General features: G+C 48.0%; 1 protein-coding gene across 1 annotated transcript; it reads left to right on the top strand.

The window, feature by feature from the left end:
* Window positions 1–19,045: 19,045 nt before the first annotated feature.
* On the top strand, window positions 19,046–68,046 carry LOC119114576 (ras-specific guanine nucleotide-releasing factor 1; the record flags this gene model as incomplete). The annotated part of the gene is made up of 9 exons (XM_037238667.1): window positions 19,046–19,092; window positions 26,684–26,921; window positions 38,897–39,019; window positions 40,537–40,643; window positions 44,051–44,198; window positions 52,348–52,541; window positions 55,414–55,643; window positions 56,374–56,403; window positions 67,970–68,046. Coding segments are annotated over exons 1-9 (1,194 nt in total), but the record flags the coding sequence as incomplete, so codon positions are not given.
* Window positions 68,047–70,000: the final 1,954 nt, after the last annotated feature.

The raw sequence follows: 70,000 nt of genomic DNA, 5'->3' as shown, positions 1-70,000 counted from the left end.
TCAGTGGCGAGTTGGACTTGGGTCGTCTTATGCCCTCGCCGCTTGCCGCAGAATGCGACGTCCGGTGGCCTGTGGTGGGAGCGGCGCTGAGGCTCAGGTGACGTCAAAGAACAAACCTGAGTGTGCCGAGCACTGTGGCACGTTAAGGTTTTTCCGCAGAATTCTGCCGATGACCCGAATTTGTTACGATAGGACGGTGGCAACGAGTGCTGCTTGGCGCAGACGCTGATCTCAGATTTACGTCATCAAAGGGTTCGAACTTAATCTTAAAAACGACAAAAACATTCACATTGGGCTTGCGTTCAAACTCCCTGTTTTTCCATTCGTAAGCAGTAAAGTTGCGTAGTATTTATGTGATACATCTAAATAGCACCTCGTTCAAGTTTTACCCACACTCGTGCCCACACCCTTCGTTTACCCAAATTTTCACAAACCCAAATGATTACCTATTCCATATAAACACCACCGGGCTTATTACACTCGTAAAGTTTGTTAGTGTTATGCACCCCTATTTAGAACTGTCTGCACACAAAAATGGTTTTTAATGAGTTTCTGGAAAAGCTCTGGAAAAGATGAGCACTAAGATATGCATCAAAATTACTTCACTTGACCAAGTTCCTCCCTTTAGCAAAATCTTTTGGCCTGCATCTAGACATACAAGCGTGGAAACTCTCAGTCCTAATTTGTTCGTTAACCGAGACAACATTACTTGGCCTAGTTAACCGACTTGTATTCGTCGGACAGATGTGTACCAAGGGGCTAAAAACACTTAATCCATTTTGCACCACATTTGACAGCAAAACCACTCGTGAAAAATACATGCAAGTGAGTCTAGGTGGAATTCAAAGAAAGTATCATAGCATTACAAACATTTATCCATTTTGTACCACGTTCAACAACAAAACCATCTCCTCGAGAAATGCATACCAGCGACACGAGGCCCAATTCGAAGTGAAATATAAAACCACGTGCCTGCAGAACCCCGTCGCGATCAACCACTGGTCGTGACAAGCCGAAAAAGGAGGGCTTTTTGCAAACATCACATGACCTGTCTTGAATGATCTAACCTGATGTCAAACATATCTCTTGCTACGTTTGGGAAAAAAACGTCGAATACCTGAGAAATGGAGTAGTGATAAATAAGCCCGGTGCATCCATTTTTGCTTTCAATGTAATGATGCATGACGATAGTGTTTCGGAAAGTTTGCCAAATGGAGATTTCATCTGGCCTAAAATGTCAACCAGCTTAGGCACACTAAAAGAATGGATATAAAATGCAAGCTGAGTAGTGTGTGCACGATTTTTGCACCCACGTATTATTGCAGGAATTCGCCCATTTTCCAAAGCAAACTTATGCAGTTTTAGAAGCCCATGTTTGCATAACACGGATTTTCTAGATTGATGGTGACCCCCAGCTGTTATATTTTGCCGGTTTCGGTACCAACGGGCTTAAAAGGACCAAATAACAAGAGAAATCACCACGCCTATGAATTTTTCCTCTTAATGCAAAGTGGGCACCTCTAACGACTATCCGTTCCAGCCAATGCTCTCCTGCTACATCATGTGGATCAAAACCCAAAGCTAGTGGCTTCAAACTTTGAGCGGAACGCAGGTCAGCAGCTTCGAACGCGAGACACATGAAGTCCAAGCCTACTCATCAGTTTGAAATTACGAAGCCGAAGCCGAGTCTAGCGCACAGCGTTATATTTTGAAGCAGACTATTTTCGTGTTTGCTAAGCTTCTAGGGAAACACAAAACATAATCAGGATTTTACGGAGTGACTGTGACGAGGTTTCAGATCGCGGATGTTCTGAATCAGGAGGGCTCTCTATCCATCAGACAGCCCTTCTCTAGTACAGGAAGCTTTGTTTTCGAATTGGGAGGCCCTTTCGCTGGATCGAGAAGACACCTGCATTTATCAGAAAACCCTCGGTCTGGATCTTTGCGTCGATATCTCTTTACATATATATTGGTACATAAAACAATTCGATAGGGGAGCAAGTGCTTCCGGGCCCCTCCTTTAAAAAAAACACAATGCCCAGGAAGCCTCCCTGTGAAAAGGCCACATTCTGTTCAGAAAGCCCTGGAATTCCTGTCCACCCGACCTAAAATCCGTGGCGCTGCTCCTGGATATGCACACCTTTTCGCTGCTGTTCTGTTTCGTGTTTAAGTTAGAATTGGCCAAATCATGGTCACTGCATTGGGTAGGCGCGATATCCGTGTGGTGGATCTGGCTCGGAAAGTGGGTGATTATCACATCCACAATGATGCGTCCATGTCCATGATAACACGATGACTCGTATCCGCTTAGTAAGTGGAACGTAGGTGCGGGCACGGTTTCGGTGAACGAAAATTGACTTAACACTTGACGAACTCGACGCACGCTGTATCTAGCTTGTCCGCGTGCAGAAAGTTACAGATGAATGGCATTCACTCACTTGCAACATACACGTCGTATCTAGCTTGTCCGCGTTCAGCAAATTGCAGATGAATTACGGTCACTACCTTGTAGCAGACACGTCGTATCTAGCTTGTCCGCGTTCAGCAAGTTACAGATCAGCGCCGAATGCATGCACTGTACATTACACATAGCGGAGGTTCTATTTTCGGCACCCTTTCGAGACGGTCTTGCCCACCTGGTTGCTAACAAGATGTCCGCCGCAGCACGCAGGCGTACAGCGGCCTTTACCGGTTTCTCGGACCTGGAGGTCAGACGACTACCGCGACGGCTCAGAGCGAGGCCGTGCCACGCCCGGGGGTTTGTTCAGGAAGCCCATGCCCGTGACTCCACCTCTGCAGTGGAGTCATGGGCCTGGGCGCGGGCACTCCACCGTAACTGCAACCAGCGCCTGCATCAACCAGCTGCGAGCACTGGTTGATGCAGCGTCAGTCCCGCGACAGAGCGATTACTTCCAGTTGCTGCCATCATCTGCGCGGAAGCGAGTCAAATAAAATTTTGCCGCAGTCAAGCCTGAACCAAGACATTCTCACCAAGATTACAAGCGTAAGCCAGTGCTTTGAACGAATGAAGATACTTTCTTCTACCTCGTCATTGGTGTGCGTGGCTACTGCCTCTACGAAATTTGTTGTGGTAGCTACAAATCTTCATCATAGTTTCCACATGTATGCTATGGAGTTGTTTTTATTCAAATGCAGTTTTCTCATTTATGTATAACAAGAAGCAATTTCAATCGGACATCGCAGTGTTGGGGATGGTATTTCCTTTGATCGGGCAATCTCATCGCGTGCAATGTGCAATGCGAGAGCATGCTTCGATTCGCAGTTCGTCTTCAATATGGTTGAGACCCTTAAAAACTGTGGCGCTTCCACGTGACTGGGTTCACTGGCGATTGCCTTTACAGCGATTCTGATCTGTCACCCCCTGTGATCACCCGTCTCTTGGTCCAGACGCTTCGGAGCTGCGCTTTGGGCTGAATGTTGAACAAATGTGTTGGTGAATCTGTCGCGTGTCCCAACCATAAAGTCTTTCGTACAGGACTCCAGTTTCGAAAAGTGGGTTTCGGCGATGATCTGGAGAAAATGGCGAAACTTTCCTAAAAATAGCTATAGCAGGTTTTCCCAGATTTGGCCCACTTTCCTCTCAAAGTTATGGGGGAGGGGCGGGACTGAACAGGCAACAAATAAATAGAAAATCACATCCTTGCTCGGCCACGTTTTCTCGTTTTGTGTCGTCAGAACATGTTGTCGGGCAGCGTAGTGATTCTGTTCGGCATTGATGGTCGAAGCCACTCATCACTCATTTCACTGATCCCGGCTACTTCTGGTTATGGACGTACGGCTGATGTAGCAGATAGAGCCATTGTGACGCGGCTTAAGATATCATCTCACATGTACGGCTTCTGAATACAAAGTGTTCGTTGATGTGCTGTTCGAAGCTGGCGCGGAGGCCCCCGACCGCAGGGCAGGCTACAAGCTGGAAAGCATCGAGGCTGCCGCGGAATCCCCGACCGCAGGGCGGACTGCGGGCTGGAAAGCAGCACTCGAGTCAAGTATGTTTAACACGGCTTGTATTGCTTTGGTGGTGGGCGTTGGCGGACCATTACCGCTATTGGGTTCGTCGGAGAATGTCAGTCGTCAGGCTGTTCACACTGTTTCATTGATAATATACTTCCAAGTGTAGGCTCTCGCATGTCAAGGCTGCTTCCGATTGTAGACGGCTAGTAGATTTGCCACAGTTCAGTGTGCCCATATGTGACCGGTTTGCTTCCACTGACCGATGATTCACTGATAAACCTAGTCTTGTTTGTTTCTTTAGCCTTGAATTAAATGTCAATGCCGAATAACGCAAATTATTGCAGGCTGTAGAAGTTGGAACATCGCTGAATAATGTCATACAACCCAACTAGACCAGAGTCGACAAGACATTAATTTCATAACCAAAATCACGCAGCAAGCAGAAAAAAATCAAGCGAAGACGACACCAAAGCTGGGGTCTTAAGCTGACGAGCTCAAATAGCTGTGCTTAACTGGACAGGACGCCGGGATTTTTAATCATCGCAGCTGCATTGTCTTTGTGCTATCTGTGAAACACCTCTTAGAAACGTCCTTTAAAATGTTTTTAATTTTGAGCTCCCATTTCAAATATCATTTTCACGCTGAATCTCCAGAGGGTGGCGAGGGCAAAATCATTGTTGGGGGGGGGGGGGGGGAGGGGAGGGACAAGTCGGACATTGAGAGGGGGGGGGGGGCAGTGGCCCACCAAAAGAGCACAAATCGACACCCGTGGTTTGCTGCTGACATTGAGCATAATAACTAAGTGGACTATTGAGCCAGCAGAAAGTCATTGCATACTGCAGGATTGTGATTGCAGGCAATTGCATGCACAATGGCGTTTTGTGACGAGGTCTTACCCTCCCCTTCTACAATACCTCCCTCCCCTACAATGTTGACATGTGGCAGTAAATGCAGTTTCCCCCCCCCCCAATATTGTTGTTGAAGTGAAGCTTAAGTATCACAATCATCACCTCCTTTGGACATCATTTGATTGAAATCGGTATTGCAGCTCTGAAGGACAGGAATCTTGGATGAATGATAGGAAGCCACAACATGGCAATAACATTTGACCAAAATAAAATGTTCAAAACACAACGAGACAGTGAGGTGGGTACACAAAGGTACAGTGAGCTGCGCTGGGAGGAGGGGAGGGGGAGGGGAATTAGGTGGGCGGGCCCTTAGCGCAGCCCACCAATTATTTACGCAAACTGATGCTTCCGACCTGGAAAGCACAGAACTTTGCAATTTCAATTAGGTTGGATGGTGTCAGAAACTCAGCTGATTTTTTATACCAGTTGACAACATTCAAACGGTGCAGGCTTATAAATTCCTTTGGTTGAATATGATCACGGGCATGGGCATAACATAACATCACAACATGTCTGCATTACCTTACATTGCTGTTTTTTTTTCTAAAAGAACGGATCTAATGTGATCATACAAAGATACTGATCAATACACTCGCCGCTTGGCAAATTTTGCAGGCGACATCATCTCTGTAGATAAGAGAGTAATGCAATGCTTGCATGTGTTGAATATTCAAATACCAACTAGACGACAACCATGCAAGTATGCGTATGTTGAAAAACAAGATTCTCAGCTCGAGCGTGGATACACTTCAGAACATTTTGACCGGCTGCTTATCATGCAACACTCCACACTAGTCACACCTGACTCACTCTGCAGCAGCTGAGTCATTACAAGGCATAATGTGAGTTGGAACAGACCAATATATATATATATATATATATATATATAAATAAATATATATATATATATGCATATATATACATATATATATATATATATATATATATATATATATATATATATATATATATATATGCTATTAATGTGAACTTACCTGACAACAATGGGACTCCACAGCTTCTTGTCCACTACTTTATCGAACTTCAAGCGCCCTAAGACTGATAACCTCGAGTATACTTGATCACCACAGCCACACCAAACAAGCCACATTGCCAACTTTCGCTATCCAACATCTCAAATCTGATCCTAATCTTAGTTTAGTATACTTGTAGTACATTTTGAAACCTCGCAGGCAAACACTTTGAGTACCCAGTTGCCCTATCATCCCAGCTTGACGCATGTTGGGCGTATGTTAGCTTGCTCGTCATTTTGCAGTTAACGAGAGACGCATTTATGGGGCATCAATCGCTGCGTCGGTGTCGTCTCACTATAGTGTAGACTAGCATAGAACGCGCTGTAATCAGCCCAGTTCAACTAAGAACCGATGCAGAAAGATGGAGCAGTTCCATTATCCTCAGCTCATAGTTTAGCTTAACTCCGGCGAATCACGTCCGTGTGCTTAGAATTGATTGGGAACTGGCATTTATGACGAAAGACAACGATTGAAGAGGAGTGAAGTGTGCGGCATAAGTCATCGTTTTATAATCAGCTGTAACGGCTTAACGAGAGCCTCTCGCCGTGGACCTCACTTTTCCATCACCAGCTACGGCTTGTCCATGACTGCAAGCCGTCAAGCCGCGACCCTTCTCAGTAATGGATCACCTCAGCCATAAACCGATCCGACTCGAACCGGGCCCGAGCGCCGCCGGTCACGCCCGGACGTGGCACGACCGGGCCCATCACCTGCAGCCGCGTCCGGGCCGTCCGCGGCCGCCACCCCGTTCGCCGCCAATGCCCTGCGCATACCACGTCGCAGTGCTATATGTGCCGGTCTATTTGAAAGGCGGCCGGCGCCGCTGGCTATATCGATTGGGTCCGGGCGGGCGGCGCGGCGCGGGCCGCGCTGCCGCCGCTACCTGGGCTGCGGCAAGGTGTATCCGGCCGGCGGCGGCGGCGGACGGTGGCCGGCCGCGCGCGCGCCCACCACAGGTGGTCGGCGACGGCGGCCGCCCGCCCGTGACCCCCGGGCCACGCGGCGCCAACGGCCAACAGGTGAGTGGGCCGTGGACGGGTGACGGGTCAGGCAGGCGAGGCGCGTTAGTCGGATTAGCGAGGTTTTGGTGAAGGCGGCGGCGGCGCAGCGAGGACTTGCGGAGGATGGGATGGATTTCGCGTGCGTATTGCTTGTCGGAGCGGACACACATGCCTACGGGATGTGCCTCTCGATGCGTTCGGTGTGCTTTGGAGGCCTCTCAGTTTTCCGTCTCTTCTGGCTTCCAGAACCGTCGTGTTGGGTGCTTCAATGACAACATTTAATAAGTTGGATTTCATAAATATACGTTTTGTAGCAAAACACACACTTCCGTGACGCGCTTACGTGTGAAGCTGTTATCGCTTTTGTAATAAACATCGTATCGTACCGTATATTTGTCATATGTAATCGCTTTCGTCCTGTACTGTGCAGATAAGTCTCGTCGGTGTAGAAGGGAGCGGTCATAGTGCACGGGGCCTCTCTTCTGAATGCGACAAAGTCAATGGGGTTTGTCGACCTCACTCGACGCTCAAATTCAGCTCTTTTAGGCCACGGCCTGATGGAATAACAAAAGGAAATGCATCGCCTTTCTCTGCGATAGCATATTGACACGCTTAAAAAAAGGTGCCAATCTCACGCTAAAGACTGGTGTTGCACCTTCATTGCCTATTATTGTGAGTTATACGCTGGAAAGTAATTTAAGGGCTGCACACGGGACGTTGTTCTCAAAACAAAGGCTGTCAGCCGCCTGCTGCTTACCGCGGCTTCCGAAAGTAAAAGCCTAATCCCGAGAGCTGTTGTCCGTTGTTCATGTCATCATGTATGGAAATTTGTTAGCGTCTGTTAACATCCCCAGATCGTTATTTGCGACTTATGTCATATAACAAGGATATGATATGTGTACTTTTCATCTGCACCATAGGAACATTCGCACCCCAAGCGACACACACGCAGTTCATGCATGGCTTTCGAAGAGAAGCTGAGGAAAAAGTTATCAGTTTCCGGCTTATTGGCTTACATGAAGCGTTTTAAATTCGCGTATGCTCCAATAAAGGTTCATACGAACACTTAACATGCTACACGGTGGCTATAACTTTGTCTACGCTAGGATCTCCCTGTGTGTGTTTAATGAGGAACAAACATTGTTCATACAAACCTTGACCTGCTGCATTAAGACGATTATCTTAGCAAGTTGTGTGCTGTGTAAAGTGGGTGTAAGATTGTCCGGACTTTTACTTTGTGTAGGCCTTCCGAACGTGCTTCGATCTTTTCCGGTCGCCCTTTACTCGCTATTCCAAAACACGGCCACGATCATAGTTCGCACCAATGACGTAGCAATTGACGCCTTGAATTTAGCGTGCTGTAATATTGCGCTTTGAATCCTAAGTATGCCACAACAATGAAATTGATGGTTATGATTTGATTGTCCATGATTAAAAGGCCGCGTAAAGGTCTTCATTTAAAAGTCAAAGACATCATTTAACATTTCAAAAAGTCAGTAGAGGAGAAAACTATTTGGTTCCATAGTGCACGCATAAAGGGTTAGATGGCACCGGATTTGACCTCTACAGGTCATCCATTAACCTTTAATGGCGAGCTCAGCAGCTTGCCGTTTCCGCCAGGGGCGCTGGGATTTAACCTCTGCCAACGTGCAAGGACACATACTCCAGTGACGTCCGTTCTTTGCTCCAAACCAGCATTGATACAAAGCGCACGATCACGCAAGGCGCAAGTACTCTACTACCAACTGACCAAGCACGGACATGGCTGAACTGACGTCTAGGTGTGTGTTAAGGCCAGACCGAAGTGGTATTTGTTCTCTGCTCATCATTGTCGACAAAACAAGATAGCCAAATGCCCTTGCATTGCAATGCAAAGACCAATGCCTTGGTTTGGTAGTGGTACCGACCATGAAATTATTTCGACGACAAAACTGGTTGTCGACGGGACTGCCCCTGACGTACTGTAAATGCCATCGGACGGCTTATACCTAGCCCATTAAAAGTTCATTCAGGCAGATTATCAAAGCTTTTGAGCCGCCCCTACTTCCGGAGCTTAGGCTGAAAGCACCTCCGTCTCTTCTTTCGACACACGTCAAACGTAATATGGGGTGCTGATTGTGAGGGTATAATCCCATCCATGGTATATATCTAATAGCACTAATCAATCGGACGCCTACCATCCAGTGACTTTCATAACACATTTGATTTTAGATCCTTCCGTTACTCGAACGCAGGTCGGTTGTTGGATCATATGTAAGCATGCCTTAGCCTGATAAACACCGCCCCGCTCAGGCGTCTGGTCTATAGAAGACGTAACGTTATCGACCTACATGAGCCATGAACACTCAAATATTATATCATATATACTCAATACTCAATAATATACTCAATATACTCAATACTCAATACTCAATACACTATATATAATACTCAATACTCAATACTCAATATACTATACATAATACTCAATACTCAATACCCAATACTCAATTATTTCCGAAGAAGCCTTTTCTGGCACACGTAGTTGCAGCGCGTTGTTTGGCCGACATGGCCTTGCAGCTCAAGTCCACGAAAATAGGCGTAATATTTCTCAAGCCGGCCACGTTTGTTGAATTTTTTTCCGCCACCATTATGATTGCTCTGCCATCACCCAGTGCTGACCAGGGCGGTATGTTTCGTTGTTCGTAGCAGCTGTTGAGGAGTTGAGATGCTACTCAGTATGTTAAAAAAGAAATGCACAAGGCTTTTTTCAAAATAAATGATCACCTTCACCTGTGCACAAGAGTGCGCACAGCATGTATCAATCATTTCTACGTACGTGATAATTGTTTCCACGGACTACGCCATAACCTTTGCCTAACGAATACGAGTTTTTTTTACCGGTGCGACCTGAGCAATTTAGAACAACTGCCGCACATCTGCGTTTCATTTGACGACAGCTTTGTTGCCTAAAAACAAGTCGGAATAGACTATTGAAAAAATAGATATGACATCCGTTGTCAAACAAAACGTTTACCAAGTCTAATGTTAAGTGCGTTAGGTTTTTGGGCTGAGATAGGGAGGCCTAGTTGCATAACCTTTTTCGTGTTTGCCTGTCTGAAATTTACGGTGGTAATTTTGATGTTTCCATGCTCTTAGCGCTGCTCGGGTTAATTCTTCCAAGGGTTTCCCCTCGTTTCCATGCGTTTCCCCTCGGGCTGGATTCAGGAGGACGGCGCTGGGTGCTGTGCTTTCGCTAGCCTGGAGCAGAGCCCGCCTGTCTGATGGTTCGAAGCTAGCGGCGCATGCGCAGCGGATTCAAGGGCACGTCACCATGTGTTCGATATCGATCCCGACCTGCGACGCCACATTTTCCTGAAAACGAGTTGATACTCCGCTTCATTGGGCTGAATGGTGCTACATATCCATCAAAAGCATTTCGCGAAGAGTTGGGGTAAAATTGCTGTCAAATTAGATATATGTATATATTTCAACATATGGCAATATATCCATATATTGCAAGAATATATATATATATATATATCCAGGAAAATGATCAATTTTTCAATATACGGCAGATCGATTGTTACAGTCAGCATACCGATCAACAGCCAAACGAGCGAAATGAATTGAGTACACAGGGGAGATCGGAATTGTAGGTTAAGGATAGGGATATCCTGCAATGTAATATAGCAGAGCCCTCAGAGATTCGGATAAATCGATCCATGGTTTTAGCCCAGAGCTGATCGAGGAGGCTGCAGATGACGCGGATTACGATTGTACCGCGTTAAGACAGTGGACATCAAAACTATGTCGGGAGCAAATTGTGGACTGGAACAGACTGAAGAGCCCGTTACTAAATGAAGAGTTTTTAAAGGAGCGGACACGTGCTAAATCTGTAAATTGGCGTTAAATTGGGTCAAAATATGATGTACCAATGTGAAACGTGGTCCACATTCCCAAGACCCAGAGGAGGGGGAGGGGCTGACTGCCAGTCAGCTTGAAAGGAGTTTAATTTGTTACCCCATGACACCGTGGTAGGTGGTTGCGAAAGGCTCAATAGACGTCGTTCCGAATAACGGCGCATCACGCACACCTTATGCGCATAAGCCTCCATCAGCATATTTCACACATGTGCTGCTGCAACAAAAATCGAATTGCCGTAAAATCCTTCTCAACTAACAGTTTTAAATAGTTGTTCTCGTCTTACGAATTGATCATTACGTGTAGTTTAGCAGCCAACACACTCACATTAATCACATTGCTGCTACTTAGGCATGTGTACACGTAAAATCATATAGTTTAGCAATACGTTGCAAAACAGCTGTCCCCTATTGTCTTGAATTCTGCGATTCGTGTGAGTGGTGTGGTATGTGCGTGGAAATCTCTGGTACACCTACCTAACCGGCGGCCAGCGGGGAAAGTCGACAACCCCCCTACTATTTTTCGAGCACGGCTAAAAAACAACTATTTTTACAGAAACGCCAAATGTTTAGCACTTGTTTATCTATTAATTCAGAATCCGTTATGTAAATTTAAGGTCTTGATCATCCATGGACAGTGACCTACGCTACGTCAAAGAGGCAAACCTTTAAGCTTCTTTGACCACACAACTTTTGTGTGGGTTATTTGCATTCAAATGCATAATCATTCTATATCACCTCATTCTAATGCGTAATGAGGTCACAATAGGGACGCAGATATTCAAGGTCATATAAAATTCAACCAAGATCAATGACATCTCTTGTTGGAAGAGGAGTGACCACGTGAACGAATGCGACGCGTGCAGTTCTCTCTATTTTGTGTTTGTGAATCAAATGGCGTATAGTTTCTTATACCAACATGCCTGTTTTTAGTTTGTTACAAGTACGGTAACAAGAGCAAAAGGAACTATGTATAGAACATACAACTGGTATGCAATCGAGAACACCTGTAAACGTACGGCATACTATTGATAAACACAGAAGATATTGTATTGGTTACTGAAATCCTGTTAGTACTTTAAAGCATTTCATTTAAATGAATTATAAATTTGACCTAAGCCTACCTCAGCTAATCTCTAGGTCAGCCTGAAATGGTATGTTTTGTCTAGGATACGTGTTTGCACATTTATACCTGAGCAACTCAACTTGGAAGTGCATTGTGAACGAAGAAAAGTATCGTGCTTGTAAGCTACTGGCAAACCAGTTTTAAACGGTGACCAGACCTGCCCTGACTCTTTTGGGGAAAGAAATGGTGGGAATAGACTTCACACAGTCTTAACGCTAAGCTTCGTGCTCTCGATATCCGTTTTGACGTGTTCGCCCGGCACTGACAGGGGATGGGGAGGCGGGTCAACTCCCCCTCTTTCCAATACTCATGATAATTAAAAACATCTTGAGGTATGGCTGCGAAATATTCATTATCTGTCAGTTGATAAACTCGACGCCTTGTGTCACAGTGCAAACAATGGACCATAGTAGATCAAACTTCGGAGTGATGTCAGAGTGGTCTTTTGTTTGCCGATTTTTTTGACAAAAGCGCATAGCCGTGGACAAATTGGCAAAGGTCAAACAAGAGGCCTTATGTTACATATGTAAACGTGAAATGTGAGCTAGTTATTCCATCATTGATAAGCCTTCTTGTTGCGCTGATTCAAAATTGCACCTGGAAAACTTGGGATGTCAAACACCAAAAATAGTTATAAAAAGCACACGCAATATTTTTCAACTCAGATTTAATTTTATGCAGACACGAAATACATTCCTAGATATGACAATGAAGAATGCCTGCGCCAAGTTTCAAGCAATTATCTTTAACAATGACTGATTTCTGGCTTGAAATGCATCCCAGCGCACGCTGCCCGTGTCCAGGTGTGCCTGAGCCCGCGGCAGCATCAGGGAGACTCAGGCCTGCCGCGGCGGCACGCTAACGGACGGCGGAAGCAGAAGAAAGTCAGCTTTACACTCGAACCGACAACCACGTGACTGGCGCTGGGGTTGAAGGGCATCAGGCTGCGTTGCCGGCAGAAATGTACCGCCGAGAAAAAAACGCGAAAATTGACCCAGTCGTGTATTTACCACCGAGGGTATCCATTTGACCTTGACCTTAGACGGTTTATAAACAAACAAACGCTCTTGCTCACGTGTCTGGTACCCATAATTGCTACTTAGGTCTTCTACTTTGCGTTTGGACGTCTCAAATATGATGAAAATAAATAGACCGAAGTAGAAATATAGACCAAGGTTTCAGCTCTCATTTTCACGGCACGTGACCTTCGTTCTAGGTCTAGTACGGCGCGCGTAGCATGGGATACCTTTCTATGTAGCATGTTTGACCAAGCAGATGCTGCAGTATATTGCTCGAGCTAATGTCTTCATCGCAGGGGTGGCAACAAGGTTTTTTTTTGGCGCCGACTGAAATTCTGCAGGTAATTTTTTTGCCAGCAACGTAACGCGATACACAGAATACCATCAAATACATAACATAAGAATGCATAACACAGAATACCATTAAGGTCCATGCCCCACTGCGCCATCAGAAATAGGCGAATCACCAGAATCTTCTGTCATTAGTGCGGTTTTCTATATCATGCGCACAACCAAAACGCTCAATTTTACGATATCATTCAACTAATGTCAGGATACCTGCTGCTGCTAGAAATTCAGGCACACCGGCCCTCGACTATGGGATAGTCCAATCACAAAAGCTGTCTTTTTCCAACCACTGGACGTGCCGAGGCCTCACGTTCAAGCTCGATCTACGGATAGGTTTGCTTTTCCCGACCGCGAAAAAAACGACAGAGGACCTTAACAGGCAGGGCAGTCAAATGCTTGGCAGAATACGAACCGGTTGCAGATAGCACTCGGGAATGACATCCAATACGCGGGCCTCCTGGAGACCATCTGGGCGATCAGTTCAGATCAGGCGATCAGTCAGATCAGATCAGTCCCTTAGAGATCATAAGGGTACCGCACCCACCATAGGCTCCTCAGTAGCCAGAGAGGCCACTTAGCGGCCAGAAGGGCTCTGCTAAAGGGATCAGCTAAAACAGACCGTGAGTGGTCAGAGAGGCCCCGAGTACACAGAAGGTCGCGAGATCAGTGCGACTCGTGAACGATCGTTGCCACTGGGGTTTAGCGACGCATGCAACTGCTGAGGCTATGTGGCGCCACCTGATTCTCACCCTGGCAGGAAAGGCGGGCACCGAGAGGAACCGAGCCCCGTACGTCTGGTTTCTCCACGCACATCTTAACCACTATACCAAAACGGTCGAAGAGAGCCTGGATGGTACCGAGGTTATTTTGTGTGCTGAATGGACTTTTAATACCGGAGGAGCCCCACGTAGTTATGAAGTCCTTAAAGCTGCCCGTGCACCCACGGTAGTCAGCTGAGGCCCTCTCAGCCATAACAAGGGCCTTGGGGCGCCCCAATTGCACCTAGCGAGCGGGCAGAGGATCGACCTTCTCATTTAGCACAGCTCTTTTTCTTCCCGCTGCACGCGGCAATACGATTCTTCCACACATCTCCGCAAAACCCCAGGTTTCACGTGTTATGGGGTCAGGGGAAAAATGGACGCCCCCGAACCTCACAGGATCTCTCGCCGTTACCTCAGTCATGGCCAGATTATTTTGATGGCTTGGTTGGTGGGACCCTGAGCAGCCAGGGAAGCCAGATAAAAGTCAGTGGCCGGATGATTGCTTGGGGGCCAAAGTGACCCTCCTTGGCTAGAAAGGCCCCTTAAGAGTAAGGCCCTGGGCAGCAAGGGGGGCACTAAGCAGGCATGCAGCCTTGGGCATTTACTGAGATCGAAATGTCCAGAGTGCCGCTGGCCAGTCAAGGGGCAGAGCAGCACGAGCAGCCAGAAGGGCTCTTGGTTGATGAAAAGAGCCTCCCAGTGGCCAAAAGAGTTCCGAGCAGCTAAGAAGGCCTCCAAGTGTCCTGAGGGTTTTGAGGATGGTTAAATCGTTCTGGGGACGGCGACGAAATAATCCACTGGGTGGCCGGCGAGCCTTCAATAGCCAAAGAAGCACCTAGTTGGTCCAAAGAGACCCTAACAATCAAAGGTAGCCATTGGTACCCGTAGGTGTTTAGGGTGAGGTGGGGGGGGGGGGGGGGGGGGGGGAGGCAGCGAAGCCCCTTAGCAATCGTAGGCAAGTGCCACCAGGACTGTTCAACGTTCAGAGGCCCCAAGAGATCCTGTGGAACCGCGTTGCCTAGAAGAGCCGGTAGCAGAAAAACAGCCTTTAAGCGACCAGCAGGGCCCCCCAGTTACAGCCCCCCAGCAGGGCGGGCGGCAACTGACGATTTCACGGACCGCGCGCGGAGGGCTGACACCGTTACATTAACGGAACCCTCCTTTAAAAATATAGGCTTAAACAGACCAAACTAAAATTGTTGCATTTATAATTGACCAAGATATGCGCCTATTTATGCCCGATGTAGCTGAGGGCCGTCCCCCCCCCCCCCCCCCATCTGTTCACGATATGCAAACCAGCCGATCAGTCTGAAAGTTGAGGATTTTGGCTGCCGTTCTTAGCTATGGTTTCTAACAGAGAAGCATGCCAGGCTAAAACAGGTTGATTTTAAGGAAAATTTTACTTTTGACCGGTCTAGTTGGGTCGATTAGCAACATAAAGCTTTCTGGCATCACAATTTCTTATTGAGAACAGTCCAATTTTGTTTCCCGATGCTTTGCCTTTTTTAGTTTCCAAAACGGCAGGGCTTCGTCCCCTGTCTGTCTACGATTTGAAAAGCGGCCAATCAGTGTGAGGGTGCATTTCGACTGTCATTCCTTGTTATTAAATTTTACACGTTCCGTGAGAAAAAATGTATTTAGGATCATGGAAAACCTCAGCTGACATATCAGAACGACACATTTCATTGCCAGCATTCTTAATTTGGCGCTAATTGAATCGGCAATCCAAAATGGTCATTAGCACCCCAAGTAATAAGCAAATTGAGGCTCACCTGTGATGCTTGTGCATGATGCACGAGTGTCAGTTCAAATTATTTTCTGGAGCCTACCCCACTCTTATGTTGATTTGGGCCTCTCATTGCTGCCATCCCCAATAGTTCTAGCTGGAAGATTACAAACAAACACAAAATCAGGAAAAGCTAACAATAACATAAAGTCTGCGCTCTCCGGGTCTTATTCACCGGCCATGACCACTTTTCAAATAACTGATTTCGTGTATAAGGGACAAGCAAATACAGAATGCAAATTGCCTGCAATCAAAACAAAGCAGACTAAATATGTTCACAAGCACACTCAAGAAGGTGGGGTTGGAGGTCCATGGCGCATTACCCCCTCCCCCGCTAATCACACGCATAAAAATCGCCACCCCTGGCATGAGGCCACCACCAGACAAACTGCATTGATTTTCACTACCAATCTAGGCTGCATTTTAGGCAGGCTGTAAGCCATCACAACCTGCCCTTAATTTGGATAGTGATTATATCAATAGTTGCATCCAGAAATTTTTATGTCAATGTTAAAGTGCAAACAAAGATGTCAACAAAACAAAGACGTGAACAACAATAATGAAAGATAACAAATTTGCACTGCTACAACTGGTATATTCTCAGGTGGAAAGAAATACTCACATGAATGAGCACTGCAGAATTACTCACTTCTGGAGCTATTCCTGTTACATTAGGGATGACATCATCAGCGAATAGACGAAACTGTCTTCAGAGAGTGTCAAATGCTCATTTTTATTAAACTTTTGTGACAGTCAAACCCCAATCCCACAAACCCCCTTCCGTCTGAAGTAAAACTCTTGGTTAAGGGGGGATGGCAATGGGACCCCGCCATCATTGCCCACATTTATTGCACCACCGCACTCCTCACTCCTCACTGCCTCCTCATTGGCTACATTATTTGACTATCACATAGATTTCCAGCAGCCAGGTTCAGCCAGGGTCAATATTAGCAAGAGGTTGAACTGGGAATGATTGTCATTTCAATGCTAACAAAACGGTAATGAAATGCTTACATTTAAGGCAGGGGCACGCTTCTCAAACACAAGTTGGGAAGGGGGGGGGGGGTGGCTGAGCAGTGCAAACTATGCAATATACTCCCAACATAAGGGTATCCCCAGATTGGCACATTCCTTCACTTTTTGGAGGGGGACTGGAACCCTAAACTGAAAAGGGCACTAGACGCAACACCGATTTGAAGATCGAAGTGTCTAGAAACCACGCTCAATCAGGAGCAAAGCAAACACGATACAAATGGGCACTTAAGACCCCTTCTCACCTCCTGTCATTCCCTTCCGCGAGGCCTTTAGCCTCCAGCACCGAACGCACCGATCTTTTCAAAGAAAGGAAGCCTGGGTGACTGAATCCATGCCGATTTCTACGTCGATCCAATCATCTCACCGACTTTCCTTGAACTGTCAATGCCTCTCGTCGCTGATGACAGGATGCTGCATCGCGGCATCGCCAAGGAAATCAACAAGGCCCAAAATCTGAACCTGGGTAGGCATTCATGAAACTGCAATGCGAATGCCGGTTGCAAAGTTGCAGTGCGTTGAACGTCACAAGTGAAATATGCCCTTGCGGCCAGATCAATCGCTATCTGTAGATATTCTCCAGCATTTTATTGTTTGCCACACTGAGAGTAGACTGGAAACAGCAAGACGGCTGACCGGCCGGGGCATAGAAACTACACTGATCTGTCACCGATCTGTCACCGAGAACGGCGATAAGTCAAAAATCATGGGATATTTTTGCCACCGGGATGGGATGAGACATAAAACATACCATGGGGCCGTAGGATAGGGAAAGGGTCTTTACGGAAGGACTTGCTGGCGTTGTGTGGCGAATGCGTTACCACGAACGCCATATGTTATGTTGTACAGCGTGCGCTGCAATATGCTATCATTGCCATCACTAAAATTGTCAGTCAAAAGTATTTCTGGCACCAAACTTCGCGTGAAATTATGCATTTTGGTACCTCATCCACCAAGACCCAATCAGCCTTATCGATCTTATCCACGAAGTCGGTACGTTTTACCACCCCTGCTTTGTCGTGTCACTGTCATGAATGCAAAGACTAGGTCAGTTGGCTTTCTGGCGTTCATCCGGCTTAGCCCGGTTTTTGTGAGCGCATTTTAGTGTTTATATTCTTGGTTGGCGCAACTGGAGAATTCAGGGCAGCGATCAAGATTCTAACATAGTTCCATTGCCTAATAAATTCGGTGATATGCAGTACTTTCGGAAAAGGGTGCTCTGTGCAAAGAAAGCTTCGACATTCTCATGTAAATGCAGCCGTCCGAATGCAACGTGCATATTTTGATGCAATACAACTGTAGAAGGAACCAGTTGGGTTGAAGACCAGACAAATGCGTCAAATGCATCGCAATATGCGTGAGGGAATGCTCTATCATAGCGCTTACCATGCTGTCCCGCATGGCTTTGCTCCCTTCCCAGGCATGGTGTTCTGAAGCTTTATAGATGTTTGGAAGTCAATTTGCGCAATCTGTTGGAACAAAATCTCCACAAACCTTTATGACAAGACGTTTCATAACCAACGGTGAACCGACGGGCTTCTCATGACAGTCATATCAGCCGTGCTTTTCATCCGTGATTATTCGGATCCGACAGCCGATCATTCAGATCCGACGGTCGATCATTCGGATCCGACAGCCGATCATTCGGATCCGACAGCTGATCATTCGGATCTGACAGACGATCATTCGGATCCGACAGCCGATCATTCGGATTCGACAGTTGACCATTTGGATCCGACAGCCGATCCACCTTCCTCAATGAACGTTGCTTCTGCAATATCGGTTGAGACCATCAGCAGGAAAGTATTGCTAACTGTTTGCTGTTAAATAATTGCTAAATGTCGACATCTCCACTGTTAACACCTATGAGAAAGGCTGAATCACCCCGGGTGAGAAGAACACACCTTCTCCACTTCCCCATTTCAAATTGAAGCAAACATAACAGACAAAGGCAGAGAAAGAAAAGTTGAGGAAAGAACAACATCGTCATTTCTACAGACTGCAGCCTTCTTCCACTCAACGCAAGTCGTCCCCCCCCCTCCCTTCCACCTTCATCTCTTTCTCTGTGTCTCTCCACCCTTCTTTCATCATGTCGCTTCCCGTCCTCTCCCCTCTGCTCCCCTGCTCCTCTCCCGCTCAGCCGCGGGCGGCCCATGTCGCCGGAGAGCGGGCTGGGCTGGGTCGGTGCCGCGACGCAGAGGTGCGTCCGGCGGCCCGCCGAGGTCGATACGGGCCGTCGTTAGCGGCGCGGCCGCGCGACACCGGCGACAGGTCCCCGCGGCACGCCGAATCGACGCCCGTCGGTGCCGCCGACACGGACTGCGCCGCTCCCAGACACCCATCGTCCGGGGCGGGTCACCGGCCCCGCCGACCCCGGCCGCCTCCCGGACGACGAGGGCATATTTTTAAAGGGTGCAGGTGATGTGATGTTGGTTTTGGAATAGTCAAGCAAATTAGGCAAATCAAGAGCTTTTGAAAGAGACTTCGAATCTCACACCAGCCTCTTTTCTGAAGGCGCTACGAGGTAGGAGGGCTCATTAAAAGCTTTCTGTCTTCCTTGTTCTTTCTTTTTGCCTCTTCTACCTCAGTGCCCTATAACGAACCATAGTATTACAATACTTTGTACAGTAAGTTGACATTTTAGTAGCCACTTTCCATTCAGCCACGCAAGCTTTAAGGCAGACGGTGATGTGTACCGACAAGACACACAGGTCACGTGTGTGGAAGGCATTCGAATGCCCAGTCCTCCTCGCCAAGGCAGGTCACGTGTGTGGAAGGCATTCGAATGCCCAGTCCTCCTCGCCAAGGCTGGTCACGTGTGTGGAAGGCATTCGAATGCCCAGTCCTCCTCGCCAAGGCAGGTCACGTGTGTGGAAGGCATTCGAATGCCCAGTCTTCCTCGCCAAGGCAGGTCACGTGTGTGGAAGGCATTCGAATGCCCAGTCTTCCTCGCCAAGGCAGGTCACGTGTGTGGAAGGCATTCGAATGCCCAGTCCTCCTCGCCAAGGCAGGTCACGTGTGTGGAAGGCATTCGAATGCCCAGTCTTCCTCGCCAAGGCGGGTCACGTGTGTGGAAGGCATTCGAATGCCCAGTTTTCCTCGCCAAGGCAGGTCACGTGTGTGGAAGGCATTCGAATGCCCAGTCCTCCTCGCCAAGGCAGGTCACGTGTGTGGAAGGCATTCGAATGCCCAGTCTTCCTCGCCAAGGCAGGTCACGTGTGTGGAAGGCATTCGAATGCCCAGTCTTCCTCGCCAAGGCTGGCGTTTCAGTGCACGCGGCCTCACTACAAGTACAGAGCACTGCAGTTCTCGTGACTCTGTGGGAGCGTGCTTTTAGCCAACGCCAGGCACGTGCCGTGGACACGAAGGTCCTGGATAGTCAGTGAAGGTGCATTTGCCCCGCAAGAGAAGGCCGTGGTGCTGAAGCGCCGTGTGATTGACTAATGACCCATAGCACGCTCCGCGGGGATACCCGCCCCAACGTCAGCAGTAAACGTAGCTAAAGGGTTCTGCAAACGATGCTTTGCCAGGATATCGATAACAGCCGCTATTTAGTGCGGCCTCTAGCTCTGACAACTTTCTGTTTCGGACGAGGCACGAAACCAATCCATTATTATTCTAACAGGTTTGGGTGTGGGTTTTGCAGACGCTGTTACCCGAACCTGGCTGCCGAAAATTTCTGGTGAAGTTTTCTTCTGAGGAGCCCTTATCTCGTCTTTGTGCACATCCTTATCATTTCACGTTTGCAGTACTTTAATATTTGGTCTCATGAGATACAGTTCGCAAAAGTGAAATGACGAGTAGGTGCATACTGGCGGAACAAGAACATTTCTATGGCAAATTTGACCGACTACTGTCAAGGACTTGACGACAAACGGTAGGCTTCACTCTTGTTAGTCCCCCTTTTCATGCAGTCCAGATTTGATGGTAAATTGTGTTCTCGTCTAACATTTTGCAACGTGAAAGATGCCTATACAAACCAGAATGGTCTGCACACAAGTTATGGACAAGATAAGAGGTGGCACTGTTGTCTTCTTATCCAAAGGAAAATCCAAACCAACGTCACCCCGGTGGAAATGAAACTTGGCGCTGTTGACGGGTCATGGCTCCAAAGCTTCGGTTGCCTGTGATCATTCGACAATAAAAACTCTTGCACGACGGCATGTTGGAGCCTAATGAAATGGCCCAGCTGTAGCCGGGTCAGCGTTTAACTAGTTCAGCTCAGCCCGGCACAGAAGTTGAAAGTGACGCTGACGTAAACAACCGCCACTGACGGGAGACATGTGTCTGGCTCCCTCATCTTACCCACTCACTCACTTAACACTCACTCGTCGTCGAACAGGACAGCTCTACTGCGCATGTCCGCTGGAGTCTCCGGCGTCGCAATAAGCCACGCCCCGTCGTGGTCCATTGTGGTGCGGTGAAATGAATACGCGACTTGCGGGGATTACACGCGGCATATCTATGCCGCGCGCTCTTGCAGCCATGAAGCTGGTGTTGGAGATAAAAACTGCCTCACCCCCATCAGCATATTTGTAGAGTTCTGGTATTTCCTGATGGATTGGTTCGGCCTTCAACAGGTCCGCTGTAATACCGTTTAAACGTTGAAAACAAAGAAGGCATTTATCATCGTGTTGACGGCGTTTCAGACCATTTGGCGTCGCGGCCGTTTCACGAGCATGTAATGGAGCATTGGCAAAACTGATAACATGCATCGCAAAATGAAAGCCTTCCAACATTTTTCCTTTGCTGGAGCCAAGGTGAATTACGCCGGAACTCAAGAAAAATACCGTTTTTGCGCATGTGATATGTGAATAATAATTGTCTCAAAGACCTGAACGAAGGAATCCCTCAAACAAAGGCAGAGAGAACATCGGGGTAAGAGTTTGAATTCTTGTGCTAAAAATGTTTATGGTAAACGGGAAAACACGCCAATGTTCACGTAAGAATGCTCATGGACCGAGCCGGCGGGGCGACCGCACCGGCTGAGCAAATGACTCCAATTAGCAGAAGCACCGCCACTTTTAATGTGCCCGATGACTCCAGACTGGAGGCGTCTGTGGGCAGACATAGGAATGCGATGATAGCGATAAATGTCACTGCCGTTAACAAATCAGGAAATCATGATCACTTTTAAACGTACGCATAGCGCATGTAGACGTGCACCATAATATCGAATGCCAGCGTCGGCAGTGATGCATCACCGGCCAAAGGTCATAAGGTCGCTACAAAGTCACTTCGGGCTCACAGCATTGCAGTCTGCTTTGTTGCCTCGTTAGCCGCTGCAACACTTAGCCCCTTCTGTTGGATTTTTACAAAATCGTCAACAAGTGAGCTGTTTAGAGGCACAAGCAGAGGTCCTGGTGGGGGCACACTGACAGTACACTCATCTGAAGTCCTGTAGGCCCAGACTCACTGATGAGGCTAACTGCAAGGGAATCCAAAGCGAAAAGCTATGTTAGTGGAAACTTCTCTGCTGATGCTTCATCATCATTAGTCATGTCCGTCAGAAGATAGCACACAAATAAATCACAATGCTTTTATCCGCTGTTGGCCTTCAAATGCCAGCTGGCCGAAAGGAGGTAAGATGATCGCATTCATTGATTAGCTGAACTGCATCGGACAATTGTCATGATGCGTCCTAGGATTGAATTGCGCTTGGAAATTGACAAATCCACCCAAATAAGGGCGGACTGAAAACTGCTTATGAATGCAAATCTAAGAGCGATTAATAGCTGTAATGCGACTTCGCTCACCACTTTAGTTTGAGTGGCATCAAAATATGATAACCCGGTCAAGATTATTATAGTAATATTTTGCTGTGCTGCCTATCATCGGCTCAGCTCTGAGGAAATGCGCAAGACTGGCAAAATAGACTGGTGTTTTATTAGGGTGGATCCCAAAGATCCCCACTCCAATCCAATCAACTCCCTTTTTGTCGTTCCCGGAAGTGCCTCTGACGCAGCTATTTCTCATGCTCTTTACTCCACAGAAGTGAAAAATGGAATGCAACGTGTGACTTCAGCACTTCACGTGCCAGATTATATGAATCCCTTCGCTCTTATCCCTGAAGTAGCCTCACCGCAAAACAAGTTAATTTTACTCCCTCCAGCCTCACATGTGCATGCACATTTTCCGTATTATCCATCAATGGTGCCGTAGGGCTGGTGAAAGTTTGTGGCTAAGCTCCTGTTTATCTCCTGTCGCAAAATTCAACCGTGGCTCGAACGTCGCAATGTATAAGTTTTTTTCTGGTTAGTATTGGTCGAAGAGGAAAGCTTTGCACCTAGATACAGGAACGTGTCCCCTCTATATGTCCAGTGGTGACCGATTTTGTACTTAATACGTTTGGCAACCACCTTCCCACGCCCGGGAACCAGCCTCTGACCCCATCACGCTGCTCACAGAAATAATGAAGAGCAAAGGGCCCCACACCGACCACTGTGGACCCCTACTCTCTACCAGCTCCCACTGAGCTCTTGTACCACTGAGCACTGCTCTTTGTTAAGTAGCTAAGCCCTTACCCAGCCAAGAATTTTTCCCCAATGTCACGCAATTTTAACTGATATAGTAGACGTTGGTGTAACACCTTATCAAGCAGGCTGACTGAAATCTAGAAAGACAACATCTACACTATTGCCTTTATCTATCAAACTAATAACATGCTTCATAAGCTCTAGAAGATTTGTAAAACAGGACCTACCGGAAAGAAAACCACGCTAACGACTATTCGTGAACTGATGCCTTTCTAAGCGTGACTGAGTGCTAGCCTCAAGGAACTTCTCTGAGATCTTCCATGCTGGTGAGGTAAGACTCACAGGTCTGTGGCTGCTGGCACTTATTTGGCTTCCTTCTTTAAAATTGGTGCTACACTGGCATTGCGCCAGTCCTCCGGTACTTCTGAGAAACTCAGTGATCTATTAGATATTCACATAACAGGACAGGCTTAAGTACTTACGCATTTATTCAACACTCTACCATATATCTGGTCAGATCCAGTCCTCCGCTTAAGACTTTCCACCTCCCCGAGAGGGGCAGATTTAGATCGCACAGATCTGAATTTTTGGTAACTGCAAATTTTTTTAACTTCGCCAGAGCTGGCACGTCGCCATTTGCCTCCCATATTTCTGGTAATCTTTTAGCTGCCCTGATTTCCTGCTTAAGCTTTTTGCGGCATCCTATACACTGTCTTGTTGATGTCTGTCTCCTGCACTTTTTGTCTATCATATGCCCTCCATCACCTCCACCAAATTCTGCACCGTGTGTATCAGCCAAGGGGCTTCCTAAACTATTTTTGTTTCACATTTTCCTGGAAGGAAGCACCTTCTCTGTCCCTTTGAACTATCATTGACCACTTCCCACATCTGATGTGCAGTGAGACCAGTTGGAATATCTCCCCGCTGGATGCTGGCGAGGAAGGCAGCAAGCTCTGCAAATGTACCCTTAGCGAAATTCAGAAAACGAATATGATTATCTCTACCTGAAATTTCCAGACACATTAAAAGCCTTACAATGGTATGGCATTTATTTCCCAGCGTCTCATATGCTGTCAAAGCATCTACCGAACCCTCCTCATTAGTCATAACGAGATCCAAAAGCTCATCTTTCCTAGTGGGTTTGCACACCATCTGGTGAAGAAAATTTTCTTCAAAACAAGCAAAAATATTGTCGTAACTATTCGACGATTGGGCAAGATCTACGCTCCAGCCTGAGTTGTTAAAATATTCCAGCACTACACATTTTCCATTCATACTTATACCAATTTCTTCACATATTCTATGCCCAGATCCTGACAAATCCAGATCCTATTTGGAGGCCTGTAGAATGTTCCAGTGCGTAAGTGGTTGCCCTTCGACACAACCAAATATACCAAGACAGATTCCACGATATCGTCATTCTTCATGCCGTCTACAATTACACATTTTATATTCTGCCTTACATATGCTAGTATCCCACCTCCCTTTTCACTTTCCTGTGAAAAGTACACATCTTAAAATCAGATGCTTCAAACTCTTGTAGACTATCCCACACAACCTGCTCACTGATCCCAAATTCATTAGTGGCCACCGGGTCTAATTTTTCTTCAGGCATATGAACATAAAGCTCCCAAAATCGTTTCTGATACTTGTTATATCGGCATAAAAGCACCTAACTTTTATTTCACTTCTTTTTGCCTCGCTGCTTAGCAATTTTGAATTTTCGTTTCTCAGGCGTTTTATGTTCACCCTCTGATCCCCAGACGCTATTTTCCCTCAAGGATGCGTTCGTTCACCCTTCTCATAGAAGTGGAGTCTGTCCCTCTGATAGGGATCTTTCCATCTGAAAAACCCGTCCCGCTCGTCTACAAACGTGAAGTCTAGCCTTTTGCAAAGTTTCCCTACTCTAGCACCGGCCACCGGTGCCCTGGAACTGCACTGAGGAGCTGCTCTGATATAGATTCAGGGTCCTATAGTCTTGAATTACCTACTCACTATTTGCCGGCCCTATATTTTTGACTCCGACCTATGCAATAACGGCATTGACCTGGTTTTCGCTGGTGACCTCCGCTACCAGTGTCACTAGGTCCCTGATCTTGGCTGCAGGATTAGTTAGACATCTTCTTCCTTCCCTTCCCGTGCAGAAATTCCTATTGAGACGTCTAGCTCGAGAATCCCCCACTTCGACAATCCCCGCTTCACCATCGCTTTTACTTGGTCAACCCTGGGAGTATCTCGCAGTGCCTCAGAACTGTTCGCAGTAGGCACAGCTGCACTTCCAACATCTACATGAGAAGGTCTTGATCCTTTATTCTGTGTTACCTGTCATACTTCAGCCTTGTAGGTGGAGTGCACCTCACCCAGTTGACTTTGCCCCGCACCCAGTTGACACCTTTGCCAACCTCTCATTCTTAATAAAATTTAAACAAGCATGCGTTTCCTTGAAAATCTGTACTTCTTTCCTAAAAGCTACATTATCTAGGGCCTGATCTATCACTAAGCTGATGCCTCCCATACTACAGACCTGACAAGGAAATAATCGAAGGTCTTACTTATCAACAAAAAATGCTCCAAAGGTTACAGCAACTGCTCTCAAAAACTAAGATGCACCTATCTATTACCTAATGTAACTTAGTTTTGACGAAATGCAAAAGTGGCACAGAAGTCACGTGGAAACTCGAAGAGTTTTATCAATTTATCCTAGAAAAAGCCAAAACAAAAAAAAACGCCTTAAAAACTATTCAAAACAGAACGAACACGGCACAAATAATCCTAAAACACACGCACGTGAACTACAATACCCTTGAATCGCACACTGCACGACAAACGCTGCTCTGACTTCACGCGCCCCCGCTCGTGTCAAGTTCCAAGGATTCACATATTCTCATCTCATTTAAAACCTGCTGGAGCAGCAGCCCACCTCGTCAAGTTTAGCCCTGTTTCATACGACGTTTCAAGAATAACGCAGTGGTGGGATCGGCCCCGCTTGCTGGCCCTACCTTGGGCTCTACGAGTCGACAGGTCGGATCAGTCACAGGCCACCAGCAGGGTGTTTTACACGGCCTACCAGCAGCCCGCGCGCAATCCTGCCTTGCGCGTGCACAGCGCCCGGTAGGCGGACAACGAGCACCGACATTGATTGCGCTCCCCTCCGATCGCAGCGCAGCGTCACGCTCTCTTCCGAGGGTGTCCCGCGCGCCGTGTGATCCGTGTCAGCGCCGCCACCGGCAGACGCCTCCGCCGCGTGAAACCGTGGCGCCGCGCCGTCGGCGGCGTGTCGTGCACGGTGTGAGTCCGCTCGCCGCTGGTCGACAGGTGGAGCGGCGGGATCGATCTGCGTCGCGCGGCGGCCACGGGGCGCTCCCGAGCGGCGCGCCGCCCGTCCGTCCAGGCTATGCTCTCGCCCAAGATGCAGCGCAGCGTGCGCATCAACGACAACCAGCTGCTGATGCTGGCCGAGAAGGCGCGCTACGACCAGCACATGTGCGGCAGCCTCTACAAGCGCACCTCCGACAACTCCAAGTGGCAGCTGCGGTGGTTCAACCTGTACCAGGTGAGAGGCCTGGCGCCGGGCCGGTCTGAAGCAGATTGGAGATGACCAGGTGGATAGACTTGGCTAGTTATAAGACTTGCGGAATCTGGGGAGTGGCTATTTTTCTGCGCCAACTTCCACCACTTTTTATCCAAATTTCATCGGCGCAGCCAATAGATTGCTTATAAACAGGCTTGCATAGATACCTACACTAACATTCTCGGAAAAAATGCTACACATTACATGTGACAAGACGTTAATTACCAATCGGTCACTTCTACGAACACTGCATATGACAACACAAACAAACAAAACTTCCGCCCAACAAAGCTGTGTCCTTCACACCCGCGGTAGTTCATAACAAGCGGCACATTCAGTAATTCAAACAGAGTATTGTACGCATTTGCATGCAGCCACTCTACAGGTGCTATGTCTATGCATGTTTGCAACTACCTTGTCCCAAAAGGCACGTACAGACATGCGATTGAAGCCATGACGAAACAATGCATTTCCGTTGCAGTTAGGAACCCTTGAAGCACGAACTGCGCGCCTTAGATAAAGGGTTTTTAGTAGCGACATAAGGATGAAATATTCAAGTTAATACCATTGGCGTATAGCTGACTCCGTTTAAGTATAATGGATGTACGAAACTCCCTACCACTCTTGCAGATCCATGCGCACCTTCGTGTTCCCACCTGTTCAAAGCATTGGATGTGACGATGTCTATTTCAATGACGTGGAAGTCTCTTGTGCGTATATTGGATGCAAGGACACGTCTGTTCAGATTCAGTTGTGACATCGAGTCTCTAGCGTTTACATCGACCGGTTTTCCACCCGTGTCCCTTAGTATTACTTTCCACGGTATTTTGGATTAACTTCCCGCGGTGTCAGTATTACACTCTTAGTCCAGGAATCCTTAATTCTGATCCCCGTCGGACACTTCAATATTCTCAAATGTGGCCATTCCCTGTCAAGGGAATCCTTCACATTTGACGATATGGAAACAAGTATCAGATATGACGAAACAATTCTACTTATAACTATTGGTATCCTTTTTAAGTGGAAAGACTGCTCTAGACAAGCACAATCTCTGTTTGATAATATGCTCCTCAATGCGCCATGGTTTGTTTGCGTCATCGAACCTTGCACAACATTGATCGAGAGCCAACTCGCGGCTGTTACGTCTTGAAATTTCACTCACGAACGTCAAATTAAGCGCCTCGACAATTATATTTTCCTTGTTTTTAATCGCCGCATGGCTTATGGAATGATAAGACTTGAATGAAGTTATTTTGGCGTCTTGAATGTCAATGTGACTGAAATACTCTCCCCAAAATACCCTCCCAATTTGCGCGGTGTGTGGCTCAGAGAACAGGACGGACATAGGTCTTAAGAACGGCACGATTGTGAACAGCACCGGAAGGTCACCTAGATGGCTATTTTAATGCAAAACCCATCTAAATGTGGAAAACTTCCTTTAAATAGAGTATGCCACATTTTTGTACTTTTCAGTCATTGTTTGATCAGACACGTCCGATTTTTTTGGTAATATCAGTTTTCTCGACATCCCTCTTTATTTACGGTACAAGCTCCTGCGAAAGAAATCTCATTGCACTCCCTGCCCACTACTATGAAAGAAGCAACTTTAAACTCCCTGGCTTTTCAGATTTGTGTTGTGTAATGCTTACAAGACACTGCTTTGTCACAATTTTGCAGTACTAATTGCTACCAAGGCTGGAAACACATAGTAAACATGGACATAACACCATCATTGGGACTACATTGCGCATGCATCGTTTTAATTGCGACAGAAGAGATGCTATATATCATTTTAGATATCAGGTGGCTTTGGCCACTGTTATTTTGTTCTTTATGCTCAGAATCCGTTGGCGCCAGATGGTAATGGTAAACAACACGCTGTGCGGTGGCGGCCTGATATGATCCTCCTCGTAATTGTCTGTGGTGCTAAACCATACGCCCAAAATCCGAATGCATTTCGCTGCTGGTACAAATCTCGCACGCAAAACCCGAGCGTTGACGTGAGCTGTCAACCCACATCAGTTTTGATTTATGCACAGTTAACCCAAGACCGGTGACTTAAGAAAATACTGTCAGTGCATCCATCAGCCCCTCCGTAGATGCCTGGTCACTCACAGCGACCGCCATATACAATATACATACGCACCTCACTTTAGTATTTTGGCCATCGCATGTTTGATGTCAATGTCGTTGATAATCGCCAATTCCCGTATTTTAGTGGCAAGAAATGCCATTGTTTAGTTAAAGAAGAATACAAAAATTTGACATTTTGCATCATTCTTTTTTGCGTAAATCACTTCGATATGTAGCCATTGCTTATAACCGCTAGTTCTGTGCCGTTTTGAAGTGACATAATCCACTTATCCGTAGGGCGTAGATACATTGCTGCGTATTTTTTGTGTTTAAAAAAATAATGAAAAATAATATTACGTTAATTTCTAAGTGCATTTGCAAGGAACATTTTTGCATAGGTACATAAATAAGCACCGTCTTACCATTTTTCCGTATGTGTCTATGTGTCACGTAGATAAGCACTCTTACCTGTGCTTAATATTGTTGAACGCAAGCTTACAACACAGTGCGCCCGAATGTCATGGAATGTGGTCTTTTGATTATATATCCCACCACATTCGGAAGAGTTCTCAAGTTATCGAGGGTGTATCGACGCTTCAAAAACTGAGTTTGGTGAGGTAACGATTTTTTGGACGAGCGTGCTTAATGCCACGGTTAACACCTTACGAAAGATTTCGCAGATAATACGAGAAAGACATATCGGCCCACTTTTTCCGCGCGATGACGCTGCGGGCACAACTGCACCGGCCGGGTCAAGGTCGACACTAGACGGATCTCAGTGGTGACGTCACGTTCAAGTCGTATCGAGACGTTGTTACAAACCGAGAGCGATTTCCATGCTGACGGTTGTGACTTAATACTGAACAACTTGGTTCAGAATCCAAAAGTTCATCACTTTCGGAATGTTTTTTAAAAGAAATAGTTTGTTCTTTAGAAATATTGGTAGAATGATTTGTATCATTTTTTGGAATGCTTTTTAGAATAATAGCAGCTGTTGCATTGTTTTCCTTCAATCTATCTGGCTAAGGTATCTCATCAACCGTTTTTGTCTGCTTAGATAGCATGCACTCTCGAAAAATTAACTGCACTGGTCGAGATCGCCATTAGCCATACATTCAAGAGTTTGGCTTTTTTATCCTTAAGGTTGTGGGGCCAGGAAATGATACTAGCCAAATATGTTCTGATGGCTTCCTCCCTTCGAACTTCTCCTGAATCGTGGTTTTGGGCAGTCTGCATTGTGTTAAAAATTATTCAGTGAATGTGCTTTTAAAATCCAATTTAATGCAGTGAGGTTCTCAGTGCAGTACCAGAGTAGCCAATTGTTGGATCTTGTTCCTGAAGTCTCAGCGCACCCTGGCGAATCAATATAAGTCAATATCTGTAAAAAAGTCAATATCTGTATAAGTCAATATCTGTAAGTCAATATCTGTAGTTACACAAAACATATAAAAATCGGAATGACAGGCATGCAAGTGGGAATTTATTCCATTACTTATCGCCCGGCTCACATATCGGTAATGACCCGCGTAATGAAAAATGAATAGATGAAGTTAGATGGGGCACACTTTGTGCTCGTTTTGTATGGGATAGAGCAGCGTCTCCCGCTTCTCCATGTTTACGGGGTTGTTGCTCGAACATGTGTGGTAGCGTGACGTTTGTTCCCGTGTCGAGTTCGGATAGCCGCTCCGGTACAGGCAGCCTCATCAAACGGCCTACGGTCTCGCCGATGCCTCGCATACAGCGAACCAGTGAGGACTCGGTTGTACTCGCATGAAACGTGCGTCAGTGGGTTACTTATGTAACAGTCTGAATCCAATTTTAAGCAGGGCAGTCCTAAGCTCATTGTTTCAGATGTGCAGACGATAGATACTGATATGTGGCCTTTGCCCAACACGGCGCAGACTGTCTGGATCCTTTCGTGGTAAATCACGGGCCAATGCTTGATTGGCGGACGGACAGACACGTATTGGTGAATTCTTAGGGCAATAGGCGGTCCAGTCCATCGGAAACTAGGTCATTCCTGAAGTATTATCGTGCACCGCACCCATCCGCACGCGACAAATGCTGATTGTTCCTCATGGAGCTTGCCAGCCTTTGCACCTGCTATCTAGGCCTTATCGCTCGGAGTAAATGGGATCCCGCTCGGATGGTGGGCTATCTGGCGGCATCTATAACAGCCCGTGGAGACACGCAGAGTGCCACTGCATAAGCTCAATACAATCAGCAGCCTCCTATCCTGCACTTTATTTATTGGGCTTACGTGTAAGGAAATTTTGCAAGCCAGCTGATCACAAAGGAACGACGCGCTTACCGAGTTGGGCTGATTGACCGTGGTCAATATGCACTGACAAGGAGATAGGCAGTACAAGTGAAGATACAATGCGCAGATCAGTGTCGGAAAGAGTGAAGCAGCAACATGAGAATTGTTGCGGCAAGCCAAAACGCAACGCAGCGTGGTGAGAATATCTTACAATATTCTCGTCAGCGATTCTGGTTTGTGTCTCTGTCAACATCCACCGTCTGCACGAGTTCTTGGTACCGCACAGTTGACGTTGTTAACGCTGACAGACCAGTGTGTGTGGACGGGCGTGACAGGCTGAACTGACAGAAACATCATTGAAAGCGGATGGCCACGCAACTATGGTGCTTCGGTTCAGCGGGAACGCGGACGTCACACGTATCGTTGCGACAAAAGCCCCCGACACGAGCGTTCTCGAAACACCAGTTTGTTCAAAGTTAGACGCCTTGTTTAAGCCAGTCCCAGGAACGTTGCGTCGAGGCGTTTGGTCGGAAATGGCTAATAACTTAGGCTGCGAAGTTATTTTTTTGGACACTTTTGCTCCAAGTCACTTCTGTTGTGCGCCAGATGTTCGCGTCCGCCTGTGTCATCGGCGTCCTTCGGGGCCCGTTTGAGCAGGTGGACGTGTGTCGGGCCGGCCGTGCCACCACCTGTGCGCCGCGCCAAATGCGTGACAGTCCCGCCCGCTCCAGCTGTCACCAGATGAAAACCCGACTTCGATCCTGACCTTGTCTCTGGCCCTGGTCCTGACTGTGGCTGTGACCGTGATCCCGTGACCGTGACCGTGACCGTGACTCCGTGACCGTGACCGTGACCCCGTGACTGTGGCCGTGACCCCGTGACCGTGACCCCGTGACCGTGGCCGTGACCCCGTGACCGTGACCGTGACCCCGTGACTGTGGCCGTGACCCCGTGACCGTGACCGTGGTTGTGACCGTGACCGTGACCGTAACCTTGGCCATGACCTTGACCTGGAAGTTGACCGCGTCCTTGACTCTGAATGCGGCCCGATCCTGTACCTCCCCCGTCTCTGCCCCTGCTCTCCGACGCCAACTCGGCTCCTCCCTGTCGGTCGCCGTCGATCCAGCCAGCGCCGATCTTCTGTAATCCGATCCGGGGGCGCCATGGACCCAGACTCGCGCGGACACCTCCCGTCGGCCTGCGGTGCTGTGCCGGTCACGTCCTCCTCCCCGGGCGAGGAGCCGCGCGGCCCGGTCCCGGTCCGCGCACCGCAGCCCGTGCAACGCGGCCGGTCGAAGGTGGCGGCAAGGCTCTGCGCGCACTGGCCGCCCAAAGGCGGCTCCAGGCAAGGTGTGAAGGGGTGCGCGAGTCACGCCCGGGCCGCCCCTGGGTCCGGCCACTGCGTCGCCGTCGCCGACGGACAGCTTCGTTCAAGCGGGCAATCATTTTACCGCCGCAAGCGTCGGTCGCCGCTCTCAATTGGTGCCTGCACGCGCCACTGTGCGCGCACACCCGTGGGAGCCTATTACCGCGCCGCGGACGCCGCCGGCCCGTTCTGGCTAGCCGGCGGCGATCGACGGCGCACCTGAGGACGGGCCGATGGCCGCCGGCGGAGAGAGGACGGCGCCGGCGGGAGAGAGGACGGCGCCGGCGGGAGAGAGCCCGGTGTGGTGACCTGGTGACCCGGGCGGTCCGGGAGGTCGCCACTGGGGAGGTGGTCGGAGGTCTGGGGAGGGCTCGGGGTGCGGTGAGTGTTTGGGGGGAATGCTGAGAGCCCCGTAAGGTTAGGGCGATGTGGTATCGATAAGGAGACTCAGAAAGTTTTAATGAATACTTTGGTCTAAACTGATGACGTAGAAATAATCCCTAGCATTATCCGACATGATTAAGTTTTTTTATCTAGACACCCGAATATTGAAATGGCCTCTGACCTGGCAGGCATACACATGCGGTAATTTATTTTTTTCGAGGGGAACAAGCGAAAACTTTGATTATAAATCGCCGGGAGCCAGTACCGTGCGGCATCAACACCGAGCTGTGCCCAGCATCAGGCTAATGAAATAATGCTACTCAAACCGGCTTTCACCAACCATACCGGATGCCATGCCGGACGCCCGCATCAAATATCACGCTCTCAAAAACTGGCGCCTGGTTCTTCTCTGAAAGCCCTCTTAGACTTGCAAACATATTCGTCATGCATTCACCACTGCACAATGCGGACCACACCTCAGTTGGCCCGCTGACGCCGGACCCCCGGCAGCACCAGATCCGCTCCGGCCGGTCTGCCCCCCCCTCGCCCCGTTAGACTGTTTGCTCTGCCGACGGCGCCGGCCGCCTCCCCCCCCCCGCCACAGCCAGTTGCAATTACCGCCGGCCGACGACTGTTTGCCGTGGCGTGGCGACGGCCGATTCATGAGAAGCCGCAACTCGATGCAGATCTGCGTCCGACTGCCCGTTGCTCGGGGCGCTGCGGGCTACCCGCCGACTGCCCGTTGCTCGAGGCGCTGCGGCTGCCCGCCGACTGCCCGTTGCTCGGGACGCTGCGGGGTGCCCGCCGGCTGCCCGTTGCTCGGAACGCTGCGGGCTACCCGCCGACTGCCCGTTGCTCGAGGCGCTGCGGGCTGCCCGCCGACTGCCCGTTGCTCGGGACGCTGCGGCTGCCCGCCGGCTGCCCGTTGCTCGGGGCGCTGTAGGCTGCCCGCCGACTGCCCGTTGCTCGGGACGCTGCGGGCTGCCCGCCGACTGCCCGTTGCTCGGGACGCTGCGGCTGCCCGCCGGCTGCCCGTTGCTCGGGGCGCTGTAGGCTGCCCGCCGACTGCCCGTTGCTCGGGACGCTGCGGCTGCCCGCCGACCGCCCGTTGCTCGGGACGCTGCGGGCTGCCCGCCGACTGCCCGTTGCTCGGAACGCTGCGGGCTGCCCGCCGACTGCCCGTTGCTCGGGGCGCTGTAGGCTGCCCGCCGACTGCCCGTTGCTCGGGACGCTGCGGGCTGCTCGCCGGCTGCCCGGTCTGGCTGTCAGAGTCACGAGCCCGCCCGATGGGTGCAGTGAGGTCGCCTCGGTGGGCTCGACCGTACCGACGCGCGGGTGGGGACGCTAGCGGCGTGGATGGCATGCTAGGAACGTCATGTTAATAATCAATGCTGTAATGCGGTTGTTCACATTCCATGGCGGCTTTAAAACGTTTTGCGTGGTAACATGAGCGAAAAAGTCGCTCCATGACGCATGCAGAAAGAATGCACCGAACTGCCGCCTGTCTCCCGGCACTCAGGCACGTCTTGTCGCGTCGATTCAATAACCGTACCAGACTGATAAAAAGAGGTGTCTCTTTAATCTATCCTAGCCCGCCCGCCGGCTGCCCACTGAGCGCTGCGAGCCAGTGTCATTATTTTCTTCACCCGAAGTCACTCATCAGTGGCAAAGACACCTTCGCATCTTCCCCTCCGGTGGCATCGCCACATACTGCGTCTCACAGCGCCACTGCTGACCGCTTGAGGTCGGTGGAGGGCCTATTCAATAGGGAACCATCGTCCCTCCGCTCGAAGCGGCCGCGGTTCTCCAATGCCGAATTAAGTGGTCTCACATCCGCGCCGATGGTGGCGTCCTTCTGGCGACCGTCCCCCGGGACCACGGCCGCCTCCTTCAGGGAGGCCAATTCGGAGTTCACAATGGCGGCAGGCCATTGATCAGAACAGCCAAGTCTTGTGCGGTGTCTTTCAGCTCCTGCAGACTAGGATCAAAGAACGCGAAATACATAGAAGCCTACGATTTAATCCTCTCAATGGTGCTCGTGCTGCAACCATGACTATTTAGCAGATATTTTATATAGCAGCAGATATCAGCAGATATTTGAATTATACTCTATCTATAAATTATTTGGCAAATGCTTATATTTTTAGCTTGTGTTTAGGCTAATATTCCCCAGTTTTGCGTTACTTCAAAGGGTGTGATGTAAGGAATCCTACTTTGCAGAATATTATCCGATACTTTTCCTTGCCAATGGGTTCCGCATTACTCCAGCTGCAGTTCACGCTAGTGCATGCTTGAGCGAAGTACAGGTACGAGGATTGTGGCGTTATTTGAATGCGATGTACTGTCTCATATCCTTCGCCATTTTGGTGATTATGCATTTCTGATTAATGTCGGCCAAGCCATCAATGCGGAGATTGATTATTGATTATCAGTAGTGGCCGTTCATCATCTCATTGAGCTACGCCGGGCATGGCTTCATACCGGACAATATACATATGTACAGCAAAACGGTCCCCCGACACGCAGTCTCGTCACATCGCGTCACGTTTGTTTCCATTGTGTGAGCTAACTCCGACGAGCTCCTCCATAATGGTTTTGTGCTTAAGTCATTTCGTTCTGATTCGCATTCGCCCATCACACTGACCTTTGCCACCGCAGAATACCACTAACGCCTGGGCAGAAGAGCCTTTTAATGGAGCGGTATCTAATGGCGGCGATGGTAGACATTACCCACGCCTTCATGAGCATAATGCACACTGTATGTTTCCACACGCTGCCTGTCTCCGCGAAAGGTATCAACACACACACACACACACACACACACACACACACACACACACACACACACACACACACACACACACACACACACACCACACACACACACACACACACACACACACACACACACACACACACACACACACACACACACACACACACACACACACACACACACACACACACACACACACACACACACACACACACACACACACACACACACACACACACACACACACACACACACACACACACACACACACACACACACACACACACACACACACACACACACACACGCACACACACACACACACACCACATATATAATCTTACTGAATATATATATATATATATATATATATATATATATATATATATATATATATATATATATATATGTATATATATATATATATATATATATATATATATGTATATATATACATGAATTTGTAAGGATGGGGTATATCTTAATATATTTCGATATCTATACATGCACAAAGTACAGGCTGTGCCAGCGTAATATTTTGGACTGAACTTTTGCCCAATCCTTCGCTAGCTTTGAAAGTCGCACCACCATCGTCGGTAGCTATTAATACCGCCACTCGCCGATTCCACACTAGTACGCTGAGCAAAAGCCGCCGCTTTTATCTCTACAATTTGCGGGGGTCATTCCAAGGCGTTTCCCAGGTGTACCGTTGACTGTTATGTCAGGCCAAATGAGGTCAAGTCATGCTTTGCACTCTGGAATTTTGAACTCCTCGCGGGTAGCTAGGCCAAAACAACTCTATTTAGATACAAACCAACTTAAGTTATTTAAAAACAGCTTTACGGAGTGCACACGCAGTCGAAAATGTACATGTGAAGATGACAAGCTACACTGACGTTGAACTATGCAAGCCTGCGCTGAGCAGTGAAGTAAGATCGTCTGCGCGTGTCCATCTCGGTTTGGTCCGTTCTAGAGCCTTCTGCGCCGTTAACCAAGCGCGGGTTCGTGGAAGACATTACAATAGCTTCGCGTTGTTAAAGGTCAGCGTACTCCGGTATGCGCTCGTCAAACACATCGAGTTCGCGGTATAGCAGCGAGTGCAAACGTCGACATGTCTCTTGGATGTCGATTAGGTATCATTTTTACGGGTGCACCCTTTTACACCTGTGTGCGCTGTTCTTATTACATTCATTATTGTTGCGTGCACACCTTGGCGTGCCTTAGCAAGGCTGATTGGTGGCGCGATGGGGTAGCTTTATGGTTTAGTGACGGCGTGAGCATTTACTGAATCGACGATGGACATTAAATTACGCTCGTACGCATACAGTCGTTAAGTTAATGTTTGTCGTAGCTGTTACGGCTGGCTCTCACAATGGATCCAGTGAATAACGTGGAAGAATACTTGAGGTTGAACCCGTGACCTCTTGATCATGAGCACGATGACCCACTTCGAGTGCGAAACGGCACCTCACCAATATGTGTACACGGTATGACACATGTCATTCGCGTTCCCCATGGTGCAGTCTGGTCTGAAAGCTACATGCCCATATATCACTGACAGCACTGCACTTATGCAACTGCTACACCAGTCTGGCGCACCGGAACCGCAGGACCACAAAGCCAATATAACAGCTGGATACAAGTTTCAAAGGATAACCGTTTCGTAACTTGAACACGCGCTCGGTTGGGGTCAATTTGACCCCGCGAAGGTTTTTTCTGGAATGGTTTCCGAACGGCTTTACGTAGCCTTGTCAAGTTATACATGACCGTAGACAACTGAATATCAGATCGTTTGGTGTCAAAATTTTTGATGGACCTTGTATGGTCGCTGACCACGGTAGGTCAAAGTCAGGTCATGCATTCAGCGAATACAAATGTTACGGAGTCGTTCAATCTGATGCAACAATGAAACGTTAGACAAAGCCATACATCTCCGAAATGGCTTATTAGGCAACACAACAATTGAATGAACAAATTTCATTGACTTAAGGTCGGGTATGAAGGTCAGACCAAGATTAAAACGAGCCTGCTTTATTGCTCTAGTGCTTCCTGTGTGGGTTGGATTCTGGTGTTCATTCCGAATTTATTCATAACAGGAATCAGATTGCACATCTTGCATTCACTTTTAAAGGTCAAAATAGGCTACTGACCTAAAATGATCGGGGTGATCATTATGTTTTTTGGAACATACTGCGTAGTGTAATCAATGACGCCTATTCAAATGCAAAATTCAAAGCAGTTTCATATGATTTTGGTCTCCATGACCTGCGAAAGGGCAAACAAGGCCACTGACCTTAAATGAACACTAGTGACCTTTTGCTTAGAACAGGTATCCAGGATCTGTTTACACTTCGAACGTCAATCTTGAGTTTAAGCTTGTTTGACCTTCCTTGACCCGAATTTCATGACCTAAGAATCTCAAGTTCTGCCACAAATAAGTTCACCTGTAGGTCAACACACACTGTGAATTTGGTGTCTCAGGCTCTCTTAGTTTCTGAGATCCCAGTGGGGTCAAATTGACCTCACCCGAGCGAGGGTATTCAACCGGCCACCCGGGCGCGTGTTAATATACGCCGTTAAATTTTAAACGTCCGTCTTGACAAGTCAAGCACGGTGTCCGCATGATGGAAGAGCTCGACGCCTGCCCAGTGACACCCTACCCAGTGTGGACATAACGTTTTGTTTCATGCCTGTGCTATGCCATTCTTACCCAGTAAAGACACTCCGTTTTAATCCACGCCTGCGCAGTAACACTCCTACCTTCTGCAGACACACCGTTCTATGCCTGCGCAGTGACACCCCTGCCCAGTGTGGACACACCGTTGTATTCCACGCCTACGCAGTGACACTCCTACCCAGTGTGGATACACCGTTGTATTCCACGCCTGCGCAGTGACACCCCTACCCAGTGTGGACACACCGTTGTATTGTATGCCAGCGCAGCGACACCCCTACCCAGTGTGGACACACCGTTGTGTTCCACGCCTGCGCAGTGACACTCCTACCTTCTGTGGACACGCTGTTCTATTGTATGCCAGCGCAGCGACACCCCTACCCAGTGTGGAGCACGAGTGACGAACCTCACCATCCACACGCAGAACCTTCTGTTCTACTACGAGGCCGAGTCGAGCAGCCGACCGTCCGGGGTGGTGCTGCTGGAGGGATGCTACTGCGAGCGGCTCATCACCACCTCCTCCAAGCCCAAGGACTCTGATCCCCAGGTGAGAACTCCTCCCCCAAGCCTAAGGACTCTGACCTCCAGGTAAGCTTACCGTCTAGTCCGAGGGGATGGACTCCAGGCGAGAACACTCGTCCAGGCCCAAGGACTCTGACCGCCAGGTGGGAATACCGTCTAGTCCGAGGGAATGGATCCCAGGTGAGAACACCTCCAAGCCCACGGGGCTGGAGGAGCCCAGGTAAGAACATTCCACCAAGCCCAAGGCCTCTGACCCCAGCTACGAACGCCTCCAAGCCCATAGAATCGGACCCTCGCTGAGAACACCTCCTCCAAGCCCCAGGAGTTGCATATCAGGTGAAAACATTCCGAAGCCCGCGGGGACGGAGCCCCAGGCGAGACCGCCGCTGGGCCTCTGCGACGGCCGCAGACGACGTAAGGCGCGGGCGGCAGGACCACCAGCCTTGAATCAGCTTAACGGTCCCCGTCACCGACTACCCGGTCACACTACGGTGGAAACGGTATAGTCACGTACCGGGCAGCACTGAACGCACAACCAAATGAGCTGTCCATGACACGCAACCGCGGGCAACAGGTAGGTGTTCAATTGAAGTTAAGAGTAGACCATGTGTACGACCTTTTACATAGAAAAGTCGTACTTAAAATAATAAAGCTCTAAAAACCTTACCGGTTTTCATGATATGTAGCTGTAACTTAAAGACGGACGTCCGATTACAGTTAAAAGATGCATTCCCGTCTTGCATGAATATAAGCCACCATTTTAATCATTCGTATACAACGGATATTCGGGCTTCGGTAACGCAATGGCTTCTCTTAGCGTCTGGAAAACCAGAGGTACGGGATTAGACTCCCCTCGCTGCCCGACCTTCCTGTCAGGGTAGGAGGCAGGCGACACCATACAGCCTCAGCTTCTGAGCGTATAGAGTACATCTTCCGAGTTGAGCCTCAATGACAACAAAAGCATGTAAAACCGATAACAAACGTAATGACACTGAAAATGCCGCAGATGTTGAATGTCAAGCAACACATAAGCCTCGTACTCGCGGAGTAAAGCTGCGCATTATTTGAACTTAGTGCATAACTGTGCAGATGATCGCATTAATTGTCCTTTATCGAAGAAAGACAGGATTGTGGTGCACTGGATAGTGGATACCTGTCACATGCTCCCAAATATAAGATAATTTGTACTAACCCTTAGCTAACCTGGAAGGTATCATCCTCTTTGCGCGTTATCCGTCTTCTGCACTTTCTCCCACCTTTGAGTTCACATCACATATCGAACGGACGAAGTATTTTGGATGGAAACAACTTGCCGCTGCATGGTGTTCGTTGCTTCATTACCGAGCGCGAGGGCCGAAAGCCCGCCCTGGTAGGCTGTGCCGCACGACGGCATCCTTCAAGGCAAGCTGCGCCGCATTACATCCTGGGCGGAGGACATCGTCGGGCGCCGCGTCGGCCGTGGCGTGGCGCGCGGCCGTGTTTGGCGGCTGGGGACGCCGTCGGGCCGCGGCGCCTGCTGACGTCACGCACGCTGTGCCGCAGTACTGTCTGTCCATCACGTACCGGCGGGAGAACCAGCGCCAGTACGACCTCCGCGCCAACTCGGAGAACGACTGCAAGGCCTGGATCGACGCCATCAGGCAGGCCAGGTGAGGCAGCCCGGCTGGCACACCTTGGGCTGTGCGCTGAATACCACACCCAGGAAGGAACATTTTCTCCACAAGAACAAAACGCCTCTTGGAACCTCAAGACGATGCATACTTTGTCGTTTCCGTTGACCTCCCAATGATATTTATTGGATTGAGGTAGTGATATATGTGCAATGGGGCGCATATTCGGTGTTTGTGTTTCAGGTTTTGCAGCTTTTGAGTGTTTCTCCAACGCCCAGGGACCTCACATTCCTTGGATATTTGCCCCTTGCATGAGTCTCTATGTAGGTTAGAGGAGAACAAAAACGTTTAAACCCCATATTCTTCGAAGGTCCACACCAATAACCTCAAATAACTATGTGATGCAAATAACTACTTACCTTTTTGTTTCAAGCCTCAATACTATTTACTCCAATTTACAACTGAATGTGCGAATTCACAGCTCACCCATGGAGAACTAAAATGGAACAAAATACCTTGCCGTGAAGATCAGCGAATCGCTCAAATGCTTGTCCCACACTTATTGTGTTGCTGACTTGTTAACCCCAAACTTTGAAGCAATTGGCAGGATTTGATACTTCAGTGACAAAGGCACAGCTTAACTGCTATGTATTTAATTACATGATTTGTAGTTTTCCGAAAAAGCCGGCTTGCTAGATAGAAAATAATCATCCCTTTAAAAGTCATGCCAGTATTTGCACACAAAATGTTGAAATGAATCATATTGCTCAATTCCAAATGTTAGTTGTAATGCATAAATATATAACCAGATAGCTCCCCACATGGTTTCAATCTATTTGTAAGTTAGATGAGTTCATTGCAATACATCAAACACAAAGAAAACGGCGCGACGAACTGTGCTCAGACTGTAATTGTACGATATTTACGGCATTTCTATTTAGCCTTAAGTTAAAAAGTAGCACAATGGTTCCGTATTTCTTAAGAATAAACCATGTCGCAGAATCAAAACTATCATTATCAATATGATCCGCAAGCGTCTCATCCATACAGATAAACATAACCAACATGTCTGAAGTATTTTAAATCACAACTAAAACGTTATCCCTGTGCGACCGTGACTTGTGTGGAGTATGCCCAGCCTTGTTCCATACCCATCGTCACCGTTCAGCCCAATGACACCATACAATAATAGCCTCGCGAAGGGCGCTGGCTGCTGGGCCACACCCGGCGGCGCGCGACACTCAGCTGGGCGGGCTCCTTGGGATTCCAGCTTAAGAGTTAGCATAAAACTGACAAAGTATTGGGCCTCCTGAGCTGTTCGATTGATATCGTTTACGAACTTGGATTTAATGGAAGTCAATTTCCTCGGATGACTGTTAGCGGGCTGTGAATCGACGATGTGAGCTATAGCTGCTTCTGTGGGCAGTAACTGCTGTAACCGTGCGCACCTCTACTGTTGCGAATTAAAGAACGTTTGTGATAGGCCCAGTGGTCGGCATGAGCATGTCATGAAGAAATGTACTGGTGCCAGTGAACCAATACGACGCTATGGACCATGTAATACTCCCATTTCCAAAGCCAAAGTGCGCTTCGAAAAGAGACACCCTGATAAACACCAAAAGGTGATAAATACAAGCCGCAGTTTAACGTTTTGTTGCCTCTGTGGGACAATGGGTTTATTTTCGCATATATTTTACCTAAACAGAGTGTTTCAAACTTTCGCACCATTTATAACACACACGTTTTGACGCATTAGTGTGTTGCAAACACTACAGAACACACACGCTGGAAAAAGCAAAGCAAATTAAACGTGTCACCTTCATAGTCATGAGCAGGAAGGTTACTAAAAGTTTTCCCGCAGGAGCGGTTACTTCGAATCAAATTAAAAATCATGCGCATCTGATCTAGCAAGAAGTAAGAAGTACAAAAGTCGGGATACTGCCTTTAACGTTCAATGGTTTACGCTGTCGGTGATTCTGGCTAAAGTATTGCAAAACTGTAAATGTTTTTAGTGGATATAGCTGAAAAAGACTGAGCGTGCAACTGAGCAATTTTCCCTGAAAGCAAATATCCCACTTGAGGGCTCAGCGTATTTATTCGTGGCCAGTTCCGTGGCAGGTAACGTTTTTCTCATCCCCGCCGATTACTGGCGCAGCTATGAGAGGGGCATTGCTGACATCGCTCAGCGGTTTGTTTACTGTATGCCGGTCTGTGCCGCTCAGTTTGCCCCCCGTCCCCATGGTGCTGGTTGCCTAGATCTGACATCAGTCCCACGAAATCTCGCAAAACGGACGGAGCCATGGATGGCGCACGCGAGAGCGCGTGATGACCCGCACAGTTCACCCCCGCTGGTGGCAATACGATCACTCATTTTCTCCTCCGTCACAAAGTGTTGGTCTCGTAGCACGGCGACCCAGGCCGCCGACATCTGGGCCTCGATTTAGCCCGTGTCCCTCAGATTTCTTTTTGCATTTTGAAAGCCGTGCAATTTCCATGGTACGTTATCGTTTCGCTGGTACGTTACGTTGGTATCGTTTACGTATCGTTACGTTGGTATCGTTTCCATGGTACGTTATGCACACAAGGAAAGCCTCGAGGCCCTGGTTTACTAGCATTATCATTTCAGATTTCTTATTCTCACAGCTAACGACCTTCAATATACCAAGCGACTGGTTAAGCACACGTTATCGAGCAAAGGTTGTTTTTGTCATCAATGAGTGATGTTTCCAGTCGTGTTGGCTTGATAACGTCCTTTACTAAAAGCTCCTGTTGAACCGAAGTCCGATCACAGTGGGCATAAGAGCTCTGATAGAAAGGCTCTGGCTGGCCGGGCCGAGGCCTTTGAAGCTATATAATCCGCTTATGAGACGTTAGGACTGAAGGACCTACCGTCTTGGTCGTAACAACATGACTTAAGAGGACAGCCTGCATTGACATCAAATGCAAAGACAATCCTTAACATCAAGTTAATCAGGATCAGCACAGTCGTTCCCCTTTTAGCTCGCTACATTGATGATTGGGGTTGATTTTATACCAGTCGGTTAGTGTCAGTTTGCGCGTTGGAAACTCAGCTGTGACATGTGATCTCGTGGTTTCTTTTGCTAATGGCATTTTAACTAGGAGCTATTTTTTGTACGTCACAGAAAGCACACTAGGGTGGAGCTTTATGCACCTGAATTGGGGAATTTCGGAAGACCTGCAAGACCGGGTTTTTAGAGACCAAGCAACACTCAGGGCTGTCCTGTTCATGAAGTGTTTTGCAATAATCTTTTTGCCTATTCATCTTGTGGGATCCGGCATAAACAAGGAGTGTCCAAATGCTCACCCAATGGATTGAGTCACATCAGCATAATTTCTCGCATACGTTGTCGTTTGATATGGCTTGACAACGCGACCCACACCCTTCCGATGGACATGATTATTTACAGCTAATTTTTTCCATTCAGCTTCAACAAGCTCCTGCTGCAGAAGGAGGAGCTTGAACAGAAGCACCTTCACCTGCTACAGATAGTAGAGAGTGAAAAGACAGCTAAGTGGCAGTACACGCAGCAGTGTGAGGAGCTCACCACAGAAATAAAGAAGCTACGCAACGAGGTGAGGTCTGAGTATGGTCTATTCGTGTGCTCCTCATTTCGAATTTGGCAGGTGGTTTCGTCTTGATGGACCATTAATTCTCAAACTAGGTTTTCCAGACTTCTGATGGTACGTGGTAGCTGATCTTGTGTTAGCGCACGTATAGATACGTATTGATCATGGCTTAAAGGCTTGGCGCAAAAGGACGGAGGTTCGGCAGGCGTTGTTCGGTCCGCGTTGTTCGGCTGGCAGTGTTCGGCCCGCGTTGTTCGGCATGCTGTGTTCGGCGGGTGGTGTTCGGCATGATGTGTTCGGCGGGTGGTGTTAGGCGGGTGGTGTTCGGCGGGCGGTGTTCGGCGGGTGGTGCTCGGCGGGTGGTGTTCGGCGTGCTGTGTTCGGCGGGAGGTGTTCTGCGGGTGATGTTCGGCGGGTGGTGTTCGGCGGGCTGTGTTCGGCGGGAGGTGTTCTGCGGGTGACTTTCAGAGGGTGGTGTTCGGCGGGTGGTGTTCGGCGGGCGGTGTTCGGCAGGCGGAAACATCAGTCCTTCTGCGCCCTTTCTCATCTCATGACATTGTAGTAGGCGTCTGTGGTCAAGATGCATATTGAAATGCTTGAAATTATTCCTTTGGCTGCCTCGCATACAAGGACGCGTATGTGTGCTTGTATACCGCGCAACCAAACGATGTGTGTTTTTGACACTTCCTGCGGTTGACCTTAACGAAGAAGACAGAAAAGATTAAACCAGATGAAATAAAAATGGCCGTACCAAACAAAACGCCAAGTCATATCATTGCTCCGCAAGCCATTCTTCTGAGAGCATCTTCAGTTATGTGACCCTCCTTGCTCTGAACTTTGGTAATCTACGAATAGCTGTAATGCCTTTAGCTTAGAAAAGGTGCCTCCCAAAATTTTGAGGGGAAAACACACTCTTGCCTGCTTGCCTGCTGGTAGGGGTGGGGTGGGGGAGGGGGGTTCAAAAGCCTAGCCCCCCTGAGAGAGAGCTAGCTGCAAAAAAGAGAGCTTTGGCCTTCTTGGGGGCCTGCTGGGGGGGGGGGGAGGGGCTGCTGGGGGAGGAGGCCTGCTGGGGGGAGAGGGGGGGGGGGGGGGCAGTTGCTTGCCCCCACCCCTGCGCTTGCCGGCAGGGAGGGGAGCGGGCAGCTGCTCTTTCTCCCTTTGCCCCCTGCTGAGCTGCCCCTGAGCACTGGTAATATTGTACATGACAGCAGAAAGGCCATCTGGGTTTACCAGGGCATAGGCTAAGTAATTTATGATCACCAAACTGCATTAAAATCAAATTTAACGAAGTTGTAAGCATCATTGTACTATTTCCAGTAGGTTGGCGATCATGAGTCTGCCCATGGCCAGCAGGCTTGTTTTAACAGCTAATGGTTCCACGGCTTATGCGCTGCCGAGATTTGGAGCGCTTCGTGTGAGGCCTGAGTCGACGGATTTCCGCTGCCATGGAACATTTGAGATAACGAGTTCTCATCAAATTAGACTCTTGTATCAATTATGACAGAAGCGGCTTAGTCGTCACGAAACGTACTGAACAGAGTTAGTTGTGACTAGCCAGTATTCATGTTGCCAGCTGACCAATCAGGAAACCGCTGCTATTCTGCTGGCCGATTCGTGTGGTCACTGACCAAGGTCTAGTTTCAATAGCAAAAGTACGGATCTACGCACTTTGGTTTGCATCCTACGACCTTACCATGAATGACCATATCAAATGTGACCATACCAAAAATAGCTTGTTTTGACTGGCACAGCCTTGTTATTGATGCCTTCAGGCTCGAAAGATCAGCTCGAGGTGGCTTGTCTCTAGTCGTTTCCCCATATGACGGGATCAAATCGCTTTAAAGTGTGCGAAATTGTGATTGACATGCTTAGGTATGTACTCCCGTTTCATCAAGCTGGAACCCAATGGCTTATGGCCGATGCTAAATCCCAAAATTGGTCTTACTTTTAAGTGTTGTGTGGAGCACTTATCCTCATCTTTCTCGCTTTGTTTAAATCGATTTAATCCTCGAACTGGTAGGGAGAGGTGGTCGATACGGCCTCCTCGAGGTTTCCTGAAGATGCCTCTCTGACATGTCGTTTTATGGGCCCAAATTTTTAGTAGCCTCTGGGACACTCAGGGCGCGTGTTTTGACCACAAATTGTCAGTAGCATTTCCGGTTTCTGAGAAGTGACGGTTTTAGGAATATTGCACGACGATCCAACGCTGGCGTGGGCGGCGGGCGGGAGCTGGCGGCTCCGCAGACTGCGCGGCGGGCCGACACTGTTACATAAACGGAGCCCTACATCATAAATATGCGTTCAAAACACTTTCACCTAGATACCATCATGCTATCATACTCAAATTTGTATGAGGGACATGTCTGTTTATATTTAGGGTCACTTTAGGGTAATATGTGGCAGATATGAGCATAGGCGTAGGAACATTGCGAGATCGGGTTGACCAGAGGATATTGTCCGCACTGAATTCACTTTACAAATTTAGGAAATAACTGAGTGCCATGGCTGCTATGCTAAATATTCACCTACAGTTGTTTCCCCATTGTTGCACAACTTTCCCTATTCAACTCATCTATGTCATTTGGCAGATAAGAATATCTAATTCCCCAAGATTTCTATTCTTTCATTTCAGCATTGTCTTCCCTGAGGAGGCGAAATAACACGAACGGGTGGGCGTTTTGGGTCATTGAGGAGGCACCTGGCTCTACAGGTTTCATGCAAAAATATTCCCTGGCGTAGTCTGATCAAAATTTTAGATACGAATCAGTAACCCATACTGCGCCGGAGTTTCTTGCGCGTAAATTTCGCCGAATGTTTTTCGAAACATAAGATCTGTCGCAACATTCCAAGTGGAATGAGGTTCGGAAGATTTCAAAACCAACTTCAAAAGCAATGTGACAAAAATCATAAAACCCGAGTTTTCAGTTTAAGAACAAGCCACAAAATTAAGATCCCTCTCTGAGATATTTCTTATCTGAGCCCTGCTCCCGTCCACCGTCGGCGGTCACTGCCCAAGTCCGGTTATCCCTCGCATGACTGTTCACCAATCGTATGACTGCTTTGCTGTACGTCTATGGATCACCATCACTTCTTCCTGGTGTGTAAAGCTATATCCATCAGACACCTGCTACAAGACAGATCTATTTCTGAATTATCTTCCCTTACATGCTGTCAAACAAGAAATAAGCTTTGGGGAAGCTGCGTGCCTTAGGCATGAATTGGGCCACCCGACATTCGTTTGCCCCCATTCAACATAGCCGAGTTAAACTACTTTAGGATGCGGGCAAGAGCATAGCCAGAGCCTCTGCATGGGGTACACAGGGTTGACAAGGGCCGCCTGCTTGTAAAGGCCCTCCCCCCATAATACCGCCGAATATAGCTCATTTGTTTACGTGGGGTAAGGTGCCGTTCGCATTATTGTTATTTTCATCTTGCAACCGGAACAGGAACAAAAACCAGAAGCTATCGCAAAATCAGTTCTGGTTTTATTTTAAAGTCTGCTGAAGTGAGGCGTTGAGCGACTGCGTGGATTAAGCACCAGCGTTCTTCATTTTACAATCGCTTAGTGTACTCCTTCTAAACCGATAAAACTCAGAAGACTCTCCAGATTTTTCTGTGTTCTTCAGAGACATTGAGAACTTCCTGAATGTAGGTTGTAGATCAATATAAGGTCAGATTTTGCATTGACAAAGCTGACCCATGTCTGGCTTAAAATTTTCAACATTCAGTCAGAATCGATTACTGAGAACTGTCATGTAACGTAATTTTGAACATGCACGCTCGCAAATCTTAGAAACAACCCCGACGCCCGGCGTTGCAGTCTCCACCGGCCGCGGGGTGTCGGCCCGTGGCTGACATGCAGCGGTGGTCAACGAGCGGATGAAACAGCTGGGGCATCTGAAAGAAGTAATTTTGAACCCCTTAGCATATCATCTGTTACGTTTGGAAAGAAGTATGGGCGTGAATTCTGCCTATGTGACTTTTAGATTGATGACAAGGACGGATTAGCCTGCAATGTTCGACTTTCAGGAACATTTTATTTTGACCTGGTATCGTGGGATCAACTATTTACCCAGCAGTGTAAAACGCAGCATAAAATAACACAAGTCGCGGTATCCCACTGATGCCAATTCACTAGTTATTCCCACAAGACTACCTCTTTCTTAGGTTAGATACGACGAGGGGGAGGCCATCGACCTCTTCCCCTATCGGCCCGCGTTATGAGAAGCCGTGAACCTTGGCGAGGGTTAAATGCATCCCAAAATTACAAGAGGAAATTCCGATATCTTAAGATCTTGGTAAATTTGCGAAGGCGTAGTGGGTATTGGAAAATTTCTCAAGACCTTGTTAAATGGCGCGTTAGACAGATTTATATATTTGGGGGGTTATTTATGTATCACAATTCCACCGGACGTAACGCCGCTTTTCAAAATCAGACCCATCATTTGGAGTTGTCGAGTGCGGGAACCGCTAGAGACCGCTAAGCATTAAGAACCATGGTGTGATAAACCGCTAATAACCAAGAACCACGATTTGAGGTGTCATGCAATAGAAAGAATTTACGTATGATTTGAAAAATGGCAATCACTCATGTTATCAATTAAGCGCAACTAGCAGTCTAAAATCGCGGCCGAAGAATTACGGAGTGGATTATTGTACCCCGCATCCATGGCATAAACAATTAATCATGCATTATTTCAACTGCCCTCCCACTTCACCAGTGTAAAAAGATTAGCACCTATAAAACACCATGTCGTTGCCGAAAACCAGGCCCATAGACCTCTTACCTTAAGTAGTTTGTGTGATGTTGGAAAGATGCCAACTGTTTTTGAACCTAAAATGTGTAAGCGCGGTACTAACTGTAGCTTTTTCTAACGTACAAGCAAGAGCTCTGCTGGTGCTTTCCTATTTGCTTCCATAAGTTGCTATGCCAAAACCGGATCTTACAGGATGCTTACAGTGTTGCATTCTTCCCTAGCACCACTTTATAGCACCGAGTTATGCTCTAAGCGCCGCATGCTTGCAGCTAGCTCACCCCAATTGTAGCACTCGACCGGAAAATTTAGCATCAGTGGGGTACTACCGGACACGGCAGGGTGTTTTAAGGAACACATTGCAAAGTCAATAAACGTCATGACACTGCGACTGAACCGTGAACATCCACCCCAAGGATTGTGCTATCTTAATGTGATACGCGCCGCACCAACAGTCCAGTATTTGCCACTCATTCCGACGAAAATCAGTCCTAATTTTCAGCGAGCGTATGATGAACTATCACAGGCGACTTTTGCGTGGTATGGTTCTGAGTAGGCCTACGCACAGAGCGCTGCAAAACGAAACGAAACATTGGTGCACATGCACAGTAGCCTCAAGTACCGCGGCGCGACCGACCAACTGCTGTCACTTCAGCAGCGCCAGGAACACGTCCCGACCACACCCGGTGACACGGTCACCACGCGGGGGCGTGGGCCCGGCGGGGGCGGCAGCAGCCAGCCCGGCGGTCCATCCATCGTGCTGCCGACGCCGGCGGCGGCCGCGCAGGCACCGCCGCTCTACTTGTCTGTGTCGGCCTTAGTGTCGGTGACACCTGGCCGTCACGTAGAGTGGTGACGCCCGTCCGTCACGCAGCACACCACGCTTACCGCACGCTTGGCTTCGGCGCCTCTTGTCGAGACTTGGAGACGTTGTGGGGCACGCGAGATCTGTCATCGATGCTCGGCATATGGCGTTGCACGTAGACCATTAAGGGGTTTGCTCTTTGCGTGAGCGCCATGTTACATGCCGAGTATGATAACGCCGGGCACATAATCCGCCCCCCCCCCCGCATGGATCCTATCTCTGCACCGGGCACTCCGTCAGCCACCACCTTGCCCCCCCCCCCTCCCTCCATGTACAGAGCTTGAAGAAAGCTCTGTGTTGATGACAGACTTCGGATCAGCCCCCAAAAGTTTGATCATCTGAGGGACGGTCTTACCTGTATGTATGGAACCAATAGCCACCAAAAATATCGATATGGTACTAATAGAATGTTGCGTCTGTACGATATTCAGAGACTTAATGTGATATAATTCCTTTATAAAGGCGCTCCATTTTTGGTGTGCGTATTGCTGAAATGACTTGTGACAGCAAATTACCATAATTTTTTACAGACCCACATACGTGCCATGTCATTGCAGAAGTTTTACGCCCACAAGTGTCCAACCGTAGTTCGCAAGATATGGCCTTAACGGCGCAACCGATATTGCGCATATGACCGCGTACCATCGTCGTCTTCGTGAACTATTGGAAGAGGCTTCAGCTCGAGCACTCTTATCTGACCCGGCCAGACCTGACGGAAGTGTGTGTACGTTTGGTGTATGGAGTGGGAATGGGGGTGTGGATGTGGAGGCGGGAGTGTGTACAGGAGTACGTACAAGCGTGAGATAATGAACGTGCGTGCGCGTGTGCGTGTGCGTACGCGTGTGCCTGTACGTGCGTGTGCGTGTGCATGCGTGTGCGTGTACGTGTGCGTGTGCGTTTGTGTGAGCGCGTACGCGTGTGTTTTTGTGTGGGTGTACCTGTAACTGTACCTGTACCTGTTTGCGTTTTGAGGCGAATGGTGAAGAGTACACCCGAACCGCTCAGCGCAGCATCGCTGAAAGCTCATCTTTCAGCCACTAGGCAGTCTTGGATAGCCGAGTTTCACGCGGACACTTAGGCCGGACATGGATTCGGCGTGTGACAACGTAACTTAACCTTACGTTAAATCATTGTTTTCATAGCATGGTAGCCAACCGCTGCGGCCAGTAGATCGATCAGCGGCAGGCTGTCCGGCCGGCTGGCCGGTGACTGTTCCCGTACTGAACAACTCCCTCGATGATAGTGGATAGAACAAACCAATGTTTGGTCGAAGCAGTGTTGATACCGATTTTCAAAGAACCGGGTAGAAAACAACCACGGAAATATCCATTCAAAGCGAAATTTAGGCCGTTGAGACGTTTGAGTACGTGGGCTTGACACGACTGCCTTATTTACATGTGTGTAGCGTGTGCAGGTGAATTTCGGGCCGACAGGTGGCACTGCCCCTTTAAACGACTCGTCATCATGCGTATGGCGCTCTCTTCCGACCACAGCAACCGCTTGGCAGATCTACCGCTGGGAGTCGTGGGAACTAGAGCACCTCACGAACTGATTTCCAAGGCCCGGTCCTGTCCGGTCCGACTAGTTCAGATTCCATCTGGCCGTCGATCTTGTTTACCAAATGTGAAAATATCATCCGGTCCGATCTGGTCCGGCTAGTTCAGATTCCATCTGGCCGCCAATCTTGTTTATCAGATGAGTAAATATCATCCGGTCCGATCTGGTCCGGCTAGTCCAGATTCCATGTGGCCGCCAATCTTGTTTACCAAATGTGTAAATATCATGCCATCCGGCCCAGCTTACATTGGAATTAGCCGGACGAAACCGTGGCAATCTGATTCAGCATTTAAGGGTTCCAACGTGTTAACGGAAAAACGGTACAAATAAGTATCTTAAATGGTGCATTGTTCATTTACTTTCACTGGAAAATATGCAAGCAGGTGGCATCAGTAGGAGAATGCGTACACAACCAACTTGGATTACATCCTTGGTCTTAGAAATGCATTTGTGCATGACGATGACAACCTTGCTAATGGTAATAATAATCGTATCCGAGCTATTTTGGTCATAATCCCATGTCTTCCACCACACTAGAGGGGACACATTCACTGCTGAGACCATTATATCCTGCCAGGTTACCGGTTGCATCAAAATTGTACTCCGCACGGTGTCTGGCCATTTGATCATGCACCTTTTGGATATTGTTCAATAAGACGGTGAATATATAGGCCAGGAAAGCGGCCAGCATAGCAACAATTCGTCCCTGACATGTTCCTCGCAGGACTTCTGTCAAATGAAAGTAATTTAGTCTCTTTTGAAGCTAGCTTTCAAATGTTACGTAATTACTTAATTTGCAAAGGTTTGAAAACAAAAATAGTTAGAACCATCAAAAAGCTTAAACTTATCTTGCATCCGAAATGCTCCGCTGCTGGAACACTGCAGAACTCGACATGTAAGAAATAGAAAGGCTCTGAAAGCTCTCTGAACCTGCCATATACCGCTCAAAGTTGTCCAACGTTGCTGGTCATTCTTTCAGCTTTGCACGCTGAAGAAGGACTGGCGGTTTCTTCCGCATCAGCAGTCAGAAGAAAGCGAAGAGTCTGACGAGATCAAGAAGATTAAGAAGGTCCAAAGCTTTTTCCGCGGCTGGCTGTGTCGCCGTCGCTGGAAGCAGATTGTCGAGGAATATATCAAGTCACCACATGCCGAGAGCATGCGTAAGCGAAACAGGTACGATTCGGTCCAAATCGCTCCTTCAAAAGGAACGACGTTTATCTCCGGGGACTAACCCCACACGAGCAAGGTAAGGAACAACAGGAATCCGTCACAGAGCAAGTTGCCTGAGAAAAAACTTCACGCCATTCGGAACAAAAATAAGTTGGAAAAGGGATAGGAATGATGGGACCGCATCTCACGCACTGGGAGCCGCAAAGTGGGCATTTTGTTAAATAAAGTGCAGTGCAAATGTTATTACGTACAGAATTACTTTGGTCAACGCACCGTTTTTGAGAGAGAATCGGAGTAGAATGATATTTGATTTAGCGATGGCTTGTACCGCAGTCACCACAGCCAGCCTCAGCCATTTCAACACCTCGTGCAGCGTGGGGGGCGAACCTCTGCAGTTTGCACTCCAGGCGTAGCAAAGCAGAGATCTAAAATCGCCGCAGTCGTCCAGAGCATGATCAACAAGTTAAATCCACTTTATTGTAAGATAATCTCATGTAGTGCCAAGTCTGATCCGGCAGCTTTAATCACATTATTGCCGTCTTTGCATGCCGCCTTCATGCGGACAGGCACTTTTGGCAGTTATTCAGAACCCGGGTAGCGTGAAGTTGGAGCTACTCCGATGAAAAGGGAGAGGAGGATAGGTTACACATGCGATTGTGTTTGATCTCCCGAGTACCGAGTTATCGAACGAAGGAACGAGATAGAACTTCGCCTATTTTGCTCAGTATGCGTATTTAGGACATGAGGACATTGTTAAAAGCCTTTTATTTCATATAATTAGGCAATGAGAAACGGTTCGCGGGTTCTAAGATACTTGTCTGCCAAAACCCGATTGAGTGTGAATTGAAAAGCAAAACTATTTTACATTTGCAGGTGCCGAAATATGTTGACTACGGGAGGCAAAACGTTTATTGTTCGACCAGTCGTGAATAATGCGCGTTGTGTGCTTCGACGAAAAAGCGACTATTTAAACATTGAGCAGTGGTAATGGTGTAGCATTAACCGCTAGAAAACTTCGAAAAGCTTCGTCCATTAAGACCATTCTGTCAGTACGCATCAGCGAGGCAGACAAGGAGTTTGCTGAACGTTTCAGTTAAAGATGTGCAAAGCCAGAAGAGATAAGGAATAGTTGTCCATTCCCACCGTTGAATTTGTCGGCTGTGATTGAAGCTCCGCTATAAGATGTCTTTTACTGGCTGAGACAGACTTGATACATCAGTGCGCTATGGTTAGAGTGATAATGGCGCATTAATCGCACAGACGCTGTAAAGACGGACGAAACCAGGGGCAAATTCGCAGCACAGATTTACAGCGTGTTCGTTCCAGCGGGACGTTTTAGAGCCAACATTGGGCTGCCGGCTAACGCAGCCTCGCCGGCCGCCTGTGCCGAGTGTGGATGGGCTGTCCGAGCCCTCTAACCGGAACTCTTACATGACCACCGAAGGTCCTTGATCCAACAGTTCGTAAATCCTAGTACATTCTGCGTTCAGCCTTGGCTGCTGATAGATGTCGGGTGTGAGATAGAACAGCTCTGCCGCTGTCACCAAATGTTTTTTTTTTGCACATTGCAAGTTAGGTCATCAAATGCAAGCGTTTGTGAACCTAAGAACATACACACACCAGGAAAGACACTCCGAGAAAGCTGGCATGGACAAGCAGCTGAAATGAACCTTAATGCGACTACTGCACTGTTCACCGATGGGGAGCAAAAAGGCACGCATTGAGACGGCGGGTCAAAAGTTATGATTTAAGGAAACGCTTTGATGTACTTACCGAACCACGTGATGGAGGAGGCGCTAGAATGATGCCAGATGTTTGACACAGGTTGATATGCTAAGTAGCGTACAGATATGCATTTCGTTTGTTTGTCACGATGAATTTCAAAAATACTGAGAACTTCAAAATTGTTGCTTGGTGACACGTCGGTCGCTCTTTGCTAAAAAGCTCTGCGTTGCGATCAACTAGAAGCTAGTATGAATGTTTAGACGTTTTCTGAAATGTCTTTGTTCCATAGCCCAGTAGCACGAGGTTATTGCTCAGGCAGCTTGTTCTGAGTGAAAACAATCCCGATACGCCACATTGATTCGGCATGAACGAACTCCTGCAGTTACCTGATAAGCCACGGTGAATTCCCCAGCGAAGGTGTTTGAACTTATGATATGCTCTGCAATGAAGGGTCACAATACTTGAATAGAAGACTAAAGCCTGAGTTAAGTGCTCAAGCTATAAAGGACAGCCCAACACTGGTGCAGCGCTTTGTCTAAGCCCCGGTGCCTGGCATGCAAAGTTGATGATGAAAAAAGCAAAAAGCAAAGCAAAAACGATGCGGGTCAGGTTCCTTTGACACTGGGCTGCTTACTCCTCATGATCCCGCCAGGAGGATATGTCACCGAATTAGGCATACTCACCACGTTTGTGCCCTGGGAGCATTCCAGCGACTAAGAACCTGATGAAGCGATGAGTTACCTCTCAAATAAATGAGACGTGTGATGCTTGTTTTGGGTCGTGCGATGAAGCGGGTGATCTTCTAGGGAGGTTTCACTTTAGGTGTTCAAGTTAATCGTTGGGTGTACTTGTCCTCACCCACGAACTATGCCAATGGTGCCAGTATGCAACACATGGATGCGTCACGTTTTCAGCAGGGTAAGATATATTTTATCATCTCGTGAGTTGTTTTGCAATTGTTTGAATGGTATGACGCCTCTGCATTCGGCAGAGCAGGCAAGCCGAAAAAAACAACCAGGAGTGGGTTTCGAATCCACTGTAGATATGTCCGAGAAAAACGAAAACTTGTAATGTTGCTGAGCTGCCATGATGGCTCCAGAAAAAAACGGTGGCTGAATGCTGAAAATAACCCCTTGTCGCACTGTTCCAGTCTCGTGTTTCGAATGGTGGAGGCAGAAGAGGAGTACGTGGAGCAGCTCAACATCCTAGTGACGGGCTTTTTAAGGCCATTCAAAATGGCGGCCTCTTCAAAAATGCCGCCGTGTAGCCACGAAGATGTCAATTCGATATTCCTTAACTCGGAGACACTGTTATTTTTGCACCAAATATTTTTGAAGGGCCTTTCCGCCCGAATGGAAAGCTGGCCGACATTGGTGCTGGGTAAGTGCAAAGCCAACGAATGGCTTCGATATATCTGTCCTCTCTTTTTGTCTTGCTTCGTATGTAATCTGTATGGGCCATAAAGGAAGCGGCATTTTTCTATAAATATACGGCATGAGCATGGGAAATTTACGATACTCATTTGTTAATCCTACAGGGCAAAGAACTCTTACTTGAGAGCGTTCTTTTGCCACGAGTCTGCATTCCTGTTCTTTTCTATTTGTGTGTGTTTGTGTGTATGTATGTGTGTATGTGTGTGTGTGTGTATGTGTGTGTGTGTGTGTATGTGTGTGTGTATGTGTGTGTGCGTGGGTGTGTGTATGCGTGTGTGTGTGTGTGTGTCAATGAATATCGGTTGGTCGCATTCTGCTCGTAACCATAAGCAAGAAGTAAGCTATACTGCTAATACACCGATTCCAGATTAGCTAATTTATCCGTGAAGATGTCATGTCTCATAGAAAGTGCGCAAATCATGATGCAGAATGCGGTTTTACCGATAAACAACTCTACGGAATGAATGGGCAAGAAGACATCTCGATTGGTAAAGTTTTATGTTTCATAGCTTCGGCATTGCTTTCTGGAGTTTTCCAAGGTGCTTTAGCGCTGGGTGTAGGGTATCCATAAGCATTGGCTTTGCTGCTCCGTAGTTTAACTGGCCCCCAAGTCAGCTAGTCAAAGGTGTCGCGGGTGGACTGACACCTGCCTTACACGGGTCTTACCTGTTTTGCAGATAACTACCGGCCTATATGTGCTCCATTAGGTATGTTGTGTATAGTTGCTAAGTCTTGTCAATGTCGTGGTGCCACTTAGTAAACTGCAGTCTAGTTGCTCGTGTCCTTAATTGCATACTGATCTTTTGACAAGGAGTTGGGCCAGTCATGACAAGCACACCAAATCTCCCGATTGGCTCGGCCTGTCAAACGTTCGGAGAGGAGGTGAATGCAGGTGATATTTTAGAGAACAGGTGCGTAGAACTGTGCTGGCTGGTTCTACAATCGCATCATGCAAACAGTTGATTAAATTCCTCTCAAAATATTACACTTGCTGTTCACTCCGAAGACTCCGAATTTTACGCTGTTGCATCATTGCACCATTTTGAGGTTTATGCAACGAAAAACATTTCATGCATGTCTGTCTGTCACTGCCGATATTTTGTAATTGTTGAGACCTATTTCAAGAAGTAGTGCCACGACGTCTCGTCTGTTGAGAATCTTGGCACATCTTTGGGTGCATGCGTACGAAATTCGCTTCGGTTTAAAATGTTAGAAGGTTTCTGTGCTGCACCAGGAATGAACAACGCTACGTAGCATCACAAAGTCTTGGTTTGATCACCTCAGTTCACCCATCCGTAATCACTGGCAAGCGAGGAGGCAATGGCGCACACCACCATAGAAATCAAATACATTTACGTAGTGCGTGAGTATCAGCACCAATAGCACAATGTGGCATGGGTTAGTAGTAGAACTGTAACCTTATTTGACACGTTATGATGTTAAATTGCAATACGGTAGCCTCTTGACTTCATTCTCAACATAAATGGAATACACCAGTTGCAAAACTTACTCAGGACTTGTCACTCGTTGACTCATGCAAACTTTTGTACTACATCTGCTTTCGAGACTGACACGAATACTGTACCGTAATCTTAACAGCACAGCCTCAGAGAGGTTTGATATGGGATGTTCATTGGGCTAATTCTACAGATATGGCTATATCTGCTGACGGATGCTCGAATGTTTTTCACAAGTGGCCTCCGCTGTTACATGCTTTTACCACTCCAAATGCTATTCATCACACCCGATGAAACGTGGACCTAAAGTCGCGGCAATGGCAGCGATCACGTTACACACAAACTCAGACGTATAGTTGAGGTGTGTTTTGCCGTTCATGGCTACAATTGTGCCTGATATTTTCAGATGGTCTACTTAACTTGCAAAGTATCAAGTGATATGCAAAAGCATCGAGGTCTTTCTTTTGACTGCACAACTTTTGAACGAGCTCTCAAGCTTTGATATTTCAGGTATCTGTTACATTTTAGCCTTATGGTAAGCTAGGATGGGACCATAAAATAACCACAGTAACAACGTGTTTCCTATTTACCCATCTTCACCGTTGCACGGTTGTCATTTGGTATGACGTGCTGTGTACCCTTTGCGTGATCCGTTTCATCAGTATTCGTGCGAAGAAAATCGGCAGTTCACGAAGAATACGTGTAGGTATATTTCATTATGGTGCATGACTTCTGAATATGTGTGCAATGAAGAACTCAGCTCGCTTAACGTACTCATCCATAGCGCGCAATCGGCAAAAATAAATAGCTGGATCATATTGTTTTTGGCACGTGAGACACAAAATTACTAGGTAAAGAGAAGCAGTTTATTGAATCCTTGCCAAAGAGCCAATAAGCCGCAGGGGCCGCGTGGCCATGCAGGAGGAAATTGCAAAGTTTGTAGGCTATTTTGGCTCACAATGCGGTAAATGTGTCCAAAACGTTTCACATAGATAAAACAGAAGTAAAAGCGTCATTCCTCGGAGAAAAATCAGGAGAATGGAGATACAGACGCGTTAATATTTCCGCAGCACGCCTTTATCGAAACTTTAGCAGAAGTGGTATTGTTTCGATAAAAGCATGCTGCCGAAATATGAACGCATCTATATCTCCATTCTGCTGCTTTTTTCTCTCCGAGGAATAGGCTATTAATACTGTCATGTTTATGTGAATAATGCTCCTCGCAAATGCGCTCAACAACTTATGAAGAAGTTTTGCATCATCAGAGTAAAATGAATTGGGAGAGCGGGGTGCGGCATGTTTCGGGTAGATCGGATCGTGCACTCTGGGAATCCGATCTTCCTTCGTGGAGATATAAATTAAAATGTTCTTTCTGACTGTCATGGACTAACGATCAGTTCATTTGTTTCCCAACAGCAATGGAGTCTTTGCGTAGTAAGGAAGCCTAAACAAAGTTGCCCTTCCAGCCAGATGCCAGTTTTGGGCAAAAGTAAACTAGTTTCACTGAGTGAATACGGCTAGATCAGCGAGTGATCCAATCGTCGTGAGACACACTTCATTCAGATCGATTGCGTGTCACGAAAATAACTTCGGAGACAAATGTTGTCTTTAAATGCTTTTTGTAGCTTCCTGCTTGGTACTCTGGATGTATCAATTCCTTATGCGGAGCTACACATGATTTCTTTGGCCCGCCTTGGAATATACGATGCTATTGCCGCCCCAGTTACTTTCCAAAGTGCATACATCATGTGTCTCGAGAATTATATGATATAGAGACTACAACCTAATACAAAATGTACACATGACCGAAAACAGGCGTTCCATTCAAAGTCGGCCTTTCATTTCTCAATTAGATCAGACAAATGCCAGGCTGCTGTCGTTGAGCGCCATCAGGACAGCTGGGATAACACATACGACACCTGTCCCCATCCTTGCCCCAAGACGCCATGTGTACCATTTCATCGCGATCAGTGCAAGATAAGCCACATGGCTGTTGCTGCACTTAAACCACAATACGATAAAATGCACATTAAGTCCAGCGGCTCCTTCTGTTCACGTTGCTCATTGCCACGTGAATAACTCCCACGAGTTGGCAAGCCAACGTTTAAATTCTGTATGATATCTCTGCCGTCCAAAGGCAAAATCTATATGTTAATTTTTGGCCACTTTGCGCTTTTTATGTCATGTTATTCATGTACTCATGCTGATTTCAGGTACGTAAACAATTGGCTGAAATTCTCACAAACTTTTACCCATTCTTTTAGCTAAAAGTGTGTGCAAATTTCAGCTATTGGTTTAAATATCCGAATGCAGCATGAAAAAACAAATCAGATAGCATGAAACACGCGAAGTGACCAGAAATGAACACATGGGGTTTTACCTTTGGACAGCAGATCTGGCCAGATACCGGAACTGAGACAATTACATGACTAATGTAGTGAATTCCCGGGAACATGATTAAGCCTAATGGGGACAGGAAGATGCCCATTCATTTCATGTTTGCTGTGTTATTGGGGATCGTCGGTGTGTTCTGTGGTGCGTGTCACGCAAAGCAGAGCTGTGGTCGCTGTTGTCATCTGCGGCACTGACGCGCAACGGACTGTGTTCGCCACTCACGCCTTAAACAGCTGCATGCCCTGCTTCACCATGTGACACAGACAGGCTACAGCTCTGAAGAAAACATGCATACAAAAGTGTCGACCGTGTACGTGTTTCCAGTGTTCTGAACAAGACAAGCCGAGAATGTCAGATGCGAGCCTTGGAATAGAATCCTCATATCCGATCCCTGACTTGGCCTTTCATCAGATGTGCTATCGTCGCCTTATGCCATCATATTCCCATCAATAATGTATGATGCGATGTCATCACGCTCAAAAGGATTAAACCCACTCAAAGACTTCTACACACGACACGCGCAGAAGGGTACCACATGTATCCCTGCATCTGGGTATCTTGCTTTTTAGCAGCCGACTGCTCCTCTTATTGCAAATCATGTGCACAGGGCTGGCTTGCAAAGTGATGAAGGTCAGGTAAGCATCATGGCGTACATCCTACCCAGCCTTTCCGCACCATTTGAATTCGACACGGAGAATAATTTCAAAGGGAATAAATGGAGGCTGAGAAAAGGAAAAGCAATGCAAAGACGAAAGCTCTGTTCAAAGGAAAAGGAGTGTACTTTCAAAGCAATTTGGATGTAATGCGCAATCAAGCCACTAGAAGCGCAACTTCGTCCCCCCAAATCATACGGAAAAACAGCATGATTTCTTGTCATTGAAGGTCTAAAAACGGCAACGGATGTTAACAGCACTAACTGGGTACAAATAAGGCCGACACCATCAGCTCCATAGGGCGGTAGCCAACTACAGCTTGCGTCTCTCCAAAGTTTGAAGGCATGCAAAGCTTGCCTTTCAGTTACAAAAGGCACATAATGAGAGACAAACCAATGGAGCACCATGCCCCTCAATGAGGCTTTCCACTGTAATCGAAATATAACTTATCCTATGACTCAAAGGCTCAGACACACTGGGCTTAAACACCGTACTGAATACCCTATTTTGATGTGGGTAGTCATTGCATGAAAAGTACAGACTCAACCCCTTTGCAGTGGTGGTGTTTGTCTGAAAAGTAGTCTTATTTTTGCCCAGAACGAAAAGAAATTGTCAAAAAGACGCTCTTCCACCTTCTTTACTAGGAACATTACGTCCCTGGTGATATGACGTACTGATATTGATTCAGTGTCGAGACCAACCAACAAATCGCTTCTGTTGAATGATGCTGCCGTCCATTCATAGCTGCCATCCATAGCTGTCCATTGACATGGACAGCTATGGATGCAGATTACTCCTTAGGCAGAGCTCGGTCATGTGCGCGGAACCCACACAAGGGTGGGCCGATCTAACTCGTAAGGAGATCGTATCGTCAGCTTCGTGCAAGCGAAGACCGTAGAGGAGTTATGCTACCGAACAGGGTTGCGACACGGCTTGGCTGACCTTTGGCTAGTTCCCATCCGACCTTACTTTGTCAGTCGGACAAAGCAACGCGCCCTATCTTGAGACACGCACCCATTACTGAACCTGGAGTACAAATCCGGCAACTCGCTGCTAGACCACAGGGACGCAAAATGGCAATGTGTGGTCACCCCAAGCTGCCGAACGTAGCTGCACCGCATGGTTTTTGTCACGCTTTTGTCAGGGCTTCGTTTCTAGGTCGTAGCTCGTTTATGGGCCAAAGGACAAGGATGTTTTTTTAGATAGTTGCCTACTGTGTACCGCCCGGGTGGAAATTCCTGTCCGGCGGGCGCTGAAGTAGTTCGTCAAGAGGGCCCACACGGACGCGGTTGCGCTCAAGTCGCACGCTAATCAGTATTCGGGGTGCATGATCACAAAGATCCCAAGCCCGTCACCAAACGGCGCATCTGCGGAGCAAAATCGACCAGTTCAACCAGGTGTGAAACTCCAGAGCACAGCGAACAGCTTTGTTCGCAGAATGGAGCGGGGTCCCGACAGCTCTTTTCACACTGTGCACTTGGAAGGCTTAGCCCTTCCGCACCCGGCCAACACTTCCTTGGAAGTTGTCGACGGATGGCCAGGTCCAAAGGAAGTCTCGGGTTTGAACTTTGAACCGGGAACGAATACCGTCCGAAAGTTGCTTCCAAAGGTTGCCCACAATGACTTCACCCAGGGCATGTGCCTGCTCGGGAGCTTGCGGTCTTCCAAACAAGTGGCGCGGATAAGTTCTTTTAAAAAATCGATTTCCGCCATCGCACTACATTAGTATAACATTGAGGAGCAAAGGGATGGAACAGGTGCTGTATAAAACTGTGAGCCCTTCCGGCCCTGCACACATTTTAAGACGAATAAGAAATTACAGCTTTACTCCTGATCAGTCATATGGCGTGCACCACACCCCAGATATTTCAAAAACACCGGCACTAGATCGACCAAACCATAACTTGAGCTCTCACATGATTGTTTTTTAGCTGCACAGGGTGGCATTGAGAGTGGTGCATCATAGGGCATTAAGGGCATTGCCTTGAGATATTGGTCACTTCGTGTTTTACAAAGTGGCACTGCTCTTTCATTACCGCGAGGGATAAGGCTGAAAAGGGCTGTGGTGGTCTTTTTGAGAGTGCTCTCTCGGAGGATGATGCCTCCTCAAGTAGCACCGTCTATTAACGACCAGCATACAGTAAGAAAGATGAAGTCACCGACGTAGGCTGGAAGCCAACAACAGATCAACGAAAACGACATGAAATGAAGGGAAGTGGCGCCACCAGAACGGGAAAAAGGAGCGGGTCGGAGCGTCCGAACGGGAAAAAAGGAGCGGGTCGGAGCGTCCGATCGGGAAAAAAGGAACGGGTCGGAGCGTCCGAACGGGAAAAAAGGAGCGAGTCGGAGCGTCCGAACGGGAAAAAAGGAGCGGGTCGAAGCGTCCGAACGGGAAAAAAGGAGCGAATCGGGGCGTCCGAACGGGAAAAAAGGAACAGGCCGGAGCGTCGGCATGGGACAAAGAAGCGAGCCGGGGCGTTCGAACAGGAAACGGAACGGACCGGGGCGTCCGGACGATCGTGCCGCGCCAACGACAGCAGAAGACGAGGCTACGCATTATGCCGATTTTGCAAACATGGCTTGTGAAGACGCGATGTTGAAATTGTCTGCTGAACCACATAAACTGCGGATGACGAGCTTGTCGAACAAAATCGCTGATGGCTTCCGAACGTCTCGAAGATGAGCAATCGCTCCGGCGTCACGGGGTGATCGGCGGATGGCTTACTTAATGCTGCTCCGATTGCCTACAGAGCCATCGCGAAGGCATGAAACAGCTGGTCGATCGCGGCAAGATTTGGGGACAGATCGACAAGTAGCGACAGAAGGAGGTAGAAGAGAGCCCCACAGCCAGCAGATGTGATTGAATGCCTGGATGCTTTTGCGACGGAGGACGACCGAGCCCTAACAAAGAGGAGCAGTAAACCCGTACCGACAAACAATTACCTGAGGCAATGGCACCAGCATTAAGCCATTGAGGCGTGGAATACGCGCCACTAACAGTGAAGGGACAGTTGTGCGGCTAAAGAATTGACCGACTTCATCAGTGACGAGGATCCAGATTCGGTTCTGCTCGGCTCCGATGGAACAATATTGATTATTATCCGATATGAAAGTGGTATCGCCGGAATGAGAGCATGGCTGTTCAACAGTGAGCATGCCGCATTGGCATTAACGAACTCCCCGTGATGCATGTTTTCGATACTGTTCATACAAACATAGTGTAAGCCTAAAAAATATGTGAAACTAGTAAAACTAGTGGGCCAACTAACACATCCAATCGGCAAAGCCATCTGGAACGACAGAATGTGAACAAAAACCAGTCGTATCGCTCAGGCTGCGTCAAGCGGTTAAGTCTGCATCAGTCGCATTCCCAGCAAATCTGCTGGAAGCTGACCAAGGGCTCTACATCAAGCGAGATGGGTTGAGAGGTTTGCTAATCGAATCTTCTGTGTTACAAGGGACTGGTCATGGGGTGCAACGTGAGAACTTATTGGAAACGGTGCTCGCCGACCAACAGCAGGGAGTGAGAACATACTGCCGTGGAGCAGACCCAGAGATATCAAAGCAGAGCTGAGGGTGGACAGGAGACAGCGGAAGTACCTAAAGTCGGACGATTCGGTGTCCCAAGATAGACTACATGGTACAGCAGTGCAAAAACCTCATAAGTTGGCAGACAGCAACGGTATCCGAGCCCCGCAATCGCGTGGCGTTGCAGTGACGAAATGCCGGAAGCTGTGGCAACTGTGATGAACTTCGGTAACTTGCCTTGTTGCTCACAGGGATTCTAGCGGGGTGTAGAGCAGGCAGCAGACGCGTCTGGGAAAACGATCCGGAGAAGTTCGGATCCCGGTCGGACTTGCCGGAGCTCGAGTCGAAGCGCGGCTTCTCTGGTCAACAACTGGTCTGGTCCTCTCTGGCGCTCAAACCTCCGCGTTGCTCCGCTATGTCGAGTTCCGCGATATAGCTTACCAAATACTTTCATGTCTGTTGCTTTAGAATGTTACTTTCTGTGTTCCAATGAAGAATGCAGACAACGGACCACGTATGTCTTTATAATGCAGTGACCATAAGGTTGAGGGTGGCATTCGGGTGGGTTTTTAGAACAACAGCTGACAACTGCAGTTTGCTGCTACCAAAACGTTGAATCAAGAGGCTACATTATGGACAGAAAGTTTCACTGTGCTCCCCTCCACACCACTTAGACCTGAGTATACCCCTGATAAAAGTGCCATGAAGTGTCGCTGACAGGTGCTAGTAAATAGTTATCTGTCCATCTTTAAATAGCCATCTGTCCCATTTCGTGTCGGAAAGGAGCAATGAAATTTAGCACCATTTACATAACACCAATCTTGAAGACTGCGGAGAGTTCAACATCCGAATCCCTCGTGTCGGATCAAAAGCTTATCAAGAGGCAGTGTAAGGCGGAGCTGACATTTTAGGTTTTATCATTTGCGTCTTTCTTTTGCTTGTTTCCTACTGTATCTTTACCCCGCCCCACCGTCACAATCTCACTCTGGATCGCAACAAAGATGCCGTCAAGGCCCAGACTCCGGGGCCGGCGCACCGACCACGGAGGCAGCTGGCCGGCCACCGCAAGAACAGGACGATTTCCACGCTGAAGGGCATGAAAACCACACACTGCGGCGTGGCCGGAGCAGATTGATGCGCTGGTATCGAGGATTCCATCTAGTTATGTAAGCTTCCGCCGCATAGCGTGAACGTCACCGCCATGGAGATACCCTCCGGTGAACACGAAAACAGCTGGCTGCGGCCGAAAGGTCGCTGCCCCCGACGGCGTGACGTCAGAAGTCCATCAAAAGGCGGACACCGGCAAAACGCCGGAGGCGAGGTGCTCTGCACGATGTGCTATAACCGGACTCGTTTCAGACGGTTGTAGCACGGGAAGCCCCCCCCTCAAGCAAACTCTTTGCGTCGTTATGTCCTCATCTCAGCCTTATCTAACCCCTGAGCGGAGGAGCTGCCGATGCGTCGCTATGAAAGAGGCACGTGGTTGCAGCACGGTATTAAGTGAAGTTTTCGTTGCAAGCCGGCAGATTCAATGAACGTCATCAACGCATAGTTATCAACCCACAGAAATTGATTAAAAAAATTATGCAAAAGTGCAGGATGTTGGAATATTATTCACGGCCAAAGCAAGCAGCGTGGAGCTTTGAAATCACTACCCCTGTCCCCGCAAGGCATAAGAGCCTACAGAGAAAAATCTTGAAAAAGTTGCAAAACAGCATAGTGCGCAATGTTGCATGCACATTCACCCGACTGCAACGTCACAGATCTACGCCCAATGTGACTCAAAGGTCGCTCCAGCGGACATGAGGTCAGCAGACAGGTGCATAGTGCCAAATTCAGAGAAGAATGATGGAAACTTGCAGAATTGCACAAAACATAGCAATGTTGCGTGCACGCATCCCGCTGAAAAGCTACACCATTTCGTTATGTTATTTGGTTGGAACGTTTGCGAAATGTTGGGACTATTTACAGCCTTACGCATGTGATGAAACCTCACGCAACGTCAGCACTACATTTCCTCATGCTATTGATCCGCCTAAGGTTATGTGCTTCGTTGTCATCGCTTGATCCAACTTAATTGTCCTCTCACTCAAACCTATTTCAGTCACCAACATTCGGGTTTCATTCACTCCCAAATATAATAAGCAGTGGCGCTATGCCTCGCCACGAACCATTCCCGGGCTTGAGGCAGATGCTGTCAGCTCGCTTAGCGGTAGACTGGCAAAAGGCAAGGGATCGGAAGAGCGCTGACGACCGTGGAAACGCTCAGAGCAAGCTTGGCGCTACCAAGTCAAACTTAGGCGAGTGGCAGGCCTCTCATCGCATCAGAGGAAGGGAGGCAATTGGCCCGTGCCGAACCCGCGTAGGTCACATACACGGGACGCATGGGCTTTCCTCCCGTCAGCAGGGAAAACACCAGCATGTCGTCGCTGTGGTCACGCGCTGTCCGTCACCCATGTCCCTGGGGAACTCCCTTTCTTTGCCACCGAGTGCTGTCGTCCCTGTAGCCGGCATATGCAACGTAGATTGCCCTTGCGTTCACTTGTAAGCAAGGACCCCACTATTGACATGAGAGTAGTTCTTGCGTTTTTAAACGACATTGACTTCATGATCATTTGATCTTCTGAAGTCGCATGACCCTGGTTGAAAGCACCCTACCGTACCGAGCTTACATGAGCTGCGTGTGGGATGCCTTGCACAATGCGCAGTGCGGGCGTTCATTTTGCACAACTTGTGCTTTTTGACACGCTTCGGAAGCCCACAACAGCAACTTTATATGATGAAACGCGACATAGTTCTACACAGCCACAGTTTGGGCGCCAAGTGACCGCAGCTCTCGACGCGCCTTAAGCTCAAATAGCAAAAATACATCATCACGAGAAGAGCTGCGTTAAAAGCTCTGATGAAACGTGAGCAGGTCCTACCGCTCCGAGAAGATATTTCAAAAGTAAGTATACCAGACGAAACTAATCCCCGGTAGGAAGAATTTCATTTGGCGTGACTCGGGCATCACCAGACACTTAATTCAGTTCCAATCATTCAAACTTTGTTCATTCGCAGGCATAATGAGTTGTAGCGTTATGCATTGTCACGAGAGAATCTGTGTCAAATTATCTGTTAAACTTAAGCAGGTCCTCCTGCTCCGTATGCATAAAGTGAAAGCAAATATACTTGCGAATCTAATCCATGGCAGAAATAATTATATCTAGTCTTACTGACGTCGACAAAGTATGAATGATCGCATAAGCTTTGCGCTGTAACATGAATGTAATTACATCGATTGCCGCGTAACAGGCTAAAATGGACCGATACACTCTTCACCCGTCATGCATCTCGATTCTACCACCCAACAGCACCAAGCATCGGATCCCTGCATCCAAAACTGCCCACAGGTTGCACCCCTCCTAACTCCCACCTCTCGCTGGAGAGCACCCACACTGCTGTGTTAGTCCACGGCCTGCGACCCGGCCCCGGCCCCGCCCCGACGGCGCGTCCGGCACTGCCCGGGGCGCACGACAGGGCCGCCCGCCGCCGGCCGCCGCACGCGCCGCCGGCCGGCGCGTCTCCGTGAACTGCATGCGGCATGCTGGCTGTTGATAACGGACGTAGTTAGCGGAGACAGGCGTCGGCCGAGCAGCGCGGCCGGCACCATTGCTGCAGACCAGCTCCGGCTGCCACCGTCCGGGATACGCCGCAGCCGCGCGGGCCGGCGCGGGCACGGCCGCGCTGTGCACGCCCCCTTGTGGGACGCGGGAGCGTCCCTGGGCGTTAACCGGGTGGTGGAATACGTTTAGACAACGTCAGCGGTGGGTTGAGGCTACTGTTGTGTAGGTGACGTTGGTCGGATAGTATGGTTCATTTTTCTATGTAATAACGGCGTGTCGGCCAAAACTGCAGGCATACATGTAGACTTGTATTTCTTAAGAAGATCCTCAACCCTGCCCCCATTGTGTCTTTCGGCCTCAATAGATCCTACATCATGGAAAAGTTGTAAAGGCGAAAAAAGGCAAAACCACTGTGCCTTTGGGAGAAGCGGTCTCTATCAACCAGGTCAACTCATCTATGAAACTGCGTTTATTATTTGCGACGTTACTGTCTCAACGACTGTGTCTTGTACAGATGTAAAGCGTGCATCCAGGTGTCCGAGTAGGCCATTCATTGCATTGCTGGATGGGTTTGGAGTTGCTACTCGAGCACTCGAGCTCTGCCGCCGCGCCTGAGCTGTTTTGTCACCGCTCCAGGAGACCTGTTCGACATGCTGCTACCGATGCTGAGCATATACCAGGAATATGTTCGGAACCATCACTACAGTCTCCAGGTCAGTGCGTGCATGCCAGGCACAGAGTGGGCGAGTCCGCTGGCCGGTCCGTCGCCCGAGACATGCGACGCGGTGATGTGCTCCGTGCTTACCAAGGGAAAATGGCGATTCGCCGCTTGCTGTACTGTTAATTCTGTACCCAGACAACATGAAAGCAAAAACAAAAAAATATATTGAAACAAAAATGTCGTAAAGAAAAGTAAACCAGAAAAATACAAAGAAGAGTGGCTTAATGCGCTAAAATGCACGAAACAAAGAGAATAAGAGATGAATACAATTGTTTGTAGATGTTATGTTATGATATGTATTTCAGTTCTATTTTGCATTGTGACATTGTACACCATTATATATTATATGCGTACTAATTTTTGCACAATTTTACAACAATTTGTACGTTCTAGGTTCCATACGTGGAAGATATTGTCCATTGCAGTAACCAAGATATGACATCCTCTCATTGCTTACTTCAGAGCATGTCATTTCCTTTAAGCTCTTAACCCATGACACTGGATAAATGGATGCACCATGATAAGCAGTTATTTTACGATATCAAAACCATCCCAAGGTAACCAGATTTAAAGAGAAAAAGTTGTGGAGACGCGAGACGTGTTTCATTAAATACTGCTAACGCAGAGTCATGAAGGAACGGCAACCGTTGTGACGGAGCGGTCGGAGAGCATAAATCACGTCAAAACCTTTCGGAAATTGTTCTACAACAACTGGGTATTTCTGGTGATTTCATGCAAATCAGTGATAATTAATTTATTCTCATCAGTGTCGACCACGTTTAAAACTTAACAGACTCGGACGCTGGCCCATTTGAATGAGATCAGACCTTTGCTTTGCATATTACCCAGTTGAGATGCGATTTTAGAACCAGGTTTCCAGCAACATCTCATCACCTTGGAAAGGAAATGCACTTGAGCACGTACACATAGTTGATGCGCCGGGATGAATTATTAGGCCGTTTGTTCGGGTCTGAGGTAATTCAAAAATGCCACGTCTTTGATCATGGACTCCATAACGGTTATATCCCTGAAGCGTTCGCCCGGATGGTTGTTCCACTCTTGTGTCACCCATGTTCTGCTGCAATACTGCCAGCGTGAAGAACGAAACACGCAAAACAGAGGCCTAAAACATTATGCATTATGTTATGACGCAGAAATATTACCAAACACGACGCCATTGTTTTACCGGCTGCTCTGAGTGATCCATAATAGTCAGGCGCAGACAAAAACACCAGGCGAGAGTTAGCGACGAAAGTTAGGTTTTAGGAGATGCAGTATGCTAAATAAAATGCATCTCACCCGTCCTGTCAACAATCAGGTAATCTGTTTTTAGGTATATCTCGCCTTGTTCCATTCCATGAAGTTGGCGCCTTGTTGACAATGGGCGATGGAACCCAGCGAATGGTAGACTGCGCCGCAAGCATTTCGCATCTAGCGGCGCAGTATAACCAGCCAGCTGCGACATCCCGGTTCCGCATTAGTTCTCCCACAAAGACTACCTACAGGAGTGCGACGACATTGCTTCTTCTGTCAATTCTTATACACGACATAAGTGCTACATGCCAAACTGTATATTTCAAAAATCGATACCCGCCATCACCTCTACCGCCAAAGCTTTTCAGTCTTTGCTTATACACGACATTGCCCCTACTGTAAAGACTTGTATGCGACATTGGCGCTGTACGGTACAACTTTTACTTCATTAATATATATATATATATATATATATTATATATATATATATATATATATATATATATGTATATATATGTATATATATATATATGCATGCATATAGATACACATCTCTCTCATCGTCTCATCTCTCTCATCCTCTCCTCTCTCTCTCTCTCTCTCTCTCTTCTCCTCTCTCTCTCTCTCTCTCTCTCTCTCTTCTCTCCTCCTCCTCTCCTCTTCTCTCTCTCTCTCTCTCTCTCTCTCTCTCT

Source organism: Pollicipes pollicipes, unplaced genomic scaffold (genome assembly GCF_011947565.3).
Source record: "Pollicipes pollicipes isolate AB1234 unplaced genomic scaffold, Ppol_2.1 Scaffold_266;HRSCAF=296_pilon_pilon_pilon, whole genome shotgun sequence".
Taxonomy (NCBI): Eukaryota; Metazoa; Arthropoda; class Thecostraca; order Pollicipedomorpha; family Pollicipedidae; genus Pollicipes; species Pollicipes pollicipes.
Note: the sequence above shows the minus strand (reverse complement) of the source record. Positions and strands in the feature narration are given on the sequence as shown.